Raw genomic sequence first — 63,590 nt, 5'->3', positions numbered from 1 at the left:
ATAATTACCTTAAATGTGAATGGATTAAATGCTTCAACCAAAAGACCCAGGCTTGCTGAATGGATATAAAAACAAGACCCATCTATATGCTGTCTACAAGAGACCCACTTCAGACCCTGGGACACATACAGACTGAAAGTGAGGAGACAGAAAAAGATATTCCATGCAAATGGAAATCAAAAGAAAGCTGGAGTAGCAATACTCATATCAGATAAAATAGACTTTAAAATAAAGAATGTTACAAGAGACAAAGAAGGACACTACGTAATGATCAAGGGATCAATCCAAGAAGAAGATATAACAATTAAAAATATATATGCACCCAACATAGGAGCACCTCAGTGCATAAGGCAACTGCTAACAGCTATAAAAGAGGAAATCATTGGCAACAAAGTAATAGTGGGGGACTTTTAACACCTCACTTACACCAATGGACAGATCATCCAAACAGAAAATTACTAAGGAAACACAAGCTTTAAATGACACAATAGACCTGATAGATTTAATTGATATTTCTAGGACATGCCATCGAAAAACAGCAGATTACACTTTCTTCTCAAGTGCACATGGAACATTCTCCGGGATAGATCACATCTTGGGTTACAAAATCAAGCCTCAGTAAATTTAAGAAAATTGAAATCATATCAAGCATCTTTTCTGACCACAGTGGTATGACATTAGAAATCAATTACAGGGAAAAAAACGTAAAATCACAAACACATGGAGGCTAAACAATATGTTACTAAATAACCAAGAGACCACTGAAGAAAACAAAGGGAAATCAAAAAATACCTAGAGACAAATTACAACGAAAACACGACAATCCAAAACCTATGGGATGCAGCAAAAGCAGTTCTACGAGGGGAGTTTATAGCAATACAAGCCTACCTCGAGAAACAAGAAAAATCTCAAATAAACAATCTAACTTTACACCTAAAGGAACTAGAGAAAGAAGAACAAACAAAACCCAAAGTTAGTAGAAGGAAAGAAATCATAAAGATCAGAGCAGAAATAAATGAAATAGAGACAAAGAAAACAATAGCAAGGATCAATAAAACTAAAAGCTGGTTCTTTGAGAAGATAAACAAAATTGATAAACCATTAGCCAGATTCATCAAGAAAAAGAGGGAGAGGACTCAAATCAATAAACCTAGAAATGTAAAAGGAGAAGTTATGACAGACACCACAGAAATACAAAGCATCCTAAGAGACTACTACAAGCAACTCTATGCCAATAAATTAGACAACCTGGAAGAAATGGACAAATTCTTAGAAAGGTATAACCTTCCAAAATTGAACCAGGAAGAAATAGAAACTATGAACAGACCACTCACAAGTAATGAAATTGAAACTGTGATTAAAAATCTTCCAACAAACAAAAGTCCAGGACCAGATGGCTTCACAGGTCAATTCTATCAAACATTTAGAGAAGAGCAACACCCGTCCTTCTCAAACTCTTCCAAAAAATTGCAGAGGAAGGAACACTCTGAAACTCATTCTATGAGGCCACCATTACCCTGATTCCAAAACCAGACAAAGATACTACAAAAAAAGAAAATTACAGAGCAATATCACTGATGAACATAGATGCAAAAATCCTCAACAAAATACTAGCAAACAGAATCCAACAACGCACTGAAAGGACCATACACCGTGATCAAGTGGGATTTATCCAAGGAATGCAAGGATTCTTCAATATATGCAAATCAATCTATGTGATACACCATATTAACAAATTGAAGAATAAAAACCATATGATCATCTCAGATGCAGAAAAAGCTTTTGACAAAATTCAACACCCGTTTATGATAAAAACTCTCCAGAAAGTGGGCATAGAGGGGACCTACCTCAACATAATAAAGGCCATATATGACAAACCCACAGCAAACATCATTCTCAATGGTGAAAAACTGAAAGCATTTCCTCTAAGATCAGGAACAAGACAAGGATGTCCACTCTCACTACTATTATTCAACATAGTGTTGGAAGTCCTAGCCATGGCAATCAGAGAAGAAAAAGAAATAAAAGGAATACAAATTGGAAAAGAAGAAGTAAAACTGTCAGTGTTTGCAGATGACATGATACTATACATAGAGAATCCTAAAGATGCCACCAGTAAACTACTACAGCTAATCCATGAATTTGGCAAATTTGCAGGATACAAAATTAATGCACAGAGATCTCTTTCATTCCTATATACTAATGATGAAAAATCTGAAAGAGAAATTAAGGAAACACTCCCATTTACCATTGCAACAAAAAGAATAAAATACCTAGGAATAAACCTACCTAGGGAGACAAGAGGCATGTATGCAGAAAGCTATAAGACACTGATGAAAGAAATTAAAGATGATCCAAACAGATGGAGAGATATACCATGTTCTTGGATTGGAAGAGTCAACATTGTGAAAATGACTATACTACCCAAAGCAATCTACAGAATCAACGCACTCCCTATCAAATTACCAATGGCACTTTTTACAGAACTAGAACAAAAAGTCTTAAAATTTGTATGGAGACACAAAAGACCCCCAATAGCCAAAGCAGTCTTGAGGGAAAAAAACAGAGCTGGAGGAATCAGGCTCCCTGACTTCAGACTATACTACAAAGCTACAGTAATCAAGATAATATGGTACTGGCACAAAAACAGAAATACAGATCAATGGAACAGGATAGAAAGCCCAGAGATAAACCCATGCACCTATGGTCAACTAAGCTATGACAAAGTAGGCAAGGATATACAATGGAGAAAAGACAGTCTCTTCAATAAGTGGTGCTGGGAAAACTGGACAGCTACATGCAAAAGAATGAAATTAGAACACTCCCTAACACCATACACAAAAATAAACTCAAAATGGATTTGAGACCTAAATGTAAGACCAGACACTATAAAACTGTTAAAGGAAAACATAGCAAGAACACTCTGACATAAATCACAGCAAGATCTTTTTTGATCCACCTCCTAGAGTAATGGAAATAAAAACAAAAATAAACAAATGGGACCTAATGAAACTTCAAAGCTTTTGCACAGTAAAGGAAACTACAAACAAGACGAAAAGACAGCCCTCAGAATGGGAGAAAATATTTGAAAATGAATCAACGGACAAAGGATTAATCTCCAAAATATATAAACAGCTCATGCAGCTCAATATAAAATAAACAAACAACCCAATCCACAAATGGGCAGAAGACCTAAATAGACATTTCTCCTAAGAAGACATACACATGGCCAAGAAGCACATGAAAAGTTGCTCAACATCACTAATCATTAGAGAAATGCAAATCAAAACTACAACGAGGTATCACCTCACACCAGTTAGAATGGGCATCATCAGAAAATCTACAAACAACAAATGATGGAGAGAGTGTGGAGAAAAGGGTACCCTCTTGCACTGCTGGTGGGAATGCAAATTGATACAGCCACTATGGAGAACAGTATGGAGGTTCCTTAAAAAACTAAAAATAGAATTACCATATGACACAGCAACCCTACTTCTGGGCATATACCCAGAGAAAACCATAATTCAAAAAGACACATGGGGCTTCCCTGGTGGCGCAGTGGTTGAGAGTCCACCTGCCGATGCAGGGGACACGGGTTCGTGCCCCAGTCCGGGAAGATCTCACATGCCGCGGAGCGGCTAGGCCCGTGAGCCATGGCCGCTGAGCCTGTGCGTCCGGAGCCTGTGCTCTGCAACGGGAGAGGCCACAACAGTGAGAGGCCCGCGTACCGCAAAAAAAAAAAAAAAAAAAAAAAAAAAAAAAGACACATGCATCCCAGTGTTCAGTGCAGCACTATTTACAATAGCCAGGTCATGGAAGCAACCTGAATGTGCATTGACAGATGAATGGATAAAGAAGATGTGGTACATATATACAATGGGATATTACTCAGCCATAAAAAGGAACGAAATTGGGTGATTTGTAGAGGTATGGGTGGAGCTAGAGTCTGTCATACAGAGTGAAGTAAGTCAGAAAGAGAAAAACAAATATTGTATATTAATGCATGTATGTGGAACCTAGAAAAATGGTACAGATGAACAGGTTTGCAGGGCAGAAATAGAGACACAGATGTAGAGAACAAACTTATGGACACCAAGGGGGGAAAGTGGTGGTAAGGGGGTTGGTGTGATGAATTGGGAGATTGGTATTGACATGTATACACTAATATGTATAAAATAGATAACTAATTAGAACCTTCTGTATAAAAAAATAAATAAAATTCAAAAAAAAAAAAAAGGGCGGGGGAAGTTGGTAGGAAAATAAAAAGAAAAGAAAGGGATAGGCCTGGCATGCTAGCCTGGGTTGCTGCAGGTCACTCCTGAGTCCACAGGGAAGGGACTGAGTCACCACCTGGCACAGAGGGTGTCCTATGGGCCCCAGTGTGGGAAGGCAGTTAGAGACTCTCCCTATTTCAGGGACCCTGGAGTTTAAATGAGTCCAAGAATCACCTGTAATGTGCACAGGGACTTGGGCTTAGAGAGGTGCACAGAGAAATCCAGCAGGGTCCCTGATTCGAGTGTATGTGTGTAGGAGTGACTAGAAAGATGCCCAGGTGGGCAGATGGAGGGAACATGGGAAGCAAGCAGCAGGTCAGGAGGGAATTTTGTTCAGGCCTCCTGGAGTCCTGGGGGCTCTGTGTCATCCCTGAAGAGCTGTCCAGGAAGGAACTAGATATAGAGGTCTGGGGCTCTGGACCAAACATGAAGGTGTGAGCACCATTTCCTGCCCAAGGCAAGGAGAGAAGGGGGTGGAGGTAGACCTTTGGAGACCACTGACTTTGGGGATGATGGGGGAAGAGAAATCAGTCAAGCATAGTGGGACAGAACAGCGAGAGGTTGGGGAGGGGTCCCGGGAGCCAATGGAAAGGTCACTTTGAGAAGAAAGGGGTGGTCATCTGTGCCTGGAGATGGAGGCCCATAAGGACAGCAAGGTGCAGCCAGATTCAACAATAAGAAGAGTAACGGTGATGTTGGAGAGGGCAGCGTCCATGAACTCCATTTACAATGGGATTGTCACTCTTTTTGATTACAGTATCTAATGCCAATGCTGGACAAATCTCTTTTTTGAAAGAAAAATCCAGAACTTAGCTCTTACAATTGACCAGGGCTCTCCACATACAAACAGCCCTCGTTTTAGAATTGTGTGCTTATTTAGTCTTCGTGAGACTCTTATGGGGGAAGCATCACCCCCACTTCTCAGATAAGGGAGTGGGAGTGGGTCAGCAGTAGAGCTGGGGGATATGAGCCTGGGTCTTTCCGCCCAGCAGGCTGTGTGTTGCTGGTGAGTTCTGAGGCACTGAGCTTTGCTGCCTCTCTCGGCTCTGAGGCCTCTGCAGGCTGCCTTGGAAGAAGAGGGACTTTATCCGGCCCTGGCTTTTGGCAGGAGGAAGAGCTCTGGGATGGACTCCAGGCTGCAAAGGACTCTACTGCCCATGACACTTCTCATAAGACAGATAAAGGATGCCCCACTCTGTGTCCGGCACTGTGCTAGCTCTGGGGACCCCCTGGCCCCCCATGACATATAGTAAGAGAGGACAATCCGCAGGTTGTCAGGGACTCCAGCATCTGAGAGGTGGAGCCACTGTTCTACAGCTGGCGCTGCAGGAGCGGGCTCACAGCCTATAAAGATGTGCGAACAGCAGGGCCTCCAAGGCTGGGCATGATGGATCAGGAGACACAGGGGATTGGGAGCACAGCAGAGGGGCCCCGACCTCCTGGGTGGGCCAGGCAGTTTTCAGGGGAGGCGTGGAGAACTTGGAGAGCCATGCGGGACCGGGGCTAGGGAAGGATGTTCTAGACAAGGGGGTAGAGTGTGCGGAGCGAGCAAGCCATGTGGGAGAAGGACTTGCTTGGGAGGGCAGTAGTGCAGTGGGACTGGATCCCGCCAGGTAGGAGACAGGGGTGCTCGGGAGGGGAGGCTGGGGAGGCGAGCAGGGCTGGGTCACTCTGATGAAGAGCTTGGCTCCAACCTGGAGGGCATGGGGAGCCTTCACCTGTGGGACAAGCATGAGAGAGACACGCTCAGCTTGGATTTCGGAGAATGATTCTGGAAGTTGGTATTGAGATATGGCTGAAGAAGGCCTGACTGTCCCTAGCACCGGGGACATCCAGTTTTAGCAACCCCTATACCTCCCCATCCCTCCATTCCCTGCATGGAGCCACAAGACTTCCCATGCCATTCTCCTCAGAACAACCACAGGCCCACAGAGGCCCAGCCTCTGCTACCTGGATTACTTCAATCCCCCTGCCCTTACCTGAAAACTGGGTTTGGGTTCACCTCTTGTCGGTGTCAAGTCAAAAGACACAACCAAGCCAAACATCAGGAGAAGGAAGGATTTATTACCTGCAGCAAGGAGAACATTTGCTTTCCCAAAGGTGTGTTAAGCTAAGGGTACATGCATATTCATGAGGGGCTTGAGCAGAGGAGAATTCAGCATTGAACTGGGGCAAAGGTCAACAGAGTCCAAGCTTAAGCTGTTTGAAGTCATGAAGGTCAGGAAAGGTCAACATCATCCCATCCTCCACCTGGGTGGGGGCCTTAGTTCCTGCAGAACTCAAAGATTGTTACATGTATCCCTTGGGGAGGAACTAGGACTCTGTTTTATCTGAACTACTGTTTCTTTTTTTTTGTTTTTTTTGTTAACTTTTTAATTTTACATCGGAGTATAGCCGATTAACAATGTTGTGATAGTTTCAGGTACACAGCAAAGGGACCCAGCCTGTTTCTTTACTGCTTTCCCTTTGTTCCTGCATTCCCTTACTTCCCTTAAGATTGTTGATTACTGAGACCTGTTCAAGGGCAAGCACTGTGGCCAGGCTTAGATCACAAACCGGCTTAGGCCAAAATGGCTTCTCTTATGTCAAGAAAGCCGTGTCTGGTTCTCTTTCTCTGGGGTTCCCCTCACCTATCTGCTTATACCCTCCACCTATATGATAGGGAGAAAAAATAGAGGTTATCAGGAAGCACCCACATTTCAGATATGGAGCAGCGGTCTTTAGAATCTTTAGAGCTGGTGCTGCAGGAAATTCTGCCCACTGCGCCCTAAGAGCTTTTGTGAGGCCGTGTCGCCCCGCACAACCCCACCCTCCCCACCCAGAATCCCATCAGAGTGTCGGGAAATACAGCCTTGAAGTACCTCAGTCAGGAAAAATGATTGATTGTTCCTGAATCCAGGGCCCCCCTAGCACTAGCCAGGGCCCCTGAGCTCGGGGAAGAATCCCACCTGAGGCATTTAGAATCCAGATGTAGTGTTAAGGCCATGGGAGAAGAGATGCCACCCCTAACCATGGGTGAAGCGTCTGGGAGGCTTCCTGGGGGAGGCGGCATTTGACCTGGACCTTGAAGGATGGGTATGATTGCTTAGGGAGAGTTTTCCCCTTATAAAAATGGTACAAAAAAGATATTGGAAAATTTGGAAATATGGAAAAAGAAATTATCATTCTTTAAAAATAAACAAAGAGATTCACCAACCAGATATAACTGATTTTCATTCTACTGAAGACCTGTCCAATCTTTTTCAACGCACATTTATTACTGGAACTTTTGCTTTGTTTTGCTTTTTTGGTGGGTGTGTTTTTTATTGCTGCTGTAACAAATTACCACAAATTTAGCGGCTTAAACAACACATCTTTAATCTTACAGTTCTGGAGGTCAGAAGTCTGAGATAGGTTTCTCTGGGCCAAAATCAACATGTTGGTATGGCTGGAGGCTGGAGGCTCTAGGGGAGAATCTGTTCCCTGGCCTTTTCCAGCTTCTAGAGTTGGCCTGCGTCCTTTGGCTCCTGGCCTCATTCCCCCATCTCCATAGCCAGCAAGGTGGGGCATATTATCATCTCTCGGTCTCACTTTCTTCTGCCTCCCTCTTCCACTTATAAGGAACCCTGTGATTACATTGGGCCTACCCAGATAATCCAGAATAATCTCCCCATTTTAAGGTCGGCTAGTTATTAACCTTAATTCCACCTGCAATCGTAATTCCTTTTGCATATAAAGTAACACAGTCACAGGTCTGGAGCTTAGGATGTGACGGTCTTTGGGGGGCCATTATTCTACCTACCATGGCAAGGTTTGACTGTTATTACCTTTTCAGTCTTTGGGGTTCCACTCCTTGTGGGAGGCAGCATGGCTAAGTGCACAGGCCCTGGGCTGCCTGCACTCCCTTCCAGCCCTGACACCCACCAGCCATGTGATCTAGGGCTTTCCGTGCCTCAGTTTCTTCATGTATTAGCTTGTAGGATTGTTGTGAGGCGTAAATGAGTAAATCCGTGTAAATCACTCGGGACAGTACCCAGTACAAAGCAAGTGCTTGATAAAGATGATGTGCTACTGCACATGTATATACAATTTAAAAAATATGAGTTTGTATTCTGATATTTTTCACATATATAATATGAGCCTTTCCCTATATGATTGTAATTTTCATTTTCATTTTGTCCCCCCTTTGGTCTGTTGGCCAGACTTTTTTTTTTTTTAATTACAAGTGTTGTCTAATATGCAGCCCAGTGTTGTATTTTGGGCTCAGGAGCTGAACCTGAGTGTCAATCAGCCTTCTCCATTTTTATTTTATTTTATTTTTAAATTTTATTTTATTTATTTCGGCTGAGCTATGCGGCATGCGGGGTCTTATTTCCCCGACCAGGGGTCGAACCAGCAACCTGTGCACTGGAAGTGCAGAGTCTTAACCACTGGACTGCCAGGAAAGTCCCTGTAAATTTCATTTTTTAATAGATGCATAAAATCTCATTCAATGGCTGTTTCCATAGTTTATGGAACTATTGCCTTCCATGTTGGATACCTGGATTGTTTACAATCTTTTACTAACAGGCAAATGCTCCAGTGAGGATCTCTGGCCACATTCCTGATTATGTTCTTAGGCCAGATCCTCAGAAGTAGAATTGCTTGGTCAGAGAATAAGCACATTTTGAAGGCTTTTGGAAGCTGCTGTTAAAATTTCATTCCAGGGACTTCCCTGGTGGTCCAGTGGTCAAGACTCTACTCTTCCACTGCATGGGGCACATGTTCGATCCCTGGTCAGGGAACTAAGATCCCACACACCAAATGGTGCAGCCAAAAAAAAAAAAAAAAAAGAAAATTTCATTCCAAAAGGTTTACATCAACATGGAGCTGCAGGGCTGGGTGGGGTTTCCACTGGAGGAGATGCAAAGAGAAAGTGCCATTCCAGGATGCATGATGACCCAAGGCTCAGAGTGAGAGAGCACAGGATGCCCTAGGGGAACCAGAAAAAAGACTGACTGGTCATGAGGTCTGAGTGAGCAGTGGTGGGGCATAAGGCTGCAGGGCGGGAAGAGTCATGTTTGATTCACCATTGATGGGCAGGTCGTGGTGTAGGATGATTCAGGGAAATGTTAATGGAAGTGGGGAACCCAATGAAGAGGCTCTTGTTAGAAGCCAAGCAAGAGAAGAGGAGATCTGAATTAAGTGGGGGTGGTAAGAATGGAAAGGGGGGGGTATGGGTATTTTCTTCAAAGAACCTTTTGGACTTGGAAACTGACACCACATGGAGAAGGGGCGAGAAAGAGGAAGGAGTCAGAGGCCTTGCTGAAAGCTTTCAGCCTGCCTCTAGGAGAATCAGGGATGACTGATAGAAGCAAGGACGCTGGGTGGAGGAACATGTTTTGTGGGAAGGAGATTCAGCTGAGACGTGCTGAATTACAGGTGTCCCGTAAGTGGTGGGGCATGCAGATCGTGACCAAGCTGGGGCAGGAAGTATAGGTATGGGGCTGTGTTAATCTCAGGTCCACTCCTGGCTCTTCCCTTGCCCTGTACTGAGTTAACCCCTGCCTCCCTTCTCACTGCCTTCCAGCTGCTTCAGCCAATGGGAGGCGCCGGCAGGAGCATGGTGGGTGGAAGGGGAGAGGCAGTGTATTTTGTCATCTCTCTCCCTCTGCTTCAGAGAACGTGTCCAGCAATGAATTGCTCTGTCTCCCTATGGCGCCCACTCCCGCCAGGTGACCCAGGAACCTGGACTCCTGTGTCCCTTCCTACTGCCCATTTGTCTTCTCAGCTATCACTGTGGAACCATGTCCCTGGAATAAATTCCCTCTGTTTTAAATACTCAATATGGTTTCTTGCTTTCCTGGTTGGACCCTGACTGATCCAGGAGCCAACTGCATGGATGCCATAATGAAAGCAAGGAGTGTGGAAGAGGTCCCAAGTGAGAGAGAGGAGACCCAAAGCCAGAATCCTGGGGGACACAGATGTAGGGAGTGGGGGGTGGGGACTCTGAAAAGGACACAGGAGAAAAAGAATCTGGGGCAGGGAGAGAACCAGCAGAGTGAAGTGCCCCAGGGGCCAAGGAAGGAGAAAGTCTTAAGTTTGGAGCATCGTAAAGTAGATGTTCCAGAGAAGGCAGAGAATGAAGTTGAAGGACAAGCCTTTCAAGTCAGCCATGGCCTCAGAGGCAGAACCACAGTGGAGAGGAGGTGGCAGAGATTAAATGTTTAAGAACAGGGCAGGGAGTGAGGTGGAGGAGGCCAAAGTGAGAATAAGACATTTCTTCAGGAAATACTTACTGAAGTATTGAAATACTGACCCAAGTACACTTGGTACCAGGTATGGGTCAGGCCCTGGGTACCAGGCATGCAAAGATGAATAAGACATCATCTCTGTTCTTAAAGCATTCTCAGTTTAATGGAGGAAATAATCAAGTTACCAGAAATTTATAGCACACTGTAATAAGGTGTAATAATGCTGCAAGAGCAGAGGAGAAAGTCCTAAAACAGCTGTGGGGAGGGGCTCATGACGGACTTCCTAGAGAAGATACCACTGGGTTTTGACAGATGAGTAGGAGTTACGCAGATGAAATGGGGCAGGAATGGGAGGGAAACAGCATTCTGGATGGGAGGAACAGCATGAGAAAGGGCACAGAGGCAAGAAACATCACTGTGAGTTCTGGGAAACCACTGTGTTGCTAAAGCAGAAATTGTGTAGGAGGAAATGGTAGGAGATGAGACTGGGGAATGATTCCAGTGGAACAATGAACTAGAAACGTCAATGGGGGCCAGAAGGCAGTGGGATATTCACTTTGATGTGCTAAAATAGAATAACAGACACCCTGGAATTCTACATGCAGTGACAATATTTTCAAGAATGAGGAAAAAAAAATTTTTTTTTTTTTTTGTGGTACGCAGGCCTCTCACTGTTGTGGCCTCTCCCATTGTGGAGCACAGGCTCCGGACACACAGGCTCAGCGGCCATGGCTCACGGGCGCAGCTGCTCCGCGGCATGTGGGATCTTCCCGGACCGGGGCATGAACCCGTGTCCCCTGCATCGGCAGGCGGACTCTCAACCACTGCGCCACCAGGGAAGCCCCCAAAATTTTTTTGTAAACAAAAACTAAAAGAGCTTATCACTAGTAAACCCTTATTAAGGAATTTATCAAGGTTCTTCTTTTTTTTTTTAAGGCTATTCATTAGGCAGAAGGAAATGGATCCCAGATGGAAGGTCTGAGATTGAATTAAAAAAATGATTGCCACCGAACCAAACGTGGGTCCACTTGCTCATCCGTGTGAAGTAAAGCCAATCTACCGACACCTCTGTGGTGCAGTGTTTATTGCCGGGCGCCAAGCAAGGAGTTTAGGCAGCTAGTGCTTAAAAGACCTGAACTCCCTGATGGCTTTAGGGAAAGGTTTTTAAGGACAGCATGAGGGAGGGAGGTTGTGGGGTGTGTGATCAGCTGGTGGACATTCTTCTGACTGGTTGGTAGTGAGGTAATAGGGAGTCAACATCATCAACCTTCTGGTTCCAAGAGGTCTGTGGTCTATGTGCTGTGGGTGGCATACAGTTAACATCTTCTACCTGGTGGGGCTTTCAATATCTGAAAAATAGCTCAAAGAACATGACTCAGGATATTATCTAGAGCCCTTGAGGAGGAACCAAAGGTTCTTGACTTTGTTTAATGGTTACACTTATTATTTTGTCTTGCTTAACTCTGACTCTTTTCCTTTGCTTCTGCATTTTCTCACTTCTCTGGTTAAATTTATTCTTTAGAACTTGGGGAAGGCCTAGGAGGCTAAAGTTTTTCTACAAACAAGAGACAGGTGGAGGAAAAGGAGGGGTCTTCTGTCCAGGAAGTCCCCATAGAGTCCTGCTCGGTTACATGATCAGACAAAATATTGGTGAGATATTGGACTATTATGCAAACACTGATTGCATAAAACAATGATGTCTAATTGGTAAGATTTAAAAATCAGAACAGGACTAAAATAAAGGATAACAATGGTATATAAGTTGGCTGATTAGTGTTAAACTCTTCTCAGGTCCTTATGTCTTTTGTTTTTTGATTTTTCTGGAGGAGTTTAACAGTATTATTTAATTTTAGATTTTTCTATAGAAAGCATGCACATTAAAATGGCTAGAGTAACCCTAAAGAATAGATACAAAATATGTAAATTCCATACAGATAGAAAAGGGGAAAAAGGGAGTGAGAGAAGAAAGGCAAATTCAGTAATCCTAAAGAAAGGAAAAAGGAAGAAAAATAAGATAAAAATTAAAAAGGAGAGATTCTACTTCTGGTAATGGCATGGTAGCTCCTATCAGACCACCCCTCCTAGAGATAGCAATTATGAGCTCTGGACCAAATATGAAGAACAACTAACTTCCTGAAGGCTCTGGAAAGAGATCAAAAGTAGGAAGAGACTAGAGGGGAGCCAAAATTTAGAAGAAGGCACAGCCAACACATGCAAAAATATGTTAAATCTCACAAATTTAATATTGAACCAAAGAAGCCAGAAGCAAAAGAGTCTGGGCTGTAGAATTCCATTTGTATAAAGTACAGAAACAGGCAAATCTGAACAGTACTGTTAGAAGTCAGAATAGCACTTACCCTCCGTAGGGGGGGATAGTGACTGGAGGGTTTCTGGGATCCTGGTGGGTTCCATTTCTGGATCTGGGTGCTGGTTACGTGGGTGCGCCCACTCGGTGAAGATTCATCAAAATTGACATGGTATGTGCAATTTTCTGTATGTATATGGTGCTTCAGTACACACTTAAAAAATCGAAAAGAGAGCAGAAACAAGGCAGGTAGGTAGGCAAAGGCAGACTGTGAAGGGGCCTCAATTCCAGACCAAGGAGTGTGGATGTGACCTTGTGGGAATTGGGGGGGCTTAAGGGGAAATGAGTTGTCAGGGATGCTCCCTAGCTGCAGGATGGAGCTGGATTTTATTGGGAAGACTGGCCAGAATGTGGGTTTCCGATGATGATGAAGACCTCAGCCAGGACGGAGGGTATGGAGTTGGAGGGACAGGACAGATTTGGAAGCAGAAGGACTTGGTGATTAATTGGGTGCTTGAGGCCAGGGGAGGAGACAGAGGAGTTAGAAAGGGTTCTTGTCGCTGCAGGTAAAGAGCGAGTGAGGGGCTGCGGGGAAAGAAGCAAGTTTGCTGGAGGATTTTTTTCTGAGAGGCCATGTTGGGAGGCTAGGGAAACAAACAGGTGGAGGAGCAGCCGAGCAGCAGGGGGAGTGGGAGGTGCGGGGCCAGGAGTGGGGAAGGCAGGGGGTGGGGGAGGGACCCGAAAAGGCGAGATCCCAGGTAGACAGAAGGGAACCCACTCTCCAGAGCTGACACACCTGGGGGTGGGGACTACGTGTGAGGAAGCAGGTTTCCGGGGCGTAGAACTCAGAACATCACATGACGTACACAGACTCTCCTAGGGTCTAATGACCTGGGTAAGTGGGAATACAGCTTAGTGGACAGTTCCACTACTGTTTTGAAGTTTGAAGTCACTGGTTGTCTTAATTAGCTTAGTTATTGCTCATCATTAAGCAGCTCGTCTTTAGGAAGATAATAGCATTGCCTTCATTTCCTTATCACAGAATCCAGGTTTCACATTCTGGGTCTCCTGGCCTGCCCCACCTCCACACTGTTATCTGTGCCTGCGGAAGCAGGGTGGAGCCAGAGAGAGACAAAGGACACATGCAGCGTCCTAGCTCATGACCTTCGGCTAATCTTTTCCCTCTGTGGGTCTCGGTTTCCTCGGTACAGGTTGTCTGATTACAAGCTCTTTGCACACACAGCACTACCCACGAGATTCCATCTCAGGTCTGTTGTGCCCCAAACCTGCCCTGTTCCTTGGAACCAGTCTGTCACCGGAAATAAATGGAGATATAAGGTCGCAGGGTGAGGGGCTTTTATGGGGAGGCTTGAATGCCAGGCAAGGAAGTCAGTCTTCGTTTGAGCTAGGTCATTTCATTTTTTTAAAAAATTATTTTATTTTATTTTATTTATTTTTGGCTGCACTGGGTCTTCGTTGTTGCGCGCGGGCTTTTTCTAGTTGCAGCGAGCGGGGGCTACTCTTCGTTGCGGTGCGTGGGCTTCTCATTGCAGTGGCTTCTTTTGTTGCGGAGCACGAGCTCTAGGTGTGCGGGTTTCAGTAGTTGTGGCACGTGGGCTCAGTAGTTGTGGCTCGCGGGCTTAGTTGCTCCGTGGCATGTGGGATCTTCCTGCACCAGGGCTCGCACCCGTGTCCCCTGCATTGGCAGGCGGATTCTTAACCGCTGCACCACCAGTGAAGGCCTGTTTGCCCATTTTTAAATTGGGTTGTTTGTCTTTTTGTTGTTAAGTTGTAAGGGTTCTTTATGTGTTCTAGATATTTGACTCTTAACAGATACATGATTTACAAATATTTTCTCACAACCTGTAGGTTGTGTTTTCACTTCCTAACAGTATCTTTTGATGCACAAGTTTTTAATTTTGCTGATGTTCAGTTTACCTATTTTTTCTTCTGTTGCTTATGCTACTGGTGTCATATCTAAGAAATCATTGTCAAATTCAAGGTCATAAAGATTTATGCCTATGTTTTTGCCTATGTATTTATGTCTCTTATATTTAGATCTTTTTTTTTTTTTTTTTTTTTTTTGCGGTATGCGGGCCTCTCACTGTTGTGGCCTCTCCCTTTGTGAAGCACAGGCTCTGGACGCGCAGGCTCAGCGGCCATGGCTCACGGGCCCAGCTGCTCCATGGCGTGTGGGATCTTCCCAGACCGGGGCAGGAACCCGTGTCCCCTGCATTGGCAGGCAGACTCTCAACCACTGAGCCACCAGGGAAGCCCTATATTTAGGTCTTTAATCCATTTTGAGTTAACTTTTGTCTCTAGTGTGAAAAGGGTTCAATTTATTCTTTTAGATATTGATTTCCAGTTGTCCCACCACCATTTGTTGAAGAGACTATTCTTTCCCCACTGAAAGGAGTTGGCATTCTTGTCAAAAATCAATTGACCATAGATGCATGGATTTATTTCTGGACTCTCAGTTCTATTCCATTGGTCTATATGTCTATCCTTTTGCCAGTACCACACTACTGAATGTAATTTTTTTTTTTGCGGTACGCGGGCCTCTCACTGTTGTGGCCTCTCCCATTTCGGAGCACAGGCTCCGGACGCGCAGGCTCAGCGGTCATGGCTCACGGGCCCAGCCGCTCCACGGCATGTGGGATCTTCCCAGACAGGGGCATGAACCTGTGTCTCCTGCATCGGCAGGCAGACTCTCAACCACAGCACCACCAGGGAAGCCCTATTGAATGTAATTTTAAAGGAAGATCTTTGTGGCTCAATTTGGAAAATGGTTTATTGGGAGCTGTCTTTACACACAGAGACCCTTGTTGAGAGGGCAATTCGAAGACAGAGCCCCAAAGCAATGGGAGCTGTACTTGGGTTTAGCAGTGGTGATAGAGATATGGGGAGATATTTGGGAGCTTTTCTGGAGCCAGAATTAGCAGAACTTGGCCAAATTTGGATTCAGCAAGTGAAGAAGAGAGTAGTCAAGGATAATATTTTTTCTGTCTTGGGTAATGGTGCCAGTTTCTTGCAACGTAGGAGAATAAGAGGGTCTGATTTGGAGGAAAGCTGGCATGTTCTGTTTCGGATTCTCTAGGTCTGAGGTACCTCAGTGCCAGGTGTGTGTGCACACATACTCACATGGGTGCCTAACACATTCCAGGCCTATACGACTGATAAACAAGTTCTCAAAGAGGAACTGGAAGACCCACTGATAGTTCCTCCTCCGGAGAGCTCCAGAAACCCCTGGTAAGGGCCTGGAAAGGTTCACAGAAGTGGAGGAGAGAGGATGGGAATCGGTCCATGGTTCTCTCGGTCTCTGACTGGACTAGGTGTTTTATGGCCTCCCTCTACTCTCCTTATTTGGGGCCCCAGAGCTTGGGGGCAAAGGCCAATAGGCAGCTGTGCAGTGACCTCCTTTAGCTCTCTTGGGTCCCACCCAAGCCCCTCAGCAACCATAACTCTTCCCAGTGTACAACTTCCCTTTGGAGGAGGGTAAGATGTGGGCTGCCCCCCACCGTCAGGCAGCTCTGAAGCCTTGCCTGTCTGCTGCAGCATGGAGGAGGAAGACTGAGGGAACAGGAGAAAGTGGGGGAGATCGCTCTTTTCTCATGGATGAAGGAGGGTCAGCCAGAGCTGGGACATGTGCCTTCCCGCCCAGTGACCAGTATTGTGCATCTGCTGTATCAGAGGGGTAGAAATTATTCTCTTTCACAGGCTAAACTGGTGAGGCCTTACAAAATCCTGCTGACTGCCTCATAGGCTGTACCTGACTCATATTTTTTTCCAGGTTGAAAATGCCTCCCTTTGTTAACTATAGCCTGTGTGTGTGTGTGTGTGTGTGTGTGTGTGTGTGTGTGTGTGTTTCACGAGAGGAGAATTCAGGTGGGGTGATCCAGGGTTTTTTGGAGCCTGAGGCTTTTTATAATTTGGAGGCTCCTCTTTAAGTAGAAGAAGACAAAATGTGAACACAAAATTAAGGACAGTCCCTTTGGAAAAGAACTATATGAGCAAGGAGCCTTGATATTTTAAAGTTCATTAGCTTCAGGTTAAAATCACCTCTGGTGCTAATGGTAGGTGAAAGCTTCCTTCCTCTGAGGCAGATTGCAAAACTCTGCATGAACTGCTTGCTTGGGGGTGAAGGCAGGTCCCCCTGGGTTCTGAGCACCTTACTGCTCTCTGCCCACAGTGCCTCGCAGAGGGTAACAGAGCAAGTACTAACATTTACAGAAGACCTTCAGTGGACCACATGGGCTGCATGCCAGACACTGAGACTTGAACTACTCTTGGCTGGCAGGCTTTATGTTCCCCATATTAGAGATGAGGAGGATGAGAGCTAGAGCAGGAGTGTCTCTTCCCCAGGTTTACTAACACTACTAAGAGGATGAGCTGAGATTTGAACCCAGGACAACATGACTCCAAATCTATGTTTTTCCAAAGCCAAGCCATAAACATGCACAGCAAAATTTATGGGTTGAGTAAATGACTTAGTGAATGAGTTAGTGCATAAATGAATAATAAATGAATACGTGTTGAAATGAACTAGTGACAGAATGGAGGAATGAATGAAGAGATAAAAAGATGAAATAACAAGCTCATGTATTGAAAATTTACTGTGTGCCAGGTGCTGTGCTAGATTCTTATGGATCTTCTTGTCTAGTGGAGAAACCAGATATTGTGTGCCAAGAAAGGGGAAGTGGATAAGATGCCCTGGGAACTTATAAGTGGACCTCACCTGTCTGGGGGACCTGGAAGCCTCATAACATATAAGCTGAAACCTGAAGGGGTGAAGCTGTGGGTGTTAGTCAGGGAATGCGGCTGGAGAAGGGGGTGCCCAATCTATGGAGGGCCAGAATTAACCTGGGAGCTTGGCTCTTTGGAGAAACTCAAAGGAGTTGAGGGATGTTGGAATGAAGAGGTGGGGTATAGAGGGAGTATGGAGGGGCAAGAAGGGAGAAAAGGGAGTTGAGGCCAGACACAGAAGGGCCTTTTAGGTCCTGCTGAGGATTGAGGATGCTGTCCTGAAGACAATGGGAAGCCATTGAGGGTAGGAAGTCAGGTGGCATAAAGAGGTGATCTTGGCTGCCCTGAGGGCCAGTGGGGTGGGTCATCTTCCTCCCCTTGACCTCCACTTCCTTAAGTATATAATGCAGTAATCATATCTAACTTCTGGGACTCTGTGTGTGTGCAGGGAGATTTTGTTAGCAGATGTGCATGCCTGGCCTTTAGACTTTGCTCAGTAAGTGTTGAAAAAGCCACTCTTGCCTCACTTGCTCTCCTTTTGCATCTCCTCCCAGAGACCAACTCCTGCTTAAGAACACCATGCACGCAGGTGAGCTGTCCCTACAATTCCCGTAGGAAGGGTGGCCCAGGTATGGGGGTAGGATAGAGTGGGAGGATTGCGGAGTTCACCCAGCAGATTGCTGGGCTGAGACAGGCTCTGTTTTGGATGATTGCCCCAGGTTCTCCTCCATGGAGCCTGCCGTACCCAGAGCAAACTGCTAAGGGCAGTGGGTAGCTCTGTCAAGGCTGCTTTGGGAATATAGAACCACAGTCATTCACAGAATAGTTCTAGAAACTTAGGGGTTGGCTGGAAGTAGGGTAATTAAGGAGGCTCCCCCTTCCCTTTTTCTGCCTTAAGGGGGATCCTCATTTGCCTAGTATATGTGGACTTCTTACTGCGGACCTGGCATTGTGTTAGGTGCTGGGGATGCCCCTGGCACTAAGGTGTGCGTAGTTCCCTCCAGTGGGGAGCTCATCTCTAGCAGGGGCTGGATCCCTAAACAAGTCATTGGAATAAAGTGCCATGAATCATTTGCTCAGAAGAGTGGGATCGGCAAGGATAGGAAGAGGAGGTTGCAGGACAAGGCAACTGCATTTAAGGGCCGCGAGCTGCAAGGGAGCAGGGTGTGGTCAAAGAAGGGAGCACAGGGGATGGGGCTGGGACTGAGAGAGCCAGGGGAGAGCCGTGCAGGACGGGACTGGACAGGTGGGCTGGACGTGGTCATGAAGGACCCCGTAAGTCACCCCAGGCACTTCATGCTAAGGATGGTGGGGAGCCATGGAAGGGTTTCAACAGGTGAGGCTCAATTTGCCTTGCTCCCTCTCAGGAGCTCAACAGTAGGCTATTGGACAGAAGCGGGCAGTGGCAGTGAGAGACCTCCAGACCAGGCATGGCCACGAATCCAGGGGCTAGTCTGGTCCTCCGTGAAGACACAAAGATGATACCCACTCTCAACTCCACTGAGACCCCTGGTTTAGGCTCTGGCACCATCTCTGGGCCCAACCTAGATACGGACCTTGTTCCTGTCTTGAATCCATCCCTGGGTCCTGGCTTGGTTATCCTTCCAGACCTTAATCCAACTCGGAGTCCTGTCTCAGAGGAGGCCCCTGGCCTGGCATCTGGTAACACCCCCAGACCTGATGACAGCAGGGCCGCAGCTCCAGCCTCCCTCCAGGTCACCACTGCCCACTCTGGTGAAGCCCTGGGTTTGGATTCCAATCACATCTCGACAGCTGACTCACAGGGGGCCTTAAGTCCAGCCTCAAACCTAGTTCTGAGCCCTGGCTCTACGGAAGCCCAGGGTCTGAGTTTGGGGAACCACTCTGGGCCAAATTCTGAGGAGGCCTTCAGCCCCCTCCCAAGCAAGATTTTTGATTTGGGTCAGAGTAACTCCAATCCTTCCAGGCCTGAATCAAACCCATTTAAAAAGCCTTATTCAAAAGAAACCCTTGTTCTGGGCCAAAGCATCTCCAGGCCAGGCTCAAAAGCTCTCCTTATTACAGCCCCAAACTCTTCTCTGGATCCTGATTCCAATAAGCTGCTCAGTGTGGGCTCAGGAAACATCTCTAAGCTGGACCTGAATGCAGCTCCAAGTTCTCCTGGGTCCCTAATGCCAGCCATGAATGAGATCATCAATTTGGTTTCACATAACATCTGGATCTGTTTCAAAAAGAACCTTTGGTGCAGCCTGGAACACGAGTTCCAAGGGAACCATCAATGTGGCTTCAGATGACAATCCCAAGTCTGATTTGAACATGACCATCACTCAGGCCTCATGCTTGACCCTGGCTCCTGGTCCCAGCAAGGCTATCAGCCTTCACTCCAGCACCCAGGGACCCGACTCCACCCCTGCTCCACCGTCGTGCATGACCCCAATCCTGGGCTCCAATGAGACTCTGAGCCTGGTCTCCAGCCTCATCTTCAGTGACACCTCCACCCTGACACAGAGCAGCCAGCAGGACTGTTGTGAGGACAACAGCATCCACACCGTGCCCCTGGAGGGGAATCTGGGGAGCTGGAGCAAGATGACTAGTGTCAAGGTGGGCCAGTTCCCACTGGGGTTCCCCCCCAGTGACACCATGAACAAGGACTCCACAGCCTTCCAGAGCATCCCTCAGGGTGAGTAAGGCCAGAGCGTCAGCCCCAGAGAGGACACTGACCTGGAAGAACTCTATTCAGACTTGTAGGGCAGGGAGGGGAGAGGAGACGGGAAAGGAAGGGAAGAGCATGCAATGGATAACATGCAATATATTAACTATACGTGAGAAGGGAACAGCATGCAATGAATAATATGCAATATATTAATTATACATGAGAGAACTAGTGCTTGCTGTGTGACTTGGGACAAGTTACTTAATCTCTCTGAGTTTCAATTTTCTTAACTGTAATATAATATCTCCATATAATCATACTTCCATTCTGTCCAAATTACAAGTCAACTAACTAACTATACCTTCCTTTCTTTATTGATAAATTTCAGGTCTGTCTTCTCAAGTCAAAATTTGAACAGTGGAGCAGGCAGGCTTGAGTTTTTGAGGTCCCCACCTAAGTGAAGCCTTGGGGTCCAATCTGGAACCTGTGGCTCACTTCTGATGTGCAACAGTTCTGTAAAGGAATCCCCCACCAGTTTTTGATGTTGTGAAGATCTTCTCCCTATTATTTATATCTCCAAATATTTTTTGTTTGTTCATGCACCAATACCATATTGCAATTAAAAAATATTTACCATGGGCTTCCCTGGTGGCGCAGTGGTTGAGAGTCCATCTGCCGATGCCAGGGGATGGGGTTCGTGCCCCGGTCTGGGAAGATCCCACATGCCGCGGTGTGGCTGGGCCCATGAGCCATGGCCGCTGAGCCTGCACATCTGGAGCCTGTGGGAGAGGCCACAGCAGTGAGAGGCCCGCATACTGCAAAAAAAAAAAAAAATTTACCATGGCTTTGCAAGTATGCATTCATATCTTTAAAGTTCTCAAAACTATTCTGAGGACAACAGCATCCACACCATGCCCTGGAGGCTATTTGAACACCCTCATTCTTCCATATACATTTTAAAATGCATTTGTCTAGGTCCTCAAAAAATCTTTCTGACATTTTAATTGGAATGTTATTAATCTATCCATCTATTGGAGTTTTACTTTATTTTTTTATTTTTTAAACAAACTTTTTAAAATTAATTAATTAATTAATTTTTGACTGCACTGAGTCTCCATTGCTGCACGTGGGCTTTCTCTAGTTGTGGCGAGTGGGGGCTACTCTTCGTTGCGGTGTGCAGGCTTCTCATTTCGGTGGCTTCTCTTGTTGCGGAGCACGGGCTCTAGAGCACAGGCTCAGTAGTTGTGGCGCATGGGCTTAGTTGCTCCGTGGCATGTGGGATCTTCCCGGACCAGGGCTCGAACCCATGTCCCCTGCATTGGCAGGTGGATTCTTAACCACTGCGCTACCAGGGAAGTCCCAAGTTTTACTTTACATGAGATATATCCTTTACTAGAATTTAAAAATTTCTCCATAAAAGACTAGTGCATTTTTGGATAGGTTAATTCTTAGGTACTTTACAGTTCTTATTGCTACCATGAATCATACCTTATTTTCTAATACAATTCTTATTTTGTACTGATGATGCTGATGATGTAGAGGAACTTTGTTTACACAAGTTGGTCTTTTTGTTTAAACAGCTTTATTGAGATAAAACTTACATATCATAAAAGTCACTCAAAGTGTACAATTTAATGGTTTTAAAATATACATAGAATTATGCAACCATCACCACCACAATCAATTTTAGAGCATTTTCCAAAGTGGCTGAACTATTTTACATTCTCACCAGCAGTATATGACACTTGTTATTGTTTGTCTCTTTTTTTTTTTTAACAAAAAGCTAGGAATCCTTTTGAATTTCTTAAAATTATTTTTATCTTTTATTCTTATACAATTTTAAATGTTACGCTCCATTTACAGTTACTACAAACTATTGGCTATATTCCCTATGTTGCACAATACATCCTTGTAGCCTATCTTACACCCAATAGTTTGTACCTCCCACTTATTGTCTGTCTTTTTGATTATAACCATCTTAGTGGGTATGAAGTATCTCATTGTGGTTTTGATTTGCATTTCCCTGAAGGGTAGTAATATTGAACGACTTTTCATATGCTATCAGCCACTTCTATATCTTATTTGGATAAATGTCAATTCAAATCCTTTGCCCACTTAAAAAATTGGGCGTGTCTTTTTATTGTTGAGTTGTAAGTGATCTTTATATATTCTAGATATGTTATATCTCTTATCCCCAGACAAGATATATACCTTATCAGATATATAATTTGCCAATATTTTTTAACCTATGGGTTGTCTTTTTGCTTTTTTCATGGTGTCCTTTGAAACACAAAAGTTTTAAATTTCAATGATGTCCAGTTTATTTTTTCTCTCATTGTTTGTGCTTTTGGTGTCATATTTAAGAAATTATTACCTAATCCAAGATCATGAAAATTTATGCCTATGTTTTCTTCTAAGAGTTTTATAATTTTAGTTCTGAAATTTAGGTCTTTGATCCATTTTGAGTTAACTTTTGTATATGGTGTGAAATTGGGGTCCAACTTTATTCCTTTGCATGTGGAGTCCAGTTATTATTGTGATATAATTCACATATTATACAATTTACCCATTTAAAGTGAACAATTCAATGGCTTTTGGTATATTATTAATCTTTTAAAAATTGTAGTAAAATACATATAACATACATTTGCCATTTTAAACATTTTTTAAAATAAATTTATTTATTTTATTTTTTACTGTGCTGGGTCTTTTTTGCTGTGTGTGGGCTTTTCTCTAGTTGTGGCGAGCGGGGGCTACTCTTCATTGCGGTGTGTGGGCTTCTCATTGTGGTGGCTTCTGTTGTTGTGGAGCATGGGCTCTAGGCGCGTGGGCTTCAGTAGTTGTGGCATGCAGGCTCAGTAGTTGTGGCTCGCGGGCTCTAGAGCGCAGGCTCAGTAGTTGTGGCACATGGGCTTTGTTGCTCCGCAGCATGTGGGATCTTCCTGGACCAGGGCTTGAACCTGTGTCCCCTGCATTGGCAGGCAGATTCTTAACCACAGCACCACCAGGGAAGCCCTTAAACATTCAGTGGCATTAGTCATACTCACAATATTGTGTAACCATTACCACTATCTATTTCCAAAACTTTTTCATCATCCCAAATAGAAGGTCTCACCACAGGCAATAACTCCCCATTCCTCTCTCCCCAGTCCCTCATAAGCTCTAATCTACTTTCTGTCTCTATGAATTTGCCTACTCTAGGTAAGTCATGAAATGGAATCATACATTTGTCCTTTTGTACCTGGTTTATTTCACTTAGCATAATGTTCATCCATGTTGTAACATGTATCAATACTTCATTCCTTTTTATGGTTGGATAATATTCCAATGTATGTACCACATTTTATTTGTCCATGGACAAATATTTGGGTTGTTTCCACTTTTTGGCTATTATGAATAATGCTGCTATACACATCAGCACACAAGTATCTGTTTGAATGCTTACTTTCAATTCCTTTAGGTATATAACTAGGAGTGGAATTGCTGGATCATATGGTAATTCTATGTTTAGCTTTTTGAGGAACAGCCAAATTATTTCCCATAGCAGCTGTACAATTTTGCATTCCCTCCAGAAATGTACAAGGCTTCTAAAGTACAAGGGTTCCAATTTCTGCACTACTAATCTCTCCTTGCCAACACTTGTTATTTTCCATTTTTTAGAAAACATTTTTATAATAGCCATCTTAAAGAGTGTGAAGTAGTATTTTTGTGATTTTAATTTGCATTTCCCTAATGACTAATGATGTTGAGCATTTTAACATGCTTATTTGCCATTTGTATATCTTTTTATGGAGAAATAATTATTCAATCCTTTACCCATTTTCAAATTTGGTTGTTTTTTGTTGTTGAGTTTTAGGAGTTCTTTACACATTCTGGATATTAATTCTTTATCAGATATACAATTTGTAAATATTGGCACCCATTCTGTGAGTTGTCTTTTCATTCTTTTGACATTGTCCTTTGATGTATAAAAGTGTTTAATTTTGATGAGAACCAATTTGTCTACTCGTTTATTATCTGTTATTTTGGTGTTATGTTCAAGAAATTGTTGCCATATCCAATGTCATGAAGATTTCCCCCTATGTTCTCTTCTAAGAGTTTCATAGTTTTAGCTTTTAAGTTTAGTCTTTAAGTTAATTTTTGTATGTAGTATGAGGTAGGGGTCCAACTTCATTCTTTTTTTTTTTTTTTTTTTTTGTGGTACACGGGCCTCTCACTGTTGTGGCCTCTCCCGTTGTGGAGCACAGGCTCCGGACGTGCAGGCTCAGTAGCCATGGCTCACGGGCCCAGCTGCTCTGCGGCATGTGGGATCTTCCCAGACTGGGTCACAAACCCGTGTCCCCTGCATTGGCAGGTGGACTCTCAACCACTGTGCCACCAGGGAAGCCCCAACTTCATTCTTTTGCATGTGGATATCCAGTTTTTCTAGCATCATGTGTTGAAAAGAGCATCCTTTTTCCACTGAATGGTCTTGAGACCTTTGTCAAAAATCAGTTGACCCGAGCTTCCCTGGTGGCGCAGTGGTTGAGAGTCTGCCTGCCGATGCAGGGGACACGGGTTTGTGCCCTGGTCCGGGAAGATCCCACATGCTGCGGAGCTGCTGGGCCCGTGAGCCATGGCTGCTGAGCCTGTGTGTCCAGAGCCTGTGCTCCGCAACGGGAGAGGCCAAAACAGTGAGAGGCCCACGTACCGGAAAAAAAAAAAAAAAAAAAATCAATTGACCATATATATGAGGGCTTATGTCTATTTTATTCCATTGGTCTTTATGTCTGTCCTATGCCAGTACCACACTGTTTTGATTTCTATAGCTTTGTAGTAAGTTTGAAATCAGAAAATATGAGTCTACCAACTTTGTTCTTTTTCAAAATTGTTTTGGCTATTTAAGGTCAATTTTTGTTTTTTAATAGGAGCATTTTGTCCATTTGGATTTTAAAAAACAATGTATTTTAAAACTGTATTTGTCTTTTAAAAACTTTTTCAAGGTATATAACATATATCAGTAAAATATGTAAAGTGCACTACTAACCTTAAGTGTACAGCTTGATGAATATTTACATACCTATACACACTGGTAACTACCACCCAGATCAAGACACAGATCTTTTCCAGCATCCCAGAACCTTCCCTTGTGATCCTTTCCAATCAATACCCCTTCTTCTGGGGCAGGGTTTCTTAGTCTTGACACTATTGACATTTTGTGTTAGATAGATCTTTGTTGTGTGAGTGTGGGTGCGTGGGGAGCTGTTCTGTGCATTGTAAGATGCATCCCTGGTCTCTGCCCAGTAGATGCTAGTAGTAACATCCCCCCTCACAAGTTGCCCTGTTATCAAGAGCCATAGAGGGAACAATTCTGATTTGTATCACCATAGACTAGTTTTGTCTGTTTTTGAACTTCTTATCAATAGGATACCACAGTATATACTGTTTTGACTCTGGCTTCTTTAGCCCACCATGATGCCATTTAGATTCATCCACATTGTTGCATGTATCATAGTCAATTCTTTTTATTGTTTTGCAGTATTCCATCTTATGAACATACCACAATTTGTTTATCCATTTTTTGCTGATGGACATTAGGATTTTTTCTACTTTTTGGATATTATGAATAAAGTTACTTTGAACATTTTCGTACATGTTTTTTGGTACACAGATACATTTATTTATCTAGAAGAGGAATTTCTGGGTCATAGCATAAGCATACGTTTAGTTTTAGTAGATATTGCCAATTTTTCAGAAGTGGTTGAATTAATTTACCGTCTCACCTGTGAGAGTTCCAACTGCTCCACATCCTCACAAACATTTGGTATTGTTAGTTTTCAAAATTTTAGCCATTCTGTTTGGTGTCTAATGATATTTCAGTGTGATTTTAATTTGCATTTTTTGATGACTACTGATATTAAGAACCTTTTTTTTTTTTTTTTTTTTTTTTTGCGGTATGCGGGCTTCTCACTGCTGTGGCCTATCCCGTCGCGGAGCACAGGCTCCGGATGCGCAGGCTCAGCGGCCATGGCTCACGGGCCCAGCAGCTCCGCGGCATGCAGGATCTTCCCGGACTGGGGCATGAACCCGTGTCCCCTGCATCGGCAGACGGACACTCAACCACTGTGCCACCAGGGAAGCCCTAAGCACCTTTTAATATGATTATTGTCAATTTGTATATCCTTTTTTAGAATATATTTATTTATTTTTGGCTGTGTTGGGTCTTAGTTGCTGCACACAGGCTGTTTGTTGCAGCGTGCGGGCTTCTCTCTAGCTGTAGCACGTGGGCTCCTGAGTGCGTAGACTCTCTAGTTGTGGCGTATGGGCTCTCTAGTTGTGGTGCACAAGCTCTCTAGCTGTGGCCTGCAGCCTCAGTAGTTATGGTGTGCAGGCTTAGTTGCCCTGCAGCATGTGGGATCTTTGTTCCCTGACCAGGGATCAAACCTGCGTCTGTTGCATTGGAAGGCAGATTCTTAACCCCTGGACCACCAGGGAAGTCTCTGTATATCTTTTTTTATGAAGTGCCTGTTCAAGTCTTTTGCTCATTTAAAAAATTTAGGTTGTCTTTTTCTTATTGATTTGTGGAAGTTATTTATATTGATATAATTGAGATATGTGTACCCAAAGGTTGTGAAAATAGTCTCATATTTTCCCCCAGAAGTTTTATTGTTTTTTCGTTCACATTAAATTTATAATGCGTCATGTATTAATTTTGGAAAACAGTGTGAGAGAGGGACTTAAGACTCATTTTCCCCCCATGTGGATATCTAGTTGCTCCAGACCATTTATTGAAAAGACCTGCTTTCTCCACTGAATTGCAGTGTCACCTTTGAGGTAAGTCAAGTGACTGTATATGCGTAGGTTTATTTCTGGACTCTTTCTGTTCCTTTGTTTGTCTCTCCTTAACCATTGCCGTAGTTACTGTGTTTTAGAGTAATTCTTGATATTTATTACTGTAAGTCCTCCAACTTTGTCCTTTCTCAAGATTGTCTATTCTACTTGATTTACTTTTCCATAAAGATTCTAGAAACAGCTTGTCAATTTCCATAAAATATAATAAAAATCTGTTAGACTTTCATTGGAATTTCACTGAATTTATAAATCAATTTATGTAGCATTGTCTTCTTTATAAACTGTGTTTTCCAACCCATAGTCCATTTATATTTAATGTAATTATGGATAGTTAAAAAATTTTTTTTAATTTTAAATTGAAGTGTAGTTGATTTACAATTATGGGTAGCTTGATATCTATCATCTTATGTTTGTATTCTTTGTTCTGCTTGCTCTATATTTCTTTTTTACTCCTTTTTTGATTTTGGGGTTATTTTTTCCTCCCCCTTTTCTCTGTTACTTGTATGGAAGTTACATACTGTTTTAAGTCTTTTCAGGGTGTTTTTTTTTTTTTTTTTTTTTTGCGGCACGCGGGCCTCTCACTGTTGTGGCCTCTCCCATTGCGGAGCACAGGCTCCAGACGTGCAGGCTCAGCGGCCATGGCTCATGGGCCCAGCCGCTCCGCAGCATGTGGGATCTTCCCGGACCAGGGCACGAACCCGTGTCCCCTGCATCGGCAGGCAGACTCTCAACCACTGCGCCACCAGTGTTTTAAGTCTTTTAGTGATTCTCTAGAAGTTACAATGTGCGTATTTAATTTATCACAAAGTCCAACTAATCAATGCATTTATCTTCCTCCCAGACAGTTTAAGACTTAGAAACATGTTAACCCCACTTAATCTCCCCCTCACCACCAATTTATATGCTCTCCTGGTAATGTATATTAATTCTGTCTTTTTCTTAACCCTGTAAACATTATTATTATTTTATGTAGTTAATGTTCTTATATTTACCAAAATATTAACCTCTTTTTCTTATTTGCTTGTTGCATCTCAGACCTTCCATCTGGAATTAATTTCCTTTTGCCTAAAGTGCATCCTTTAGAATTTGATTTAGTGAATTCTGCTGATGGCCGACTCTTTCCATTTTTGTCTGAAAATGCCTCTATTTATCCCTCATTCTTTTAAAAAATTTAAAACAATAAAAACTTGCAGAAAAGTTGAAAGTACAGTATAAAATTTTTTTCTGAATAATTTGATAATAAATTGCCACATGATATCCTACTCATCTTGAATTTTAATATGTGTTTCTTACAATAAAGGATAAAAGTTAACCATTAGAATCAGGAAATTAATACTGATACACTGCTACCATCTTATCATCACGCCCCATTCAAATGTCACCAATTGTCCCAGTAATGTTCTTTATTAAAAAAGGATCCAGGTCAGAATCATTCATTGCTCTTTTTTGTCTCATCTGTTTTGTTTCCCCCAGCCCTCAGACTTTCCTTGACTGTCATGTCCCTGATACAGTGAAAGATTACAGGCCAGCTATTTTATAAGATGTGCCTCATTTTGGGTTTATCTGACGTTTCCTCATGACCAGATTCATGTCATACATCTTTGGCAGGAATAGCACAGACGTGATGCTTGGTTTTCCTCACTGCATCCTATCTGGTGGTGTATGATTTTGATTTGCTCCATTACTGGCGATGTTCACTTTGATCACTTGAGTACAATGGTTGCTGCCAAGGTTTTCCACTGTAAAGTCATTATTTACCCCTTTTTAGTAAATATTATGTATTCAATATTATGTAAAAATATTAAGGAGGTACTTTGAAACTATGTAAGTATACCATTCCCCATCAAACTTTCAATTTAGTTATTTACTGATGTATATTAGTATGGACTTATGTTTTCCTAGTTTACTCGATGGACCATAATCTGTTGCTACCATAATTTATTGTGATACTCAAACTTTACCGAGTTTAACCAAGGAATCCCTTTTGAGCAAGCTTTGTATCTCTTTGACGTGTATCCATAATTCCTTGGGCTCTCTTCCTTGTTTTCTGGTACAAGATGTCTCATGCTCATCCTGCACTCTCTCTGCCCAAGTCCTAGAATCAGCCATTTCTCCAAGGAGACTTGTTCCTTTAGTACTTAGAAGCCAAGATTTGGTGCTAGCTGTATTCACTACTATTGAGGTGTCTCTGCTTCTCACTATTGACTCCATCCTCTGGTAGCCTCTGGTGGCCAAGTTGCCCCTGAAGTTCCAGGGTCTCTCTCCTTGGGCTTCCCCTCAGCCCCCTTAAGTCAAGGGCACCATTGGCCCTGCTCAGCCAATAGAGCCCATAGCTGGACCAATCACTGTGTCTGGGGGCACGGGAATCTCTTACTGGCCAAGCGTGGGTTCCAGGTCCACCTTTATTCATTTGTTTGTTTATTGACAATATTATATTAGTTTCAGGTGTAAAGCCCACCCTTATTTGAAGAGGGATGATGGGTGTGATTTGCAGCTTCACCTAGCTATATGGAATGAGTAGCCTACATGGAAGACAGAGGCTTTTTCACCAGAAGAAAGATGAGGAACTTTGGGGCTGACAAAATAGCATGTATCTACTATAACAAATAAGAGTTTAACTATAAATTGTGATAACAACTGAAAGAAGAGAATAGGATGATGCACAAGAGGATCACAGTGGGCCTTTCATTAGCCTGAAGGTCAGGGGAGGCCTCTTTGAGGAGTGGCAGGCAAGCAAAGACCTGAAGGATGGGGCTCTCTACCTGGGCAAGGGGGTGTGACAGTGGAGCGGCCCAGGTAGAGGAAACTACCTGTGCAAAGGCCCTGAGGGAGAATCTTGCTGGGCCTGGAAGGAGGCCAGTGTGGTGGGCGCATGGTGAGCGAGGGGAGAGCAGGGGGAGGTGAGGCTGGGGAGGTGGGCAGGGGAGACTGACCTGGCAGGGGCTTGAAGGCACTAACAAGGATGCTTGCTTTATGCTCGGTGAAATGGGGCCCCTGAAGTGTTTTAGGGATGGGAGCTCAGTCTGGCTGCTGGCGGAGTAAGGATTGGAGGGGCCCAGTGGGGGAGGTGGGAAGGGACTCTGCTACACCATATCCTTACCCTCCCTCTTCTCTGCTCAATGGAACTATGACCTGCAGGAGGCTTCGATGAAGTAGCCTCATGTCTGGTGAAGGTGCCAGGGCAGAGAGAGGATGGCAACAAAATAGCTCTGGTGTGCTTCCTGCTAACACTCACCTGACTTTTCTGGAATGCCCTCTCCCCCCCGTGCCCACCCCACCCCCAGCATTCCTTGTTTCTCTTCCTGGCTATTCTCTCCTCCTTGGTACTCATCATCATCTGAAGCACAATAGGCTTTATAAGTTTATCTTGTTTCTTGTTATTCTCTCGCACTGGGATGCATCCTCCATAAATCAGGGATTTCTGTTTGTCTTATTCCCAGCTGTATTCCTAGCATCTACAGCAGTGCCTGGCATATCCTAGGTGCTCAATAACAGTTTTTTAAACCATGGAATGAATTGTGAGAGGGTTTCTAAAAGTGGAAGAAAAGGGAATTCCCTGGTGGTCCAGTGGTTAGGACTAGGCACTTTCATTAGTAAGGCCTGGGTTCGAACCCTGGTCGGAGGAATAAGATCCTGCAAGCTGTGTGGCATGGCCAAATTTAAAAAAAGTGGGGGGTGGTGGGGAGAAAAGCTAGAAATGACCTTTTTCAGGACACAAGCCCAACCCAGGTCTTGGCCATGCAGCAGGCCTCGGGAGGCCAGAGAAAGCCAGTATCTACAGACCTTGGTGAGGGCCAGTGGGGGCAGACTGGACAGGCTGGTGGACAAGAGTGTGACACATGGAGTGTGGGTGAGCCTGGTTGGTGAACAGACTCTGGAGGCAGGAGGTCCACCCCGGCCAGGCCATGCAACCTGTTCTCTTGACAGGAGGGGTGGGAAAGAGCTTGTGGCATCTTTGACCCACCACACTGTCCATTAGATTTTCTTGTTTTGCTTTCTTTACTATATATTTTATCTGTTCCATGTTTCTTTCTTCTTCTGCCTTAATGATAATGAGAGCTAATAGATTAATTAGATGTTGGTTAATGCTTTCCCTCTCTCAGGTTGCAGAATGCCTTAATCCGACTAGTGTGTGCCCTTAAGAAGGGTAGATATTAGAAGGCTCTTATCACTTACGATGGCATTTCAGCTTGAGGTGTTGGGACCCTTTCTGTCCCATTGGCTCCTGCCTCTTCTCCCTTGCTTGGAGAGGAGAGAATGCTTTGCAGTCCCTGATATCTGGTCCTCCCCCAAATGCTGGCCTACAGGGATTATCCCCAACCTCCCTGCTGCCACCACGATCTTCTCAAGTCTTCACCCCCATCAAGTTCCCCTGTGGTTTCTCACTTGTCTTGAGCTGATGCTGGGGGCTAGCAGCTGGGGAGGAGCAGGCCGGCTTGCCTGCAGGTGGCAGGTGGCTAAGGGGGGTGTAGGGACAGCCCCTGAGGGCTGGGTTCAGTGTGGCTCTCACCTTGCGGCTTTGCCCTCTGCTGCCCCCGAGGTCGAGAATGCCCTCAGCCTCCAGAAGAGCCAGGATGTGCTGGATGTGGAAGAAGAGAAGAAGACCACGATGAAGAAGATGATGGTGCGTGAGCAACTTGTGGTCTGTGGCATCCGGGTGGGGAGGGGGCGGAAGTCCTGAGTCCACCCGCTGATGAGGCTGGAGTGGGGTGGGATGGGCAGAGGACAGTGGAGGCACAGACACTTGGGCTTGAGTCTTGGCTCCACCACTAATCGTCCCCTACCTACCCTGGGGGAGCTCAGCCCAGTCACTTCCCCTCTCGGAGCCTCGCTCTTAATACCTCACAAATGACTGTGATAAAACCTGTGTCCTTGGCTTGTTGGGAGGACAGAACCCAAAGGTTAGTTCATTGTAAAGCCTTAGGCACCTGGGAGCAGTCGTTATTATTTTATACATTATTTCCCCCCAAATTCCTTCTGATGGGGAACCTCTGAAGGAACTTTCCTTTTCTCTTTGCTAAATACAGTCACTTCTCAGTTAACCACCAGAATGTTTGTGCTGGGATAACCACTGAAGTTTCCAGAATTATATTTAGCTATAAAGAGAGAAAAAATCCTTGCCTTTGATACTTCCATTTAATTAATGTTAATTGAGCACCTGTGGGTCGTTGGTGCTAGATCAAAAGTGAGGAATTAGAAGGACATTTTAAAGGAATTCAACTGGACCACTTTCGAGGGCCATGCGTGGTGTTTTCTGCATTGGGCCGGTCCACGGTTTAGATATACTTCCCCACCACGGGGCTACATGGGGACTACATGGGGGGCGTGCAGCAGGCTAGGGCTTGTCATGTTTCTGGTGGCCTTGAACTGAGGGCTCTGGACAGGGCTTGAGCAGTCAGCTGGCTACCCCACTGGAGGCCAGGCAGGCTGTGGAGGCTGCCCATGCCAAGGGGCTGCCACGGCCTGCTCCCTGTGAGGAGGAGAGGCCTCGGCCCTGGTGGTCTGCAGTGGCCTGTGCCCTCATCGACACCTCCATGGTCCCCTGTCCAGAAGCAGATCCAGGAGGAGCCACTGGATTCTCTCTTGAGCTCCATCCGCCAGCAAGTCATGGAGACCCTGACCCAGCTGAGGTGACCACGGCCCCTTCCCCGAACCCCCTCCCCATTTCCTCTACCCACGGGCTCCGCCTGTATCTTCTGGGGCCACTTTGCTGTGCGTGGCCCCAGTCCAGTCCCAGGCCTTTTCTTTTCCCTTTGCCCAGCCCCTGCCGGTGCTGTCTGCCCTGCACCCCACTTCCCTCCTCCTCCCCTCCTCATCTCGCGTTTTTGTGAATCTGAATCTCAGCCCTCATGCCAGCCCTGCATCCTTCACTTCCTGCCTCCAGCCCCAGGGCACCCCCCCACCTCGCTCCATGCCCTTGCTTTCTTCTCTTCCTCAGTCATTCCCAGCTTGTCCTGGGTGTGCGGGAATGGTCGGAGCTGGTGAACATGTGCATGAAGAGTGTGTTCTCCCTGCCCTCCGTGCAGGCCATGCAGGAGAGAGACGAGGACAAGGCTAAGGCCATACAGGTGAGGAAGGGTCCTCCCCAGTGGGGCCTCGGGGCTGCCTGGCATCCTCAGAGCGAGGCACATTCCTGGACTCCCAGCAGGGAGAGGAAGGTGTTCTGGGAGGTAAATTTATTTACTTATTTATTTTACTTATTTATTTTTGGTTGCGCTGAGTCTTCGTTGCTGTGCGCGGGCTTTCTCTAGAGGCAGCGAGCGGGGGCTACTCTTCGTTGCGGTGTGTGGGCTTCTCATTGCGGTGGCTTCTCTTGTTGCGGAGCACGGGCTCTAGGTGTGCGGGCTTCAGTAGTTGTGGCACGTGGGCTCAGTAGTTGTGGTTCGCGGGCTCTAGAGCTCAGGCTCAGTAGTTGTGGTGCACTGAGTGAGTTGCTCCGCGGCATGTGGGATCTTCCCAGACCAGTGCTCGAACTCGTGTCCCCTGCATTGGCAGGCGGATTCTTAACCACTGCGCCACGAGGGAAGTCCCCTGGGAGGTAGATTTGATGTTCACACTGCTACTCAAGTAGCTTGGGCAGTTCACCTCCCTTCTCCTGGCCTGAGTAGGCATTCGATAAACATTTGGTGAATGTATGAATCTGCAGAATAAAGAATCCCTCATCTGAAGCACTGTCCACGTTGGGCTCTGCCCCATGAGAAGGATGTGGGCAGATGTTGGCATGGCCTCAGGAGGTGGCCAGAAGTGAGAGGAAAAGGCCTGAGGACTGGGCGAGTTGGGGCTGAGGCCTGGAAATGGAAGCTCAAGGGGCTCCTTGAGCTTCCATGAGCATCTTCAACCCCCTGCAGGATAGTCCCAGGAGGAGTGATCAGAGGCGACTCTTCATGTAGGATGGGGTCAGTGGGGGAGGTTAGGGAGAGGGATTTCAGCTCTGGGTGAGGCACATGTATGCATCCTTTCATTCAGCAAATATTAACTGATGCCTAATCCAGAAGTACAAGGGAAGGATACAGTAGGGCTGAGGGCAGATGATCAAAGTATCATACAAATAAATGCAACATTACAACAGTGGTACGTGTTGCAAGCAAGAAATGCTTGATGCTATGAAGACCATGAAGAGCCTGGAATTGGCAGAGCCTGAGTGTGTTGGGGGTCAGGGCTCATGGTGCTGGAGGTGAGAGGTTACAGAAGAGCTAACTAGTCGAAGGGGATGGCAGAAGGAAGAGTGTGCCAGGCAGAGGGAGCAGCCTGTGCAGCAGCCTGAGGACAGAGAGAACATGGTGACCAAGGATGATAAGGAGGCAGTGTGGCTGGAGCCCAGAGGGTGAGGTGAGAGAGCCCTGGGGGCCAGACCAGCCCCAGCGTGAAGGTTCTGAGTCCCGGAGGTGGTGCACTTGAGAGAAGACCCAAAGGAGAGGGGGGACCCCCTGCTGGGTGTGAAGAGAGCAGTGCTGCACAGTGATGGGCCACAGATGGGAGGGAAGGAGAGGTGGTCGGTGAATGAGGCTTGCTTGGTGGTGGTGGTGTAAGCCTGGTGTGCACAGACTCAGGAAGCCTGGACAAAGACAACCTGGAAGGTAGATGTGGAGAGCGGTGGGAAGAGGGGAGGCAGGGGAGAGAGGGTCTAAAAACACTGCTCAGCCTTGTGTGTGTGTAATGCTTGCACCCTCCTAAGATAATTTCAGGACTGTGGTGTGGCTGAGGAAGGAAGAAACAACCGGGCAGAAGAGAGAGGGCTCCTGGAAGGGGCAACTTAGAAAATCTATTTGGATCTAGGAGTAGTAATTTAAAAAAGAATCAGAACATTTCCCCAGAGACAATAATATAAGTTACGCTGGTCGTCCGTTGATCTAGCGCTCACAGTTCCAGAGCTTTTTCCCACCCATCTTCTCATGTTCCTCACAAACCGAAACTTCCTTGTTCTGTGACCTTGGACAAGTGTCTCCTTATTGGCAGAATGAGAAAAACACTTTGAGGACAAAAAAATATGGTTGTGCAAATCACAAGGCACGCACCTGGCCCGTGGTAGATTTTCAGTAAATGTGGGGCCTCTGATTCCTCCCCTTGTAAGCTAAGAAGGTCAGAGATAATAATTACCAATTTGTCGATAAGGAAACTGTAACCCATGGAGGGAAAGTAATTTGTCCAATATCACACACCAAGGTTAGTCTCAGAGGTGGGACAAGAAAGCAGCTCTCCTGGGTCCGAGTACCCGCTTCTTCCCCTGACCCACACCAGGGGTTGCCTAGGGCTGGGGTCTGCTCCAGAGGCTCCCTAGTGGCTTGGTCCTCCTCCTGTGCACAGACACTTTACCGTCAGACCTTGGATGCCCTGCAGACACTTCTCAATGCCCTCTTTGTTGAGGACCCCACTCCTGCTGGGTTGAAGAGCATCTTGGAGGTACAGAGGCCGGGAGGAGGGCAAAGGCGGAGGAGAATGGAGAATTGACTCGGGAGATCTGGGGGTGGGGAGCTGGACCCAGAAAGAGTGATTTTACTTCAGGATGTCATCTTGTGCCAGGTTCCTGCTTCCCTGCCCCTCTCACAGGCCATGTCCCAGACTCCTGCCCCTTCCCTCTCTCCCTATCCCCCATATTCCTGCTACAGCTGTCCCCATATCCTTGCTTTCTAAATTCTTGTCCCTGTCTCTCTTCTATCCTCAAGACTCTCCACCTTTCATCTCTCTCCTCACTGACCATTGTCCTCCCTCTGGTCTTCCAGTCCTGTCCTCAGCTTCCGGACCCCATGTCTCCCTGTGCTCTAAGGAGAGGAGGAGGGCTATGGCGGGTTGTCTTTATGCTCTCCCTAGAAGCTTCCTGATGATTAGTGAAGGCTAGCCTGCCCATCCAGGCAGTAGACGCTAGCATCCATCTTGTAGCTCTGAGTCTTGCCCTTTTCCCCATAGCCTCTGGGGCCCTGGATGAACTCTGGGAAGGCCCATGAGAGAGCATGGGCTGTGAAAAGCCATGTCTCTGTGTTGAACCACATGCTTCTGACCCTGCCTTTCTTTGTGAGTTGGCCCTGGGAGGGGGGAGGGGCACTCCTAGGGAGAATCTTCCCAGCTCTGAGGGAGCCTGTGCATCCATCCAGAGGTTCCCAGGTGGTCCCCACTATGCTCAGAGGGCTTAGCTCTCAGGGCCCGACCATCTAGCTCTGTTCACCATTTACTGTATAGCCTTATTAAACCTATAAGTCTCTACCCCTAAGATTATGACACAAACAGATGTCCTCAGGGTTCCCAGCACTGGGGCTTCTGCTGGGGAGACTCATCATTCGCATCGGGGATCCTGATGAGGAGATTGGCCGGGAGGCTCTGGACGGCATCACCATCCTGTACACCACCTTGGAGCTTCAAAAACGTAAGCCCTTTGGAGTGCCTCTAAAACAAGGCTTTTGAGCAGGTACTCAGCCTAGGAATTGAATGGAGCCATGGCAACAAGGCACTGGTGGGATATGGAAGAGACCAACACAGAGTCCAGTGGGGTCTGGAAATCAGTGTGAAGACTTAGTCCCCACAGAACTAGGAGACAGAGGTGACAAACAAACCCGTTTTGACTTAAGCAATGCTTCTATGTAAGCTTCTCCTCATTCTTCCAAGTTTAATTTGTGACTCTCGTTTTCACATTCCCATGCCACCATGTACACCCAGGCATAATAGCCCCAGTGTCCTGGTTTTGGGTCTGTCTTCCCCCACTAGACTATAAGTTCATTTGAGTCTGTGTCTTGTTCACCACTGTATTCCCAAGATCTAGCCCTGGGCCTGGCACATGGTGGTTGCTCAGTGAATATTTATTGGATGAATGAACAAAGAGCAGGTTCTATCTTGGAATCTGGAGTGGCTAAAACCTGTAGGTGAGAGTACATCTCTGGATTCAGCTGCAGGGAGCTAGCGATGTGGTATGGGCTGCCACAGAAACCCAGCTGGCACTGTACCTAGAGGTGTGCAGTATCAACTGTTACTTGCCTCCTTCCTTTCTCCAGAGTCCTAACTCTGCTCCAAGCAAAGGAACCTTGGCACACTGTTCAAACTTCCCTGGCGCTGGAGGCAGAGTGACCTGGGTACAAGACCTAGCTCTGGCCCTTCCTAGCTGTGTGACCTTAGGCAAGTATTTTTCTTGTCAAGGCCTAGATTTCCTCATTTGTAAGAAAGGACACAATAGGATATAACTCACAAGCTTTTTGGAAGATTAAATGAGATAATATATGTAAAAAGACCAGCTCATTCCTCACATTATAGGTACTTGCCAAATAGAGTTTCCTTTTTCCCCGTCCCTACAAGGATCATCTTATTAGTTTCAACCTTTTGGGATATGGCTGTTGTCCCTGCTCTTCTTGTTCTTTAGCATTTGGGGCAAAGATTTAGCCCCTAGGAGATTTCCCCTGCTGCCCAGGAACCACTCAGACCTCCTGAGTGATAGATGAAGGTGATATAAGCCATGTTAATGATCAGTCTTAGGGACAGGAATAGTATACATCAAATTAGTATTGCCAGATTTAGCAAATAAAAATATAGGACACCCAGTTAAATCTGAATTTCAGATAAAAGGTAAATACCTTTTGGTATATTTGAGACATACTTTCACTAAAAATTGTTGATCTGAAATTCAGATTTACTGAGTATCTTGTATTTTATCTGGTGACCCTAAGACAAACCCACCCTGTTAGATTCTCAAGGAGTGAAATGGTTTATCCAGGGCCCCTGACTGTAGGAAGCAGCAAAGCTGGGATTTGAATCTGGGTCTGCCTGATTCCAGGTCTCAGTCTCCTTCCCTTTACAAACAACCTGCTTGCTTAGTCCATATGTTATTCTGCCTCAGTGGCCCTTTCTTATGCCTGTGTCTCGCACACCCTGGGGGATCCAGGTAAGACCCACTCCAGGCCACAGTTAGGCTCAGGAAATGTTCCTGAAATGTGTTTCCTTCAGCAGAAAATAAGGAGTCCACACATGCAGGTACTATTTAGGCACTCGGGACACAGAAGAAAAAAGATTAATTCAATAATCCTCCTGTTGAGCTATCTCCTTGTTGTCAGGAGACAATGCACAAAAAAACAAGTAACACCTATAGTAAGTCAAGTGATGATTAGTATTACAGGAAAAAGAAGAAAACAGAAAAGGGGGACTGGGAACACCAGGGGTAAGGGAATTGCAATTTAATAGAGGTGTTGCCACACACACACCAGAATGGCAAAAATGGAACAGACAAATTCACTGGTGAGACGTGAAGCCACTGGAACTCTCACACACTGCAGGTGGGGGCATAATTGGTCCCCACTGTGGAAAACTGTTTGGCAGTATCCCCTGAAGCTGAACCCATACCCACCTTAGGACACAATTCCAATCCCAGCTATGTGCCTACATATGTGTACCTATAGTCACCAAAAGGCATGGACTAGACGTGTTAGAACATTCAGATCAGCACTATGCATAATAGCTGGAAACAACCCAAATGTCCATCAGAAGTAGAACAGATCAATAAATTGTAGTGTATTCATACCACGGAAAACTATACAGCACTGGGAGTGAGTGAACCCATGCAATTTGCAACAGTGTGGATGAATCTCACCCACATAAGGTTGAGTGAAAGCCAGACATGAAGGATAACATACAGTATGAGTCCATTTATATAAAGTCCAACAGCAAGGAGATCGAATCTGCGGGTTTAGAAGTCAGAACAGTGGTTACCCTGAGTGGGGGAGGGGGAGAGTGGACTGACATGGGGGCACCAGAGGGTCTTCTGGGGTGCTGACCGTGTCCTGTTTCTTGACCTGGGTGCCCGCTACAAGGACATGCTCACTGTGAAAACTGATCCCAATGGTCACCTACGGTTTAAGCACATCCTACATCTACGTTTAACAAAAAGTTAAGAAACAAAATAGGTGGTCAGGGGCTTCCCTGGTGGCGCAGTGGTTGAGAGTCCGCCTGCCAAGGCAGGGGACGCGGGTTCATGCCCCGGTCCAGGAGGATCCCACATGCCGTGGAGCGGCTGGGCCCGTGAGCCATGGCCGCTGAGCCTGCGCGTCCGGAGCCTGTGCTCCGCAACGGGAGAGGTCACAACAGTGAGAGGCCGGTGTACCGAAAAAAAAAAAAAAAAAAAAAGGTGGTCAGGCCTCACCGAAAAGGTTCTTTTCTTGCAGGAGCCAGAGATAAGGAAGAGACCAATAAGAAGGAGCTGTATGAGAGCAACAAGCGTTTCCTGGGCCCCTACAACCCTGTCAACCCGTGCCAGAACATTCTGCGTGTTATCGCGGTGACCACCTGCTCCCATCAGCCCTGGGCCTTCCTGGGGCGATGGGGACAAGGGAGGAGGGGCAGCACCAGCCGCCCCAGTGCTTCCTCCTCCCCTTCCATCCGTCCAGCCTCAATTCCCTTTACATTCCTTTACCTGCTTTCCTTGACCACACAGGCCCATCCTGTGGGCTCCTAACCCCTCTGGTCTGTGCCACAGTGCGTGAGCCATGTCACCAGCTCTGGGGGCAGGGGCCATGTCACCCCCCTTCTTTTGTAGCTCCTCCTCAAAGTGTTTGACACTCACGGATTAACTGAGTATATGCCCCTCTGCTGACCTCTGCCTATGTCTGGTGGTGTTAGGGCGTCCATGTACGGCTCGCTCTGGGTCTGCCTATGTGTGTCAAGATCTCTATGCCTTTGTTTCAGGAATTTGGAGACTTTCTGGGGCCCCAACAGGTAAAGGACCTGCTGCTAGCAGCCTTGGAAGGGCTGAAAGGTGGCTCAGAGGCTTGGGGCAAGGACTCAGGGGAAATGATGCAGCTGGCCTCGGAGGTCACACTCAGCTCGGTGCTGGAGCGGTACCGACACAAGGCACTGGAGGTGGTAAGACCCCCTGGGGGCAGGGGCTGGGCTGGGAAACCCCACAGGGCCCACTCATCCCTCAGGCAGGGCAGGGCTGGTGGTGGCTGAGTTCTAGATGTTCCCAACTTACAGGTGAGAAAGAACTCGCTTATCGGCCCCCAAGATGGCTCAACTATCAAGTGTGGGGTGGGGGAGGGCAACAAAGACAAGCTGTCTCCCAGGGAAGGGGTGGCTGCTCTGTCTGCCCGTCTCCCCATTTCTTCCCTCTGTGCCCTCCTCTTCCCTCTCTCTCCCCCCACCCTGTCACCCCCTTCCTTCCCCCTCCTGTCTCCCTGCTCCCCCATCACCCCCTTGGCTTCTCCACTTGGCCCTCTGCCTGCTCCTGGCCACCCTGGCTGTACCCCAGATTCCAGAAATCATGCAGGGCATCTATGTGCACCTGAGCCACATTCAGAAGCCACGGGCCCGAGAGGCGGCCCTGCTGCCCGTCTCTCTCCTGGCCAGCTCCTTCATGACCGAGGTCGTCGTGGCCCTGCTCATGTGTCCCCTCCCACTGGACAGGTACCAAGTGAGGGGGGCTTCCAGCCACTACACTTCAGAGGGTTGATATAGCCCTGTTCCCAGGCTGGGAATCTCTTCTTCTACCAGAGGAGCCCCTCGCCCTCCCAGGGGGTCCCTCTTCTATGATCTATGATGCTTATGACAACCGTTAAGTGCTTCCTGAGCAATGCCAGGTGTCTGTGCTGCACATTTATATGTTTTCTCACAAGTGTAACAACCCCATTCTATAGATAAGGAAACTGAGGCTCATGGGAAGTTTCTAGCCCTAGGCACCTATTGAGCAAGCAACAGAATGAGGACCTAAACTCGTATCTGACCAACTCCAAGCCCAGAGCGCTTCAGTGATGCCATAAAAGTAGAACTGAGTGTTGGTCCTGATTCTGCCTCCAGACGCTCTGTGGTCTTGGGTAGCCTGCTTGTCCTCTCTGGGCTTGAGTTTTCCCCCATATGCAAAAGGAAGAAATAATCCCCCCATTCTCACCCCAAATGGATGGTCATGACAAATATTGCAGCCACTCGTGCTGAGTGCCTGCCCTGTGCTCCATGCTGTCAGCCTTCAGGGACCTCTGGTCTGATGGGCAGAGGGGACTGTGGCCAGATGGTGATGAGCTCGTGGGCAGGGGAGACAAATCTGGTTGCTCCAGTCTCCCAGCTCAGGAAACGCTCCCACACCTTTGAATGAAAACAAGGCAGAAGCGTGTGATCCACATCTTAAGGTAGTTGGTTGAGAGTGAATGGAAAAGAATTATGCAGAACTGTGCAAGTGAGGTGCACTTCTAACCAGGAGAGCTGGTGTCATTCATAGAAACCAAGATCAGTGCAGGGGTGACACTCCCATCTCCCACCTGGAAGAATTTAACCCTTTCTGCCTTTACTGGAAACCAGGGAGTTTTCTTCTTGGAGCCACTAAACATTCAGACTCAAGACTGCCAGGGCCATACCTGACCTCAGTTACTCAGGATATAGGACAGGGCAGAGTCCTTACAGAAGCCTGTGTAGCAGGCCAGACAGAGCTGGGACAAAATTTAAGGAGGTCTCGCTCTCAAGTGCCACTCCTCTGCTTTCCTGATTGGAGGACCTCCTTAAATGTTGTGCCCTGGATGCCTCACTTTCCTCAACCTAGTATTGGCCCTGGTCCTCCCAGGTGAAAGGTGTAGGTGCTGCTCTGGCTTAAGTGGCTCAGGCTTCAAAGGAACTAGTGTCTCTTACAACAACTGTCTAGACTTTGCTTCCAGGATCCCCACAGGGACAAGCCCAGTCACAAGAGTCACTGCACCCTGAGAAGCCCAATGCCACAGCGTCCCCAGTGGTCCTTCTAGTTAATTTATAGTTCCTCCAGCCCAGACGCAATTTACCAATTGGGTCATTTTTACCATAAGCAATGTTGCCTAGCAACATAGTTGACATACTATCTTTATCAGGTTTCCAGGGGAACGGAGCTGGAAAGTTAATGGAAGGTTCAAATCTTAAGCAGAAGGGGGAAAGGGTTTTGTTAACCCTTTAGTGCACTGGCCCTGTCAGCATTTTCACCTCCCCACGATAGGAGTGCCTACAGGCCGGTGCCTGCTGGCCCAGATGCTTTCCCCTGCCTGGTATACTGCCTTCTAAGCGACAGGAGTGGGCCCTCCTTGACATTATGTGACAAGTGCAAGATCCAGGCCCCGAAGGGCTCCTTGGCATAGAAGAACAGGCACAGGCTTTGGAATCATCAGGCCTGGTCACTTCTGGTCTCTGTAGCTCATTAGCCGTGTAGTCTTGGACTGGTGATTTCACCTCTCTGAGCCTTAACTCCACATCTGTAAAATTAGAATAAGAACCCACCTTGAGGGTCAGTGTAAGAATTCAGTGACCTTGAGTATCTTGAATATCTTGCTCACCTCTGCTGGCAGACAGCAAATGCTCAATATTTGCTGAAATAATAAATTGTATGCAAAGCACCTGGTAAAGTAAGTACCTGAGTCATAGGGTTTTCGATAATTGTTAGCCCCCCGCCTCTTAGGGAGTGTTTTCTTGTCCATTCCAGAAATTTTCTGGTACGTCCATGGATGCCATTTCAAAGGCACCTTCCCTTCACCCTCCCCAAACAATTGGGTGGCAGGGTGTGCCCCACTGCCCTGGTCCCCACTAACCATCCCCACCCTTGATCCCCCAGCGATGGAGCAGAGATGTGGAGGCAGCTGATACTGCGCAAGCCCAGCTGTGACGTCCGAGATCTCCTGGATCTGCTCCCAACCAGCCTGAAGGAAAAGCCTGTCACCAAGAAGGGCTGGGCCTCCATCGCGCCCCTAGCGGTGAGGACACCCCAGCCCGCTCCATCACTGCCCCATCCCATCCTCCCTCCTCCCCTCCCCCTGAGTTCTGCACACCCATCTTCTAGTTCCCTGCTCTTCCAGGAACTAACTGTGTGGCCTTGAGCAAGTCTGTCTCTGGGCTCTTGTTTGTGATCCACTGGACGACAATAGTACTGTTACTTAAAGTGACGGCAGCAGCAGCCTGGAATAGTGGACACAGAATGACCTGGGACTTAGTCTGAGGGCTGGCTTTGCTCAGGTTTTGTAACCTGAGCAAGTCACTTCACCTCCCTGAGGCTCACTCTCTGCATCTGTAAATGGAAATAATAATATCCAACTCATATGGCAGTTGGGAAAATTAAACCAGGTAACTCGTTCACTCATTTAGCAACATAAAATTTTTAAGTGCTTCTGCTGCCAGTCTCAGAGGTCGGCCCTGGGAACACGGAGGGAAAGGGCTCTGACTGCAGGAACGGGGCTGGGTGGAGAGACAGATTTCTCTCTGCCTCTGTCACCAACCCCCTGGTCCTAGCCAGCTGGATAATACCCCCACTCATCTCCTTGCTTCCACTCCAGCCCCTCCAGTCTGCACCACAGCTTAAAAAATCTTTGAGAAATGCACATCTGCTCTTCTCAACCCTCTCAATGGCTTCCCATTGCCCTTGAGAGTAACACAGTGCTCCTACCTGTGTGCTACAAGGCCCTCTACCCCTCACCGGCCTTGTGCCCTCACCCCTCACCATGATCCTCTTGCTTGCATGGGTCCAAATTCGTTGTTCTTTGTCAGATCTTCTTCTTCTTCTTCTTTTTTTAATATTTATTTATTTGGTTACACCAGGTCTTAGCTGCAGCAGGCGGGCATCTTAGTGTGGCATACATGTGGGATCTAGTTCCCTGACCAGGGATGGAAGCTGGGCCCCCTGCATTGGGAGCGTGGAGTCTTATTCACTGTGCCACCAGGGAAGTTCCCTGTCAGATCTTCTTAAACACTGCTATCTTCTGTCACAGGGCCTTTGCACATGCTGTCTCATCTGCCTAGACTGCTATCCACCAAGTTAACTTCTGCTCAACCCTTAGCTCTTATCACCTCCTCAGGGAAGCCCTCCCTGATTTCTCTGACCAGATCAAATTGGTGCATATTATACTTTGCTTCACATACTTTATCTTGGGAGAGTTTACCCCAGCTGTGATTTAACAATACTGTGTGTGTGTGGGGGGGCATTTGGGTAATCAGTGAGATGCACGAATTCAGTACCTGAGCCTGATATCCCCAAAGTCCAACATACACCTGGCACACAGTAGACTCAAAAATTTTTTGTTGGATTGATCAATTTATTCAACAGATATTGAGCACCTACTATGTGCCAGGCATACTCATAAGTTCTGGGGATTCAGTAGAGAGCAAGACAAGCTGGTGGAGGGAAGCAAATAAAGAGGAGCGAGTAGTATTATCCCTTTACAGAGGAAGATACTGATGCTCAGAGACATTCCATGTCTCATGTAAGGTCACACAGCTAGTGAGTGGTGGTGCCAGGACTCAGATCTCCTGCCCCGGAATCCCGTGCTTTACCACTGGATCTCTCCCCACCTCTCTCCCCCAGCACTGAGTTCTATGACTAGGGCACCAGCACCCATTCCTTCCCTGGTTTGGGCATTCATGCACCCCTCCTCTGATCACTGTGTGCTGGTGTATTCTCATGTCATTCAGAGGAGGAAGTGAGGGCAGCCTAGTTTAACAGTCCTCAACGAGGAGGCAACTGGTGTCCCCCTCACCATCTGTGTGCCTGTGTTATGAACCAGAGAGAGGCAGGGCTCACTACAGCACATAATCTGAAAACCTGGCTTCAAGTCCCAGCTCTGCCCCTGGGAGGCTGGGTGACCTTGGGCAAGTCTCTTCACCCCTCTGAGCTTGTCTCCTACCCTGCACAGTGGGATGAAGACTCTACCTCACAAATGTGGGAAGAGATCCTTCCACCATGATTCTTCCAGGGGTGTGTCAAAGGCAAAGTGTCGCTGTGATTGTTCTGGGGCAGGGCTCACCCAGAGAACCAGGAGTCGGGGTGTGGTAGTTGCGGGGGAATCTAGGCTTGCCCAAGTTGGGCCAGAGAAGAGCAAAGATCCAGGGCCAGCCTCCTAGAGAAGCAGTCCAGGCCCTGCCAGGAGTGCTGGGACATCTAACAGATCCCGCCCCCCGCCCCACCAGGCAGCCAGCAGCCTCTGTGAGCTCCTGTCCGTCAACAGCTGCATGGGCCGCGTGAGGCGCATCTACCCCCAGCTGCTCCTGGCCCTGCTCATTCAGGTCCATTACCACATCGGCCTCAACCTGCCTGGCCGCGTGGTTTTCCGCAAGGACGCCAAGAAAGACGGACAGCCCTCTGGTTTCGTGCCCGTATGGTATGTTCCTACTGTCCCTGGCAGGGGGAGGGCCACCAGCAAGGGCCCTTCTGAAAGTCTTTAGGGCAATTGATCAGTAGAAATTAGCTTTGGGACTAGAAGAGAAAACAGACGTACACTTTTTTTTCTTTTTTAATTTATTATTTATTTTTGGCTGCATTGGGTCTTTGTTGCTGTGTGCGGGCTTTCTCTAGTTGTGGTGACCGGGGGCGGCTCTTTGTTGTGGTGCGCGGGCTTCTCATTGCGGTGGCTTCTCTTGCTGTGGTGCACGGGCTGTAGATGCATGGGCTTCAGTAGTCGTGGCTTGCGGGCTCTAGAGTGCAGGCTCAGTAGTTGTGGCCCACGGGCTTAGTTGCTCCGCGGCATGTGGGATCTTCCCGGACCAGGGCTCGATCCCGTGTCCCCTGCATTAACTGTTTGTGAACATCTGCAGGGTATGTCCTCTGCTTAGTGCTGGACCGCAGGGAAGAATCAGCTTCACCCAAGGAGCTCGCCATTTCGGTTTTCCTCCTCCCTTCCTAGTTATTTGTATTAGATTTGTACCCAAGGCCAAACCATTTGATTTTTATTTATTAATTGGAACAGGTAATATAGGCACATGGGTAAAAATCTCAAAAGGCATTAAAAGGGAGTCTCTGTTCCTCTCTTTACCCCAGTCATCTGCCCTAAGAACCAGGTTCTTTCTTGCCCTTCAGAGGGGGTTGATGTAGGGCTAAGCCCACGTGTTTTCATTCTCTACTTTTATACCAATGGTAGTGGACCTTACACAGTTATATATTTTTGCTTTTATTGTATACCATATCTCTGAGATCATTACATATAGAGCTGCCTCATTATTTTTAACAGCCACATAATATCCCTCTGTGTAGATTCCAATATACCATCATTTACTTAACCAGGATCCTCTTGATTTAGGTGCTTCACAGCATTTTGCAATTAGAAACAATGCTGCCATAAGTGAGGCTGTTTATATGTCTTTATACTTACATGTGATTGTATATGTAGGATGAATTCCTGAAAGTAGAATGGGTGCATCAGAAGGTTTCTGTATTTAAATATTATGGTGGAATAGGAATATGTGGTAGAAAAAGTCCTTGACCAGTGAGTGAAGGGAAAATGAAGGCCCTCCTAAAGCACCCAGTTTGCCAGATTGCCTCCCATAGAGGACACCACCACCAGTAGTATATGACACTATTTATTTCCCCACAGCTTTGCCAGCACATTCTCATCTTTGCCAGTCTGAAAGTTGAAAAAAATGGTATTTTGCTGTAATTTTAGTTTGTATTTCTCTTATTATGAATGTGATTGAGGTTTAGATGCCATTTCTATTTCCTTTTCTGTCAGCAACCTGTTCTTGTTCTTTGCCTAATTTTATATAGGACTGTTGGGAATTTTTCTTATTAGTTTGTAAGAGCTCTTTATATATTAAGGACATTGACTCTTTGTCATTTGTATTCCAGTTTATCACTTAACCTGCAACAATTTGATGGTCTTTTGCTATTCAGAACTTTAAAATTTTTATGTAGTCCAGTTCCTCAGTCTTTTCCTTTTTGGTTTCTATTGCGTGTTATGCTCAGAAAAGTACACTTTAAGGGATAGAGGGCAAGCAGTTGTGTAGCTGGGCTTGAAGTCAGGACACCTTGGGTTTGAGTCCTGGCCTATAACAGTGCTTTGCACTTTGGGTTAAACCAATTTAACCTCCTGGCAACTTGGTTCCTTGCCAATGAAATGGGGTAAGCAGTTCCTACCCTGACAGGTGTGTTGTAAGGACAAGATAGGATCTCGTCACAGGACGATACCATGAGCTGAGGCTGCGGAGAGAAATTTGTCTGGCAGATGGAACTGATGGTGGGAGATACTTGGGTGGAGGGAGGTCTGGCCTGTTGGGGGCAGGGTGACATGAGGTCTTAGCCCCCTTGTCTTGGCAGCTGGGTGGTCAAAGTGGTGAAAATCCTTCTGCTGAAGATGGGCTGCTCATACGAGGCTACCTTTCTGGAGGGCCAGGGCGGCTGGGAGCTCATGGGGCAGGCGGAGAACCACCACCGTGGAGTGTTCCTGCTGGCCAGGTGAGGTCAGCGACCCCCAGGGCAGGGGTTGGAGGGAGGGGAGAGACCTCAGGGTCTTTGGAAAGACCTGGGTTTGCATCTCTCTCTGGGCAAGACCCTTCCCTCACTCCATCGTCTCTCCTCTGAGACTGGCAGAGTATCATCTACCTCAGTGGGTAGACAATTCAGATGTGAAAGATAGCACACACTCTACAAACTGTCGTTACAGCAGTACCTGGCATTGCAGAACACTTAGGTTATTTATAAAGCACATTTCTCACCACATTATGAATTTAGTTCCCACGCTAATACAGAAATTATGGTCTAGCTGAGCAGTTTATAGTGTGGCCTTGGAGCAGGTCTACCTGCGTCTGAATCTCAGCTTACCACTTCCCAGCTGTGTGACCCAGGGCAAGTTCGTTTCCTTCTCTGTGTCTCAGTTTTCCCATCAGTAGTATGGAAATAATAACAGGGCCCACCTCCAAGATTTAAGGTGAGGATTAAAGAACTTTGAACAGCCCCTGGCATATAGTAAGAATCCAACACAGGTTAGCTTTTATTATCGTGATTGCTGACCGGTGGGGCAGGGATTTTCTTTTTTTGGGGGGCAGGGATTATTAATGCACATTTTGCAGGGGAGGGTGCCAAGGTTCAGAGAGGGACAGTTATATACCAAAGGTTACACAACCAGCAAGTGGCAAGGCTTGGAAATGACCTGCTGACCCAGATCAGGGCTTTTCCCCCCAACCACACAAAGCTTCCCATTGGGTCAGGAGAAGGGTGGGGCGGCACCTTGGTTTCACTAATGTGGCTCCTGCAGGAAGAGTCTGCTTCTTAGCCCTGCACTCTGAGTGTCCAGGATGGTGCTCTCCCCAGGGGTCTCAAGATACAACCGCATTTATTGAGCACTTACTATGCTCTAGGCACCATGCAAACAGCCGTACGCTCATGGACTATTCCATTTAACCCTCACCATGACCGATGAAATAGCACTATTATTTTCCCAGTGTTACCCATGAGGAACCTGAGACCCAGAGAAGTTAAGTGACTTGCCCAAAGTCACACAGCTAGTGGTAGGGCCAGAATTTGAACCCAGGCTGTCTTACTCCAGACTCTACTCTTGGCTGACACACTTTCCTGGACTCATTGATTAATGAAGCATAGTGCAGACTTGAGGGTGCATCAGAATCATCTATGGGACTCGTTAAAACACTGATTGCTGGGCCCCACCTCTAAAGTTTCTGATTCAGTTAGCCTGGGATGGGAGCCTGAGGATGTGCATTTCTAACAAATTCCCAGGTGATGCTGATACTGCTAGTCCAGGGGCCGCACTTTGCGGTATCTGTTGTGGCCTCTCCCGTTGCGGAGCACAGCAGGCTCCGGACGCGCAGGCTCAGCGGCCATGGCTCACAGGCCCAGCTGCCGCTCCTCAGCATGTGGGATCCTCCCAGACTGGGGCACGAACCCGTGTCCCCTGTGTCGGCAGGCGGACTCTCAACCACTGTGCCACCAGGGAAGCTCAGGGGCCGCGCTTTGAAAACCACTGGCTTAGTAGAATGAACGAGGCAGCTGGAGTGGGGAGCCCTGGGTTAGGGCTCCAGCTCTTCCATTTTCCAGCTCTATGACCTTGAGCACTTCACACTCAAAGCCTGTGTTTCCTCATCTATGAAGTAGGTTAACAACAGTAACCTCCCTCAAAGGGTAATGGTGAGGATCAAATGCAATAACTACTTGAAAGTGTCTGGCTGCTGCCTGGTGCCTAGTGAGTGGGTCCTCACACCCTTTCCTTCCTGTCTTTTCCTGCTGGAGTGGTCCTGTGCACTCAGGGGTCTTAAGCCTGTCTTTCTTACTGATTTGCTCTGTGCTCTCAGGCAAGTCACTTTCCCACTCTGGGCCTCAGTTTTCCCATCTGTAAAATGAAGCAGTTAGACCAAATGGTCTCTGAGATCCTGTCCAGGTGGGAAACCCTGGGGATGCAGGAACCCAGGTGACTTGGGCTTACCCAGAGTTTTGAGTTTTGAGGCTAGGCCCCCACCCAGCACATGCCCCTGGAGCTGGAGAGCCTAAGGGCACTGTTCCCCCACCCCCACTCCCAGGGCCATGGTGCACTACTCCTGCCAGGAGCTGTGCCGCATCCTCTATCTGCTCATCCCGCTCTTGGAGCGAGGCGACAAGAAGCACAAGATCACTGCCACTGCCTTCTTCGTGGAGGTAGAGACTGGGCATTGGGCTTGGGGCAGGGGTCCCCCCGGACCTTCCCCTGAGCATAGGCCTCAGTTCCCATTGCTGGTCATTTCTCCTGTGCAATAAGTACTTAACACTTTAGAGTCTTTCCTGAACATGATTTCTCTTGAGTACAAAGGCTTCGTAGCTCTCTCTCCCTCCTCCCTCCCATCTCTCCTCTTCTTTCTACCCCCTCCACCCCATTCCATTCTTCCCAGACTCCCCCTTGCCCCAGGCAACCACCAATGTTTGCTGGGCACCTCTGTGTGCCAGGTACCAGATTGGAGCCACAAATATGAATTTGACTCTGCCTTGCTCTCAAGGAGTTCTTGGTTTGGGAGGGGAGACAGAGTACATCCCAGTTATAACACAGGGTACTATAGAGTGACTTGTGCTATGATGGGGGCAATTCAGGCTGTGGTGGGAGAACAAAAGTCTTGATGTGTTGGGTGGGGGAACATCAGGAAGGCCTTCCTGGAGGAAGTGACAACTAAGCTGAGTGAGTGTATGGGGGTACTGGAGTGGGTACTGGGGAGAGATGAGTCAGGAGAAGGTTAGTAGGGTTGACCCCAGAAGGGAAGACTTGCCAATAACAATAGCCAACGTTTATTGAGCACTTACTACCTTCTAGGCATATTCTAAGAGCTTTACACATATCGATCCATTTAATCCTCACAATAATCCTATGATGCATATACTATTCCATCCCCTAGTTTAGAGGAGGAAACCAAGGCACAGATTTAAGTAACTTTCCCAAGGCCACACAGCTCGTTAAGTGGCTGATCCAAGATTCAAACCAGACACCTGGGCTCTAAAGTACACTCTCATTTTGTGTGTGTGTGCTTGTGGTTGTGTATGTGGTAAAAAATATATATTTCATGAAACTTACCATTTTAACCATTTTTAAGTGTACAGCTCAGTGGCATTAAGTGCATTCACACTTTTGTGCAACCATCACCACCATCCATCTTCAGAAGTTTTTCATTTTCCTTCCCAAACTGAAACTCTGTACCCATTAAACACTAACTCTCCCTCCCTCGTTTCCTCAGCCCCTGTAAACACCATTCGACTTTCTGTCTCTATGAATTTGCCTATTCTAGGTTTCATATAAGTGGATTCATCAATATTTGTCCTTTCATGTCTTGCTTATTTCACTTAATATAATGTCTTCAAGGCTCATCCATGTTGTAACGCAGGTCAGAATTTCATTCTTTTTTAAGTCTGAATAATATTCCATTGTATGTACATACCACATGTTGTTTCTCCATTCACTGGTCAATGGACATTTGGAAAACCCACTCTCTTAACCGCCATCCCATCTTCCTCTTGTGACCTGCTGGCTGCCACACAGTGGGTCTGGGCTATCACCAGGGTCTGTACAGTGGGGTTCAGAGGCTCACTGTCTGCTCAGAGAGTGGAAGGTTAAGGAAGGCTTCCTGGAAGAGGTGCCATTTGAGCTGGGCCTTGAGTAAAGATTGCCAGGTGGACAGAGGGCAGCATGGCAATCCCAGCACTTCTTGCACCTTTCTACCTCTCCAGTGGAATGTGAGTTTTGGGAGTAGGAACTACATTGTGTTTATGTTGCATCCCTAAACCCAGCCCCAAGAGGGCCCCCAAGAAGTGGGGATAGGATGGATGAGTGAGCACCCAAGTGAACACTTTGCCTGGCTCTGCAGGCACCAGCAGAATATGTCATCTCCAAGAGGACAAGCGTGTGTCTTGGAGCCAGGAGTCGGGGTTACAGCCTCAGCTCTGATGGGGTCTACTTCTAATTTCCCCCATGACCCTGGTGAGGAAAAGGAAAGTGCCATTTCTTGAGGGGCTGCCACATGCCAAACACCACGCTGACCTCTTTTATCTGCTACCCCACTCATCAGCACAGCAGCCCTGAAAACCAGGAATTGTGAAGCTCATGTGTCGGCGAGGTAGGAGGCAGTTTTCAAGGTCACAGAGCTCAAGTTGTCCAGAGAGATTTAGACCAGGTCTGCCCGCCTGGCTCCTCTATCCTGGTCAGCCTCGTGGGAGAGGCGGTCCTCTCTCTGTCTGTTAGTGGCTGCCACAGGGGCTCTTGGGGGAGGGGGTGGAGGTTGGACCTCCTGTGCCCACAAGGTCAGGGACAGTAGGCTTAACTTTTCCCAGCATTCCCAACATCCTTCCATTCCTGGAGCCCTGAGCATTGGCCCTCCCTCCCTGGGGCAGGGGTCCTCACCCAGCTTCCGTCCTTCTCCTGCTCCCCAGAAGAGGTGGCCCACTCCTGGCCAGAGCCAGGCCCACCATGTTCACAGTGGTGCTTTGATGTCGCTCAGATGTCCCTCCCCGGCTCCCCCAGCCCCCCATGCTGTGACTGTGTGTGTGCTTACTTCTTCCAATGGCGGGTGAAGTCCTCAAGGGAGCTGTGACCTTCGGCAAGTTGCTGAACCTGTCTGTGCCTTGCTTTCTTATAATACAGGGATAATGAATTGCCCATCTCATAGGTTTTATTTTTTTAAGCAAAAATTTTAAATCTTTTATTGTTTCACTCTTATTCTGAAATAATTTTAGATGTAACAGAGGAGCTGTAAAAATAATAAGAAAGTTCCTGTATATCCCACACCCAGCTACCCCCAATGATAACAACTTACATAAAAATAGTACAATAATTGAAACTAAGACATGGGTACAATACTATAAACTGCAGACTGCTCAGATTCCATGGTTTTCCACTGATGTCCTTTCTCTGTTCCAGGATCCATTCCGGATCCCACCTTGCACATTACTTGACTTAATGGGACCTCTGTTCCAGGATCCATTCCGGATCCCACCTTGCACATTACTTGACTTAATGGGACCTCCTTCATCTCCTCTAATCTCGTCTGTCATGGCCTTGGCACACTGAAAGACTAACTCTAGGTATTTTGTAGAACATCCTTCCATTTGGCTTTGTCTCATGTGTTCCCAAGATTAGACTGAGGTTATGCATTTAGGAGAAGAACCTGTATAGGTGATGTGACCTCTCAGGGCATCATGTCAGGGGCCCCATGACCTCTGTTTTAACTTCTCATTATTGATGATGTTAACTTTCATCAGTTGGTGAAGGTGGTTCGGACTGTGAGGGTAACACATATCCTTTTGTAGTTAAGAAATATATGTGGAGAGATAATTTGAAACTAGGCAACTTAAACTTTTACCCCCTAATTTTAGCATTCATCAATGGATCCTGCCTGGAGCCATTATTCCTGTGGTTTTCAAATGGTGATTTTTCTATTTCCTTCATTCAGCCTACAATTATTAGTTGGAATTCTTCTGTAAGAGTTGTTCCTTCTACTTTCACATATTTATTTGGTCATTTTTTATAGCAGACTCGTGGATATTTACTTGATTCTTTGAGTTATAATCCAATACTATCTTTATTTTTTTAACATCTTTATTGGAGTATAATTGCTTTACAATGGTGTGTTAGTTTCTGCTGCATAACCAAGTGAATCAGCTATACATACATGTATATCCCCATATCCCCTCCCTTTTGCACCTCCCTCCCACCCTCCCTATCCCACCCCTCTAGGTGGTCGCAAAGCACCGAGCTGATCTCCCTGTGCCATGCGGCTGCTTCCCACTAGCTAGCTATTTTACATTTGGTAGTGTATATATGTCCATGCCACTCTCTCACTTCGTCCCAGCTTCTCCATAGTGGCTGTATCAATTTACATTCCCACCAACAGTACAAGAGGGTTCCCTTTTCTCCACACCCTCTCCAGCATTTATTGTTTGTAGATTTTGTGATGATGGCCATTCTGACCTCTCCTAGGGTTTTGATGAGGATTAGGTGAGTTCACATAAAGCACTTAGAACAGTGCCAGCACACTGGTGCAGAACAGCAGTGTTTTATGATGGGTGGAGGGCAGGTGGTAGGTGGGCCCCACTTTTCCTGCCTCCCCCACTCCCCACCCCATCAACTGTCTTGCCCACTCTCTCCAGCTCTCTCTTCTCATCACAGACACAGGGTCTCAATAGTCACAGTGGATGGAGGACAAGGGAACAGATGGGAGAAGTGCTTATGAGGATGACTAGGCAGGAACTGAAGACCGGTTGGGTGCTGGAGGTGGGGGGCAAGGGAGAGGAAGGAGATGAGAGTGATGCCTGGTTTGGGGCTGGGACAATGGGGGGCACTGGAGGAGGGCAGTTCTTTTGTGGTGAGTAGGCTCCAGGGTGCGTGGGCTCTGTAGTTTGTGGCACACGGGCTCTCTAGTTGAGGTGTACAAGCTCAGTAGTTGTGGCGCACGGGCTTAGTTGCCCCATGGCATGTGGGATCGTAGTTCCCTGACCAGGGATTGAACCCACGTCCCCTGCATTGTAAGGCGGATTCTTTACCGCTGGACCACCAGGGAAGTCCTGGAGGGCAACTCTAAGGAGGAAAGGAACCATTTCTTGTTGGATGTGAACTCAGGCAACAAGTGTTCTGTGAGCACACACTTCACCCCAGAGCTTGTATCAGGTAACAGGCGCCCAAGGAGAAAGGCTCAGTTTGTGTCCTCAAGGAAGCCGCCAGTGGGATAGGATACGGGAGGCAGATGCATAAGTACATGGGGGAACTAAGGTTTCCATGTTCAGGGCTACCAGGGCCCCAGAGAAGGGAGCAGTCAGCCTTGGTGAGGCCTGGGGACACTGTCAAACATGCCTTCAGGGGGGCTGAGTTTTGGATGGAGCTGTGCACAGTGAGCTGGGGCTAGAGTGGAGGTGAGAGCCCCGGCAGAAGGGCATCCTGCCTACACAGAGGGGACAAAACAGCCTGGGTCATTCTGTGAATGATGGGCAGCTTGGTTAGAAGCTGGCCGGTAGTAAGAATGTGGGCTAGAGGGTAGGCAGGTGTGAATGAGGCCCCAGAGGCAAACAGGGCCTGAGGTACCCCTTGGGCCAGGGAGTAATTACCCTTACTTCCTCAGCTCCTCCAGATGGAGGAGGGGCGACGCATCCCTGAGGAATACTCTCTGGGGCAGATGGCAGAAGGCCTGAACCACCGGGACCCCATCATGAAGGTGCTGTCCATCCGAGGCCTGGTCATCCTGGCCTGAAGGACTGAGAAGGTAAGTGGAGGGTAGGGGAGAGCCCACCCAGCCAGGCCCCTGACAGGAGGAAGGATGGAGCTTGGCCATCCTTGACTCTCCAATGCTGGTGGCTGGAATCAGAGCTCATTTCTGTCTCTGCCTCAGTTATCCCATCTGTAAAATGGGTATCACTTAATAATTCCCTCTATATTTTTTTCTTTAGAAAATAGTTTCTAAATTCAGATTTTTCACAATGACCCTAAAGGCAGTGTGTATAGGAGGGGCTGGGGATGGCAGGAATTGTTCCTATTTTACAGATTAGGAAACTGAGTCCCAGATTGTTGATATATCATTAACATTTTTAAAAGTGCTGTGTTTTTCTCTACCAGGCACTGTTGTTGCAGCTTAGGATTTAGAGGGACAAAGGGATGGGATATAGACTCAGAAAGCTAACTAACAACTCATGGTATCATCTATATAGTGCCAAGAAGTGGGGAGACAACAAAGGGCCTCAGGTATCCAGGCTAGGAAGGAGTCAGTGAGGCCAAAGAGGGCTTTGGGGACAGCAGGAGCTTGAGTGAGGGCATGCCAGGCAGGTGGGACAACATAAGCAAAGGGCTGGAGGTGGGACTTGCTTGACCAAGTTCATCTCAGTGAATCAGAGGATGGGTCTTCCACCTGTTAGCACAGATAGGAGTCCCCATCCCAAGTGCTCCTTCTCCACAGACCACCAAGGTGCAGGCCCTCCTGCCCTCCATGGTGAAGGGTCTGAAGAGTGTGGATGGGCTGCTGGTGGTGGAGGCGGTCCACAGCATCAAGATCATTTTCAAGGGGCAGGACCGGCAGCTGATGGACAGCTCGGTCTATGTGGAGATGCTGCAGATCCTGCTTCCACACTTCACTGATGTAAGGAATTCCATGGGGGTGGGAGGATGGGGTGTGGTGGCACCCGGAGGGCAGTTCTTTACTGCTCTGGGAGTTGCAGTAGCTCCCACAGCCTGTTGGGACCTGGGCGAGGCCGAGTCAGCCCAGGGGAAGGGGCACTAGTCCCGACTGGTCCTTGTCTCTTTGTAACTGGTTTGCACAGAGAATGTTCCTTTTCTAATTAGTTCTCACAGAGGGAGGTCTTTTTGCGTCATCAAGTTTCCCCAGAGACTTGCCTCACTGTGATTGGTCCACCTAGAGGGGTCACTGTTTTTTGATTGGTCGCAGAAGAGGGGGGCATTTTCCCACTTGGCAGGAAGGCACATTTTAGGCTAGTGGGGACCTTGGCTGGGAAGAGTGGGCAGAGCTCCAGACCTAGGCTTTGCTGAGGGAGACGCCAGCCCCAGATCGGCCCACCAGGTGGCCTTCACTGTGTTCCGTCTCTGTGTGACTTGCGCCTGGAGGAGCCCTCAGAATGAGTGGAAGGAAAGCCGTGTTCCTCCATGTGGGGCACAGAGGCCCAGGCAGCCTCCTGGAAGACGGAGCATGCCTGAGCCTCTGGATCTGCCCCAGTCACGAGAGGACGTGCGCTCCTCCTACATCAACCTGTACGGCAAGGTGGTCCAGAAGCTGCGGTCGCCCCGCACCCCGGCCATGGAGGAGCAGCTGATCAGCACCTTGGTGCCCCTGCTGCTGACCGTGCAAGAGGGCAATGCCAAGGTGAGCCAGGTGAGTGTGCACGGCCCTGAGGTTGCACCCCTCTTTACAGAACCCAACCTAGAATCACAGATGATCCATCACTGGACAGTTTATTTATGTCTGGCCGAGTCTGTTTACCAAAGGTACCCATGTCAGTATTTCTCTTCAAAACAGCCAACTTCACTTGTATGTTTCAAATAGGAATTGCTTTTCCAAAATCCAGTTTCATACAGTTTGGTTTTTTGGAACACGTTCTGGCTATTCTGGAATTCCACTGCTCTGGTGTTCTCTTCCTGTTGGCCCCCAGAAATGTGTGAAGACCCTGTTCCACTGTTCTTGCTTCATGGTTTGGGAATTGCCAGAAAGAGCTTACAGTCGGAAGCCCTGGGACAACCAGCAGGAGATGGTGGCCAAAATTTGCAAGTACCTTGTGAGTGCTTCCAAGACTACAGTGGGTCCTTATGAGTATGTTGGAGGTGGCAGTTTCTTTCCTTGCCTCTTTTTTCTTTTTACATGAGCATCCTTACTGACAATTCCATTACCACCTACAAGTCGTTGGCTCCTGGAAGTTCATCTTTGTCTCTCACTCCTCTCTCCACTTCTGGTGTTCCCTCTCCATGGCTTACCGACATCTCCCCCAATGAACCACACACACCTTAAGCTCAGCATCTCTTCTGAACTTATGCCCATCCCACGTCAGTTCTGCTCTGTCCCTCTAGATCCCCAAAAGCTGAAACCTAAAACTAATTGAGGCTTATTCCTCTCCCTCACCTTCACCTTTGATCAATCTTAAATATCCTTAATACCTCTGAATCTGTCTTTCCCTCCCCCTCCCCACTATCATTACCCTTAGTTCAGGTCATGGATGTCTCTCAGCAGGGCCATTGGTCCAGCCATCCAGTGGGTCCCCAAGCCTTGAATCTCATTCCCTCCAGTCCACTCCCCATTCAGGCCACCAAAATGGTCTGCTTAAAACACAGTCTGTCTATATTATATCCCTGCTTGAAGGGCTCCATTGGCTTCCTTTTCTACAACAGTAATTCCCAGTGTGTATTCTTTGCAACACCAGTCCTACGAGATATGCCCCACAGGGGAGAAAAGAAGTTCCAAGACAAATAAGTTTGGGAAATACTGCATCGTCATTTCCTCTTGGAGATTTGCAGTGCCATCGGTACATTAAAGCTCTGAGATGTTCTGTGCTGAGGAAATGTTTCATGGTTAATTCATGGTTTCCCAAAGTTATTTAACCACAGAACTCCCTTTCGACATAACACCTGAGAACATCCTGCAGTAGGAGAGAGCCACATATACGTGAAATGCTGCACTGCAGGATGCAGCCTGGTTCCTCCACATACAATTTGGGAAGCTCTGCCATCTAGTCCCATCTACCTTCCCTGTTGTTATGGGCCGTGTCCCCCAGGATGCAGACTCTGAGGCAGAGACTGGCATGCAGGAGGTTTATTAGGGTGCACCTTTGGGATCAGTCCCTGTGGAAGGAAAGGGCAGCGAGCAGGAATGGCTGAGGGAGGAGTCAAGCTGCAGTGTAGTTTCAGGAGAAGTCATAGCCAACACTATGCTGAGATTCCTCACATTGGAACTAGGGGTCAGGTTTCCACATAGACCGAGCCATCTGTCAGTTTCTGGTTCTGTCCCTTGAAGAAGGTCTTGAGGTTGTGGATTGCCTTGTCATTGGATGCCAGCCAGCCTGGGAAGGGACGTGACTTTGGGCCAGCAGTTCTCTTCCACCAAAGCAATCTGTACCTGGGGGAATAAATCCTTTACACCCTAAGGGAGATCTGGCTGGGGCCTACAGCATCCCCATTCTCCCACCAACCTAACAAAAATATACAGAGTAACAGATTGTTACTTTGCAACAATAACTGTTATCAACAATGCTCAAAACCTCTGCAATCCGGTGCCTAATATTTTACCTCATTTTACAGAGGGAAAAAGGCCTGGAGGAAGTGTTTGACCAGGGTCGCTAATTCAAATATTTACCATGATCTGTGACTGCGCAGATTATGATTATAAGTGACGTGGAGGTGGTAGGGCTGTGACAACCTGGAGTGCCCAGGCTCTGGTTTTTTTTTTTTTTTTTTAAGCATTCGTTTTATTTTTTTTTTCCTTTTTTAAAAAAATATTTATTTATTTAGACTGTGCCAGGTCTTAGTTGCGGCATGCGAAATCGTCATTGTGGTATGCAGGATCTTTTAGTTGTGGCATGGAGGCTCATAGTTGTGGTATGCAGGCTTCTTAGTTGCGGCATGCAAACTCTTAGTTGCGGCATGCATGCGGAATCTAGTTCCCCAACCAGGGATCGAAACCAGGCCCCCTGCATTGGGAGTGCAGAGTCTTACCCACTGGACCACCGGGGAAGTCCCCCCAGGCTCTGTTGAAAGCACGAGTGGAGAGCTCCAGCTCACCATGCAGCCCACTCTCACCAGGGCCTCCAGTTTCACAAGAAAATCTAGATTTTTTAAAGACATTAATTAACAATCAATTTAGCTTATTTAAAACACTGTGCTGGCCGCTGCCCTGCCAGCCACTTGTGGCCTGTGGGCTGCCAGCTTGTGACCTCTGCATTAAACCCTTCCAGATTCTCAGTCTCTTCTTTGCTCTCCAGGCATCAACAGCTCTGCTCATATGAAGGTCAACCTCTAGCCTTAGCTTTAAGAAGGGGTCCGTAACCTAGTCATTCATTCACCCAACACTTTCTGGGCACCTGTGCCATGCCAAGCTCTGTCCAGGGTACTGAGGACTCTGAGCTGAGTGAGCTGGCCCCTTCTTTGGGGGGAACACCAGATTCAGTGGGGGAGATAGGTATAAATAATTATAGGCCAATGTCATAGGTGCCATGACAAAGGCTGTGCAACATGCTATGGAAACGTCAAGAGTGGTGGGATCGGCTTTGCCTGAGGCTTGTGGAAAGCTTTGGGGAGGAGCTGGTTTCTGAGCTGAGTGCCAAAGAATGAGAGGGAACTCATCAGGAAGGAAAGAGGGAAAGGCACTCCAGTCAGGAGCAATGGCTTGTACCAGGTACAGATCTGGGGAGAGCTGGGCCACGACTGGGGACCGGAGCATGGTGTGCATGGAGGTGGTGATGGAAGTTGAGCCTGATTTGCCCACCAGGCCCAGGAGTTTATTCCCGGACATGCACATTGTCAACAGGAGTGATCAGATCAGACTTCTCTTCATCTCCCTAAACAGTCTCTTAGCAGATTGCCTGCCCTCTAGTTTCTACTTGATCACACCCAACCTGAACACCACTGTCAGACTATTTTGCCGAAAACATTGCTTTGTCATTGCCCTATTAAGAATGAGTGCTGGCTTTGTATTTTCTAATGCATAAGGAAGCCCTATTCCTATCTGGATTTTAAGGACTTTTAAGACCCTCCTAAGTCTCTAGTTTATTCCCCACTGCTCTGTAACTTGAATCTTTTACCTTGGTCAAACCTGTCTCCTTAGTCATGTCCCTCGCATGCCATGTCCATTCTCAGCTCTGGCTGAACTTGCATTTATTTTATTTTTTAAAATATATTTATCTATTTATTTTTAATTTATTTTTGGCCGTGTTGGGTCTTCATTGCTGCGTACGGGCTTTCTCTAGTTGTGGCGAGCGGGGGCTACTCTTCATTGTGGTGCGCGGGCTTCTCTTCTTCTTGTGGTGGCTTCTCTTGCTGCAGAGCATGGGCTCTAGGCGCACGGGCTTTAGTAGTTGTGGCTCGAGGGCCCTAGAGCACAGGCTCAGTAGTTGTAGTGCATGGGCTTAGTTGCTCTGCGGCATGTGGGATCTTCCCAGACCAGGGCTTGAACCCATGTCCCCTGCATCGGCAGGTGGATTCTTAACCACTGTGCCACCAGGGAAGTCCCTGGACTTGCATTTTAGAACTTACCTTCCGGCTGTAGCAGGTGGGTGGATTGGAAGAAGAGACAACCAAGGCAGGAGGACCGTTGAAATCACTGTTGCAATCAGCTAAGAGAACTTGAGGCCTGGCCTCTGGGAGAGTCTAGAATGGGTAGCAGAGATGTTTAGGAGGCAAGGAGCCAGGACCTGACTGCCTGACATGGTCCCCGTTCCTAACTTTGGGAGGGCTGGATGGGTAGTCCCTCTGAGGGCCCAGCACTCTCAGGTTTCTCTTTGTCCCAGGTGGACACCCATCGAGACAGTGCCTTCACGTTCCTCAGCCAGAGCCTGGAGTACACCAAGAGTCCCAGGGCCTCCCTCTGGAAGTCCTCGGTCATGTTCATAGGTAACCTGCCCCAGCAGAACTAGTCCTACTGCTTCCTCCCCTGGGAAGGAAGCTGCGGCCCTTCTGGCACTGGGTGGATGCCTCCCCTTGGGTGCGAGGCTTGGCCAGCAGACGGCCTTGGTATAAATTAGAAAGGTCTCCCCTCCTCTGAGATCACTGCTTGGGAAGTGAGCCAAGGTCACAACCTTGGCATCTGTACGCAGAAGTGCTGCTTCCCCCCTGAGTACGGTGGGGTCCAGGCCCAGCAGGAGCTTGCCGTTGACCTTGGCAGGAGGCGCCAAGCTGCACAGTGGAAAAGTGAACTAGGATCTCAGCTCCATGATCCCCTTTCTGTGTGACCCCAACTGAGTCATTTACTCCCACTGAGCCTCCTCTGTAAGATCTGCAGGATCATCGGTAAGATGGGGATCAACTCCTACTTCACGGACCGGATGAGAATATTTTTTGCGTGTGTGAACACTGCAGATAAAGGTGCTCCCTCAGTGTTAGTCACCTGCATCCTTCTTTCCACAGTCCCGACCTCTGCCTTTCTGGGGGAGAAACCATAGATTCCCCTCGCTCAGGGTCCCCTCATAGGACCCTTCTGATGGCACGCTTTCTCCTCTCAGCTACCCCCCTCCCCTCCGCTCCCTGAAATATCCACACACCCTTCAAGGATCAGGAGACCCTACTGCAGAGAGGCTTGGAGAGGATGACGTTCCCAGCCCTCCACCTTGTAAAGCGATGTTTCTTTTAGTACCTTCGCCCAATTCACTTGCAGTTTTTCATCCATCCTGTCATTCATGCATGCATTCATTGGCTTATGCCGCAAACATTGATTGATCCTCTTCTCTGTGTCAGGCACTGCGCTTAGCCTAGAGAAACATAGAACTTTTCAGGAGGTGATGCTGATGTTTGGGGGTGGGGAGGTGTAGGGGTGGCTCTTAATGTGATCAGTTCTGGGACATATGAGTGATGCCCAGGAGAGGGAGCGGGGCGGGGGTGGGGTGGGCGGGCAGTCCCTCAGGCTGTGGGGACCGGCTCAGGGACACCTTCTCACACAGAGTGACATTATTTCTTAAATTTTGGCTTCTCTAAATCTTGCTCCAAATTAATCACTTCTAAAAATGTTGGTGTTTAACACCCTGGGAGTCTTCTCTGCGTCAAGGCCTGTGCTGGGAAAAGAAAGCTGGGTAGCACCTGCATCTACCTGCAGACAGCTCCTACTGTGGTGTTTTGATTCTTAACCTCTTGTGGGTTATGGATCTTTTGTGAGACCCTGAAGAAAGTTATGAGTACTTTCCCTAGAAAAATGCATATAAGCATACACTCAGAGACTATCCTTCCTACTCCCCCATCCCCAGTGCATCTAAGCTGAAGAAACCCCTGGTCTGGTGGGAGATGTTCACGAATCACAAGTAAAATACAACACAGTATATATAAGTAGAGAGAAACTCAGAGAGTCTGGGAACCCAGAGAGGCATTTAACTAGCTTGGGGGCAGGGTCAGGAAAAATTTCCTGGAGGAGCGACTGTGTTAAACTGAATATTCAAGGACAAATAGGAATTAGCCAGGCACAGAAGTGTGGGAAGGGCCTTTTGAGAGGTACGGCTCATTCAAGGATCAGCAGGTACTTTAAGAGCTGGGCATGCAGGCTGGGAGCAGGGTAGGGCTGAGCAGTGTGGCCGAGGAGCTGAGTCTCAGCCCCTCCCGGGGCCCCACCAACCACCTGCCCGGAAGGTATGCGAGGCACTTGGTACCCTTCCTGTTACTGTGGCTCAAACTCCCTGGAGGAAGGTGTGCCGAGGAAGCACCTCCCTGAGTCTAAAGACACTAAGGACCAGCCTGGGGAAGAGACCACCTAGGGCCACATCTCAGAGTCAGCTGCAGCCCAGCTCCTGCCCCTGTCCTGGTGCCACCCCTGCCTGCTGGACCTGCCACGTCTCCTAGGAATCTGTGTCGTAGGGAATCTGTCCCAGGTCAAGACAAAGTTCTCTTTTTGTGTCCTCACTTGTGGGGCTAGAAGAGGGTAGGGAGAGCGTTTCTGAGGCGGTCTGGTCCAAAGGTGGGGGTCAGAGTTGGGAGGTGGAGGCACTCACCTCTCGGATTATGCTCAAGTGTCCCTGGTCCCCTGCATGGAGAGCATCATGACGGAAGATCATCTGAATGAAGTTAAAGCCGGTAAGTCTTGCCCTGTGTTGGTGAGATTTCAGGGGCCAGTGAGGGAACGAGTAGGCTCACAGTGGGTAATGGGAAAGGGAAGGGTTATGTCCCAAGGCCAGGGGTTTCAGCTCAGTCCAATTGTGCTGGTATTAACCCAGGCAAGTACATGTTAAGTACTGTGGAGTCACCAAGACACAGACACACAACCCCGCCCTAGGGGAGCCTATGATCCAGGAAACGAGGCTCAGAAAATAAGACCAAAAACCATTTAGTGTAGAGCAAGTAGTTCAGACTCTTAAGGGAGCATGTAAATTTTGTAACTGGGGAAGCTGATGGGAGCATGAAGATAGGCTGGGTTAGTCAAAGAAGGCTTCCTGGACACAGGTTTTGATTCAGGCTTCAAAAAGGCAATGAAACAATTTGAAGAGCTGGGAGATGAGGGGATGCTGAGCAGAGTGCTAAAGCAGAGTGCTAAAGCCAAGGCATGAAGGGAGAAGGATGAGGTGTGAGACTCATGGGTGGACCTGGTCTTAACAAGCGACTTCTCTCCTCCCCATAACTCAGCTCTGGAAAACTTGAGACATGACCCAGAAGCAACAGTGTGCATCTACGTGGCCCAGGCCCAGGACAGCATCCTGGCCAGCTGCTGGCGGAACTCTTGGCCACTGCCACATGGGGCTCTTGGGTGTGTGACCCGGCTACCACGCACCGCTGGAGCCCTAGCTGTGAGAACCTGCCCTCTTCCCACCAGCAGCGCTCCTGTATCATGCAGGCGCTGGGTTCCTTGAAGATGTCCTTGAAGCAGTGATGTCCCTGAGCCCCCAGCCCTCCTCGGAGGTGGCCATGGTCCCAGCTGTGCTCACTATAAATGCACATGTTTTGCCTCTCCTCACGGAGTGTTTCCTATGAGATGAGCATGGCCTTCATCCTTGAGTCAGTCAACATTTACAGATGCACATAGGCTGTTTTGTCCACATCTTATAAGTGGGGAGGCTGAGGCTCAGAGAGGTGGTATGGCTTGCTCAAGGCCACACAGTAAGTCTGCTAGATGTCTCAGGTTCCCCTCCCTCACAGGGAGGAATAAGAACAAAAGGAGATGATGATTTGGGTAGCCTTTGGAGGAGGAAAGAGAAACCCCTCCACCCCATGATATCATGCATATCCCAGAATCCTGATCTCTGAGTCCCACCCTCCAGTCTTTGCCCAGCAATTGGTCACCACTCATTCGGGCAG

General features: G+C 47.4%; 1 protein-coding gene across 1 annotated transcript; it reads left to right on the top strand.

Moving 5' to 3' along the window:
* Positions 1–18,964: 18,964 nt before the first annotated feature.
* MROH7 (maestro heat like repeat family member 7) lies at positions 18,965–63,165 on the top strand (the record flags this gene model as incomplete). Its single annotated transcript, XM_081225342.1, is given in 25 exon segments — positions 18,965–19,725; positions 19,727–20,193; positions 30,136–30,209; positions 31,538–31,621; positions 32,548–32,627; positions 32,936–33,065; positions 35,302–35,397; positions 35,902–36,006; positions 36,220–36,355; positions 39,132–39,244; positions 39,652–39,828; positions 40,214–40,368; positions 42,521–42,659; positions 44,863–45,053; positions 46,982–47,119; positions 49,195–49,309; positions 54,241–54,366; positions 54,370–54,381; positions 55,069–55,248; positions 55,840–55,995; positions 56,273–56,395; positions 60,113–60,215; positions 62,313–62,375; positions 62,922–63,032; positions 63,035–63,165. Coding segments are annotated over 25 exon segments (3,966 nt in total).
* Positions 63,166–63,590: the final 425 nt, after the last annotated feature.

This window comes from Mesoplodon bidens (assembly GCF_964165515.1).
Source record: "Mesoplodon bidens genome assembly, chromosome: 2".
Classification (NCBI taxonomy): domain Eukaryota; kingdom Metazoa; phylum Chordata; class Mammalia; order Artiodactyla; family Ziphiidae; genus Mesoplodon; species Mesoplodon bidens.
The sequence above is the reverse complement of the archived record's forward strand: the minus strand, read 5'-3'. Positions and strand labels throughout refer to the sequence as shown.